The sequence below is a fragment of the Chenopodium album genome, chromosome 8 (genome assembly GCF_948465745.1).
Source record: "Chenopodium album chromosome 8, dcCheAlbu1.1, whole genome shotgun sequence".
NCBI lineage: Eukaryota > Viridiplantae > Streptophyta > Magnoliopsida > Caryophyllales > Amaranthaceae > Chenopodium > Chenopodium album.
In genome coordinates, this window is record NC_137841.1 from 74,752,361 (window position 1) to 74,823,946 (window position 71,586).

General features: G+C 35.5%; 5 protein-coding genes and 1 non-coding gene across 6 annotated transcripts; 4 read left to right on the forward strand and 2 right to left on the reverse strand.

Annotated features, from left to right (window-relative positions):
- The first annotated feature begins 6,981 nt into the window (after window positions 1–6,981).
- LOC145556692 (putative indole-3-pyruvate monooxygenase YUCCA10) lies at window positions 6,982–10,421 on the forward strand. Its single transcript, XM_081618349.1, has 4 exons — window positions 6,982–7,593; window positions 7,748–7,981; window positions 9,212–9,334; window positions 10,230–10,421. The coding sequence occupies exons 1-4, from the start codon at window positions 6,982–6,984 to the stop codon at window positions 10,419–10,421; spliced, it is 1,161 nt and encodes a 386-aa protein (XP_081474475.1).
- A 4,350-nt stretch (window positions 10,422–14,771) lies between these two features.
- On the forward strand, window positions 14,772–16,537 carry LOC145555513 (putative indole-3-pyruvate monooxygenase YUCCA10). Its single transcript, XM_081617247.1, has 4 exons — window positions 14,772–15,383; window positions 15,482–15,715; window positions 15,994–16,116; window positions 16,358–16,537. Exons 1-4 carry the CDS (start codon window positions 14,772–14,774, stop codon window positions 16,535–16,537), a joined length of 1,149 nt encoding a protein of 382 aa, XP_081473373.1.
- Window positions 16,538–18,114: 1,577 nt separating this feature from the next.
- Window positions 18,115–34,790, forward strand: LOC145556693 (putative ABC1 protein At2g40090). The gene is made up of 12 exons (XM_081618350.1): window positions 18,115–18,329; window positions 19,537–19,691; window positions 19,861–19,986; window positions 20,610–20,705; window positions 20,827–20,927; window positions 21,127–21,163; window positions 29,719–29,937; window positions 30,289–30,400; window positions 32,669–32,760; window positions 32,868–33,047; window positions 33,258–33,371; window positions 34,291–34,790. The coding sequence occupies exons 1-12, from the start codon at window positions 18,146–18,148 to the stop codon at window positions 34,507–34,509; spliced, it is 1,635 nt and encodes a 544-aa protein (XP_081474476.1). The 5' UTR covers window positions 18,115–18,145; the 3' UTR covers window positions 34,510–34,790.
- A 2,012-nt stretch (window positions 34,791–36,802) lies between these two features.
- LOC145556695 (GDSL esterase/lipase WDL1-like) lies at window positions 36,803–42,275 on the forward strand. The gene is made up of 6 exons (XM_081618351.1): window positions 36,803–37,283; window positions 38,422–38,499; window positions 40,664–40,804; window positions 41,211–41,287; window positions 41,372–41,521; window positions 41,745–42,275. Exons 1-6 carry the CDS (start codon window positions 37,173–37,175, stop codon window positions 41,956–41,958), a joined length of 771 nt encoding a protein of 256 aa, XP_081474477.1. The 5' UTR covers window positions 36,803–37,172; the 3' UTR covers window positions 41,959–42,275.
- A 178-nt stretch (window positions 42,276–42,453) lies between these two features.
- On the reverse strand, window positions 42,454–52,146 carry LOC145556696 (ATP-dependent DNA helicase homolog MER3-like). Its single transcript, XM_081618352.1, has 27 exons — window positions 52,058–52,146; window positions 51,135–51,318; window positions 50,538–50,699; window positions 50,196–50,433; window positions 50,079–50,115; window positions 49,937–49,983; window positions 49,617–49,654; window positions 49,419–49,440; window positions 49,108–49,320; window positions 48,848–49,004; window positions 48,706–48,757; window positions 47,477–47,548; window positions 47,289–47,338; window positions 47,085–47,202; window positions 46,948–47,011; window positions 46,667–46,750; window positions 46,406–46,531; window positions 46,129–46,325; window positions 45,854–46,042; window positions 45,523–45,771; window positions 45,378–45,427; window positions 45,128–45,145; window positions 44,469–44,551; window positions 43,867–44,062; window positions 43,691–43,728; window positions 43,272–43,604; window positions 42,454–43,196 (listed from the first exon to the last, which is right to left on the reverse strand). The coding sequence occupies exons 1-27, from the start codon at window positions 52,123–52,125 to the stop codon at window positions 42,613–42,615; spliced, it is 3,669 nt and encodes a 1,222-aa protein (XP_081474478.1). The 5' UTR covers window positions 52,126–52,146; the 3' UTR covers window positions 42,454–42,612.
- A 19,112-nt stretch (window positions 52,147–71,258) lies between these two features.
- On the reverse strand, window positions 71,259–71,332 carry TRNAN-GUU (transfer RNA asparagine (anticodon GUU)). The gene has a single exon. It is a non-coding gene; the product is annotated as a tRNA-Asn (tRNA).
- Window positions 71,333–71,586: the final 254 nt, after the last annotated feature.

Here is a 71,586-nt window from a genome sequence, read left to right on the forward strand (position 1 = left end):
GCGTGTGACCTGTCGTTGGAAAGCTCTTCAAGTCTAGTTTCCAATGCAATTAAAATCACTGTATTATCATTTATACATCAAAAGTTATGATCAGAATAGTGCACCTGACTCAAATTTGAACTTTTTCCCACTAACACTTTGTTTCTTTCTTGCCCAATTTTGTTCCAAAGAGATGCATTGCAATCCTCGAGGCTTTGGTGACATTGATGTGGTGTTGATGAAGAGTAGTCACCTTGACTACTAGCTTTCCTTTAAGACAATGAGGACATTGTCTGATTTAGCTTGGGGGGAGGTTCTCGTGTTCGTATGGTACATCTTTCACTCTCTCTTTTCTCTTTTTATTTTTATTTTTATTTTAGTTTTGTTCCAATGAATTGTAAATCATGTTTCCCTGTGCCCCTTACTTGAGAAAAATTGTTTTGATTCCTGGTATTTGATGATAAGCATTGTGGATTAGTTGATCATGATATGATGTTTGATTGCCTTGAAACCTTTACATGCGTCAATTTTGTCCAACTACTTGTGAAAATAGTGCTTGACTAGTTGATTTGGTAAGGATTGTGTGATAGTTCCATAATTCCTGGTATGTCAATGAATTTGAGTATTGGTTTGCTACTATTAGTAATATTTATATGATTCATTATTATGCACATTGTGGAGGACGAAGGCATTTGTTCTTTTAGGTAACCTTCAGATATTGTAGATACATTTGTTCCCTTCTTGCTACCCATGTTGTTGCCTTGACTTTTTATTGTTTATTAGCCACATTACAAGCCTATTTTGCCCCATTGGTTACTAGTCCCAAGCTTGGCTTGGGGGAGCTATTAGTGAGTGAGGTGAGGGAGTTTGTAGTGTGCTATTTATTTGCACAATTTGGGTGGGATTTTGAGAAGTAGTTTTGTTGATTGTTCATGTTTATTTTTGATGAATTCGAGAGTTATATTTTCTTGAAAAAATAAAGCATGATATTATGAAAAAAAAAGAGAGAAGTTCAAAGAGAAAAAAAATGTGAAAAAATATGCGAACTTCAAAAGAAAAAAATGTTCAAATGTTCTAGTTGGAGGTTTGTAAAGAATAATTCTGAGCCTCAATGAAAAAAATTAAAGTTTGGAAAATAAAGTTTGTTTATTCACTCTATTACTCCATTATTATATCTTATGAGTGAAATTGTAAGAGTTGGGTTTATTTATTATGATTGGAGTATATTTGGTTGATGTTAGAGTTGGTTATGTAGGAGATGTTGATCATTATTTATTTTTGATCATGAGTTTTATTAGGATATTGCTCCCTTAAGCATAGCTTTTCTCTCACGTATTTCCAAATTTATCCTACCCTTTACCTTAGCCTTACATTACAAGCTTTAAAGACCTTCCGACCTTTGTGCATAGAATTGTATGAATGTGAAAGTGTTGCTTATCAATGCAAGTTATGATTTGGCATATTTCGAGTCGACTAGTAGGATTGAGCGTTCATTGTTTTTATACACACGAGAGTGTGAGTTGGGAGGGCATTGTTCACATTAGAGGGGTGGTTGGAGAGCGATCGAGTACATCTTTTACTCGCCACATAAATGAGAGTCGAGTGTGTGAGCACTAGTCTTGAATTCTATATGCTCTTGTGGTTTGCTTTGTTTGACAATTGTTAGGGAAGAAAGGTAATTGGATGGATTTGATTGGTTGACTCTAAAGCGTGTTTATTTGATTTACCTTGGATCGCTTGTGCTTGATTTTTACTTATTGGGGTGAAGCATATTTATTGATTCATTGATGAGATCTTTGCTTAGGGACAAGCAAAGGTTTGGCTTGGGGGAGTTTGATGTATCCATTTTATATAGTATTTTACCCCCGTCCCTTGGTCATAATTAGTAGTGTTTTTGGCTCTTTAGAGCCACTTTTATTACTAATTGGTGTTTTCTAGTGTTTTCGTAGATTTGGTTGACTTTTGCAGGGATTTATGCTTTTGGAGTATTTTCCCGAGATATTTTGGAGCAATCACGAACATTGGAGAAGCACGACCAGAGTTTATAGCCCAGGGCCGGTTAGAGACATCGAACCGGTGATTAAGGGCTCGGTAGAGGTGATACCGGGGCATTTGGACCGAGTATTCAAGACCCAAAGAGGAAACCCAGATTGGCCCGAAGAATTGGAGCCCAATCGAAGTCCAAATATTGGCCCAAATGATCCGCCCGGCCAAAAAGGCTGGCGCCCGGAGGCGCGCCCGGCCGGGCGGGAGGAGCGCCCGGTGACGCGCCCGGCCGGGCGCGAGATTGTTATTAGAGGTGAAAAAAGGCGCGCCCGATCGGGCGGTGCCTCGCCCGATCGGGCGCGTGTTTATTTAGGAAACAATTAGAGTCGTATTAATTTGTTTTAGTTTAGGATTTTTGTACGGAGTATAAATACTCCTCCGTAATACGTTTTTAGATCGTCTCTTCTTTTGGGGAGATCTTCTTCTCTCTTCTTCTCCTATTCCCTTATCTCCTCTCTTTTAGACTTTCTCTCTCTACTTAGTTTTCTCTCTCTAAACTCTCTCCCTAAACCTTTGTTCTTATTCCTTTGATTAATTCCAGATTTATTTTGGTGACGATTTCTTTTCCCTTAATCTTAGTTATTTATTTTATTCCTTTGATCATGATTTATTTTATTGCTTTGTTTAGTTTATATCTAATTATGTGTGAGTAGTTTAATTTCTAGGGTTTATGGGGATCTAATAAATAATATGAAGGGGTAAATTTATTGTTGTTAATTATCAATGCTAGATTAATTTCCTATTGATTGATTTAATGCTCTGTGACTAGATTAGGCCTATCTTTTATGCATGAGTTTGACAATATTGATTCAAGAATCGAGAGATGAGAATTAATGTTTAAGTCTAGTTTCAATAGGCAAGTTAATTTATAAATGGTTAAGTCAAGATTCGAGAGATGAGATTTAATACCGATAAATTAATTGTGTGATTGTAATAAGTAGCGAGAGCCCTTTACAATCTGATTAATTGATGCATTGATGATTGACTATTATTGATTGTTGGTATTACATGATGATTTCTTATTGGATTGTTTTAATATTTTACAATTGCGGCTTGTAAAAGTATAGCAATATTAAATTGATGAATCGAGCAGATGTTAATTTGATATTAAAGGCTATTTTCAATAAGAACTTAGATCTAGTAAATTGCGAGAGCCTGTTAGATCTATGTTGGTTAATAAATTGCGAGAGCCTGTTAATCATGTTATTTATGCAATATCAATAATTGATTACCCTATTTTACCCCGGAATATTATTTATTGGTGAACCTATGCCCTAGATCCTTTTATATATTATTTTCTCCCTTTTCCTACTCTTTTTAGTTTAGTTTCATATTCAACTTTTAATATTGGTTACTTAAATAATTTAGATTATAATATTTAATTAGGAGTAAAAAGACTTGTTTCCCTGTGGAGATCGACCCTACTTCCCTATCTACTTTAGTTAGTGAATTAGGTAATTATTTTTGATTAGGGGATACGACTTTGCCCTGTCAAGCTTTTTGACGACAGGTCATATGATAAATTCCGATAAGAAACAAATAAGTTAAGACTTTTTTTCAAAGAATTGATGAAGCCGAAATTTGTTGACGATACAGCACGCCCATGAGGGCACGCACGTTTGTGCCTGGTTGAAAGTTGTGGATTTTGAGTCTCTACCTCGTCTTTTTTTTTTTTTTTTTTACAAGGAGCACGGACGTGCCTAGTCGGATAAGACCTCTTTTTAGTCCAGTTTAAGCTTATGTGTTTATGATGGAATGCTTATTAAAACCATATTTCTTTTATGACGGTTATTTCAAGTATACTTGAAGAACAATTTATGATTTTATTAGGGTTTATTTTCTTGTGTTATAAAATGGCTCTTTTGGTGACCAATTAGATCACATCCTTTGAGCCATTAGATTGAAGACTCCTTGAATATTCTCTCATTTTTCTCCATTATAGTGAAGAAGCACTTGAATCCCCCACCGTACCAGTGAATGTAGGTTTAATTGACCGAACCACGTAAAAATAAAGAGATGGAGGGACTAATAAGTATGCAATGAAAAATTTTCTGCAATTTTTTCCTCCATAATAGATTAAAAGTTACTCAAGAAGGTCATGCAACTATAACTATGCAAGATTATTGAAGGAATAAAGACAATCCATATCACGTTTATGCTTGGTTGTTTAAACATTAATTGTTATGTGGCGGAGCTAACGATAAATAATTTCACACGAAATGGTTATATTAAACTCAAGTTATTAAATAGTAATATCGCGCATATATATGTTGCATTGCTCTCAACAAGATAATGAAAAACTAATAATAAGCTAAGGAAATTCCTATCCAAGCATGATAATTGTGGCGAAAATGAAAATGTTTTATTAGGTGTGTAATTATACATGGATCTAAATTCTAAAATCAAAACGAATTTGAGTGGTTTGGGGTCAGGATAGGGAGATACAAATTATACATAGAATATGATGCGTAAATTAGTTTGAGAATGATGACAGAATTTCACATACAGGGGTTTGAAGATCTGATGGAATAAGATCTCAACGAATTGTAAATCCAATAGAAATTAAGACTTTGTTACAAAGCAAGATCCGGTCCTACTAAAAACGTCATTCTTGTAGGAATAGAATGTGTTAGGGTTCTTCAACTTCTTTTAGTAGTGATATCTCGAGAATTTCTATGTCTTTAATAGTTTGAGTCATTTATAACTCTAATAACATTCGTTGGTATTAAGTTGAATTTAGATGATATCATTCTAATAATAACATGTATCAAAGGGTGTTAATATTATTTATACCAGTTTAAGAATGTATATAAAGTATGTGTTATTGCCAAATCAGATTTAAATTTAATGAGATTTGGGTGTATAATTAATTAAGGGTAATGCTATACATAGCCCTTAGGGCTATATATAAGCATTGAATTTACTCTTGAAAAATGTATAAAGTTAGGAATTCATGACAAAAACACGCGCAGATCGGTGTAATTATTGTGTTTTTGTCATGATTTTTTAAATTTAAACAATTTTCAAGAGTAAATTAAATGCTTATATGTAGCCCTTAGGGCTATGTATAGCATTTTCCATTAATTAATTAGGCATAACATAATTCTAAATGTCTTTTTCACAATAAATATTGACACATTCTACATGGTGGCCTTCAATAATGGTAAATTCTATTTGGTGGATTTTTCTTTACCATAGTTTCACTTTTTTCTCCATTGTGGAACACTTGGTCAATATATAGGGAAATTTATATTTCTGGCACTAATTATGACTTTGGTGTACTTAGCAGCACTACAACACCAACTCTATTAATAGGTTGAGCGAGTGTCGTAATAAATGGTATCGATAATCGTTTAAATAGGCATATTTGGTGTTTTTTCATACTTATAATAGTCGTTTATGGAACCATTTATGATCATTTTATGTTGATACTAAAGTATGCATTGACTAAGTTAACTATTTTTAATTTAAGATAAATAAAATGCGTACTTTTTTTTAATAGAATAAAATGCATACTTAATGGAGAGAAAAAATGGTAAAGTTCCTAAAATCGTTTATGTGCCACATCATCACTTAATGACATGCATGTCATTACCAATTAACAAATCATTCCAACTATTATTGATAGATTAATATTAATAAGCATTTGATGGGTTTTGAACACTAGACCTTGAGAATACATAACTCATTACCATCTTAGCTAATAATAATTCATGTCATCTATACAAATAAATATAACTATAAATAACACGCACCAATTAAAAAGAAAACGAGATAAACAGTTTGAAAAAAAATTAAGAGGAATAAAATCAACATTTCTCAAACAATAGTATTAAAAATTGTTTTCTACACTCTTTGTTAATTAGTAACATTATGTTTAACATTTATGCATACCATATATACATAATAGATGATAATATATTTCATAAAGAAATAATTTAATCAAAGTGGTAACCCGGTACAACGTCCGGACCGCACACTAGTTTTTTTATTAAATCATACAATGATGACATGACATCTTAGCTTTCTAGTGGAATTGAGAGGGGAACACTTATTCCGTGAATTTTTGTTAATTACATGATATTTGAAAACATTTTTACAAATTGGGATGAAAAAAATATCATTACCATAGGAAGTTAGGGTTTAAAAAAATTTATAAAACCTTCTTATTGTCAAATATTATAGATGTGTTAGGGTTATAACTAATTATTGTTGTAAACATTGTAAGTAACCACAAGAATATGTATGTTGTTCTTAGTTTGAACCATTAACAATATAATTGATGTAACGTTGGACTATGGTTGAATTTTCACTTTTCATTCCAGGGATCACGTGTTCAAAACTTTAGAGTGACAATGCTAAAAATCAAATGGGATAATATTAAGGAATATAAGTAGTGATTTCTTATAAGTTTACACATGTATTTACATTTTTTTTTGTCATGAGGTTATAGAATTATCAAGGAAAGAAATCAAAACAATACAAATCTTAATAATTTATTAGCATTTATATGTAAAGATTATGTTCACATGTAATTATGGAAATGATTATTTATTTCTTCTAATTTTTGATCTGGTCAAATTATTTGATATAAACCTTAGAATGTCAATTAGTCATGTAACAGTTATGCCACATGTCAATGCGCTCCTTCAATTCTAAGAGGTACTAATTAAAACTATCATAAAAATCAAAGAATTAACAATTTTACCAGCATTATGTGTCATATATATCCCATCTGATTGTATTTGAGGCTTTGAAAAATCTTATAGCACAATCCTCTATATAAACTCTAGAGAATCTGCTAGGATAGTCACACATACTATTTAGTCTTACAGTCCCCCTTGAGTCAAAGAAGCACTTACTCAAAGTCCAATTTCTTCTTAGTTTCAAAACAAAAAATCAGTCTCTACGTTCTTTCTCACCTCTTTTGCAAAACCCAAAAAAAGAGGAAAAAAAATGGAAGAAACCACTGTTCTAGTTGTAGGAGCAGGCCCTGCAGGACTTGGAATTGCGGCATGCTTAACCAAAAAATCTATTCCCTACATTATTCTTGAAAAAGAAGATTGTTGCGCTTCTCTTTGGAAAAAACGCACATACGATCGATGTCATCTTCACCTAGCAAAAGAATTTTGTTCATTACCATTGAAGCCTCATACACCACATGCCAAGAAATACTTGGGTAAGGATGATTTCATAGATTACATTGATGAATATGTTTCTGATTTTGATATAAGGCCTCGATACTTTAACTCTGTTGAATCTGCATCCTTTGATGAAGCCACGGGAAAATGGCTAGTTGAAACCAAGAACACCTTAGAAAAGGTGACTATAGTTTTTGTGGCAAGGTTTTTGGTTATTGCAACAGGTGAAAATGGCAAAGGTTACGTTCCTGATATTCCTGGGTTGAAGGATTTTAAGGGAGATGTCTTACACTCTAGTGAATATAAGTCTGGTCGTGAGTTTCAAGACAAGAATGTTTTGGTCGTTGGATGTGGCAACTCTGGGATGGAAATTAGTTATGATCTATGTAATTCGGGAGCTGACACTTCAATTGTTATTAGAAATCCGGTTAGACTTCTTTGCTCCAAATTGTTTATCTACTAAATTTGTCTATCTGTTACAATTTAAATTAAATTTTCTTTTAACCACACATACGCACACAAAAAATAAAAAAATTAAATGTATTAATGGATAAACTTATTGTTTAATTTCATCCATGCAGGTTCATGTGGTTACAAGAGAAATAGTTTTTGTGGGAATGCACTTGTTGAAATACTTTAGTTTGTCAATTGTGGATCCACTTATCACTTTTGCTAGCAAATTAATGTATGGAAACTTGTCAAAGTACGGAATTCATCGACCAAATGAAGGCCCTTTTTTCTTGAAGGCAACCAGGGGAAGAAGCCCAGTTATTGATGTGGGAACTATTGATAAAATTCAATCGGGGGAAATTAAGGTGAATTTTATACCTAATCTTTGTTAACCATCTCTTTTATACATTGGAATAATTTCTTGGTATTATTATTTTTGCTAAGGAAAAAAAAAACGATTTTATGTATACTATATACTAAAAAGCGTTCCTACAAATTTCACTGTGTCACTTGTGTCCCTTCTTACACTAGTATAATGCCACATAACCAACACTAGCATAACGCCACATCATCAATCAATCATCAATCACCAATTTATATCCTATCATCATCATTAAATAAAAACGGATACCAATCAACCTTTTTTTCTCCGTTAATTCTTGTTTGATTTTGTTAACTTTGTTTTTACTATCGTGAACTGTCAATTGCAGATGACATATGGATTTAATTATTGAAATACAATATCCTTTAGGACTTCTTTACAAAGAGGTTTGAATTAGAACACCAAACATCAATGAATGAAAACCTTACTTGTGAAATCTCAACTTGAAATAAATCATGCTCTATTTTTTCGTACAAATTTATAATTACACATTGAAATGTAGAATAAAAGCAAAAAAATATGTAAGCTAATTTATTGGTGTCATTATATTATAATTACTGATGACAATAAAAAAATCAACAAGTCCCTAACTCTATTGTAAAAAAAAAAAAAAAAAAAACAAAAAAAACTCAAAGTATCCCGGAGCAAAACCCAAGTCAAAGCACTAGTTTTTCCCCTTCATCTTTTATTGAAGGGTAATGCTATACATAGCCCTTAGGGCTATATATAAGCATTAAAAACACTTTTGAAAATTGTATAAAATTAGGAATTCATGACAAAAACACGCGTAGATCAGTGTAATTAGTGTGAATTTGTCATGTTTTTCTAAATTTAAACAGTTTTCAAGAGTATTTTTAATGCTTATATGTAGCCTTAAGGGCTATGTATAGCATTTTCCTTTATTGAATTCTAGGTGGACAACACAATCTATCATAACAATGCCCACAAGGTCCATATTATTTGGCTTGCTTATATATTTCATAATATTAAAAATGCACTTTATAATTTGCACTTGTGGGCATTTTTAATTTGCCTTAGCTTGGTTTCAACATTGTTAGAAGAATTTAATGGGGTTAATTTAAGAAAACAAATTCTTTGTTTTTTTTTCATACTTTTGTGTGAAGAAAATTTTGCTAAGTATCAAAAAGACAAAAATATATCATTTTTTTATCTGACTGAATCTCTTACCTTGATTCTTATTATTTGCAAATAGGTTTTACCAAGGATTGTTAGTATTAACAAGAGCAAAGTAATATTTGAAGATAAAGTTGAACTAGAATTTGATGCAATAATATTTGCGACTGGATATAAAAGCACGACTTGTGAATGGCTTAAGGTATGTACAATTCTAATCAATAAATTTATGTGACTAATATGTACTCTCTTTATGTAATCACTTAATTCATGATCATCGATCATAAATGTTCATTCGTAAGTAAATCTAAGTTTAGCTAAACATTGTGAGCTACTCTCCCTACATACCAAATTAGTTTACACACTTCAGCCGAATGAGTATATGTATAGAATTGAGATCATGTGAGAACCAAGGTGAGTAATAAGAACTAGGAACTAATCTCAGCCATTGATCGCACTTCATCTAATGGCTTACATTGCACCCGCTCTTATTAATGGCATTCTCGTAATTTTGCTGTTTTCAAACTTTATTTTTTTCAGTTTTTTTTATAAAACTTTTAAGGCAATTTCATTTAATTTAAGACTGATTTCATTTACTTTTACTAAATTTTCATTTACTTTTGAGAAATAAAGCTGAAAACTACTTTATAAAGTTAAAATATTACAAAAATGTCGGTAATGACACGGAAAGCATGTGAGTGGTCTGATTAATATGATCTAATGGCCTAGATTAGTTCCTAGTTCTTATTTTTGCCTTGGTTCTCATTATAAGTTCCTAATTCTTATTTTTGCCTTGGTTCTCATTATAACTTGGTATGAGAGTTGGAAGATAAAGGAGGTATGTCTAAATAAAATAGAACAAAAATAAATGTTCAAAATTAAAAGTGGGTAAAAAAAATAAAATTACAAAGAGACAACAATTTTTTTTTTTTTTTTTTAAATGCATAAACCCCGGCTGGCCGGCTTACATGTTTTAATAAATTAGTCGAAGTAGTGCATGCAAGTATGTAAACTAGTTATTATTAGAAATACTATGTATATTATTACAAATTTATAGCATAAAAACCTAAAATGGTATTGTATTGTATTTTTTGTAGGATTATGATAGCATACTAAAAGATGATGGGTTTCCAAAGAACCGTTTCCCAAATCACTGGAAAGGAAAAAATGGATCGTACTGCATCGGATTATCAAGAATGGGACTACAAGGTGTATCAAAGGATGCTACAGTCATTGCTAATGATATTGATATGGTTTTGAAAACTATGGTAGTCCCAAAAGAATTTTAAAAAAACTATGTATTGCTAGCGTTAAGTTTTGCGGATGTTAATTTTGTTTTTTTCCTTTTCCTTAAGGTTTATGTTATTGTACTAGCTATTTTCCTTGATAAAAAAAAAAATGTTGTGCTATTTACATTTAGGTTTTACGTTGTGTAGACTTGTTCATGCTCCTACAGTCCTACTTATATAGGGGCAAATCTATATATGTGCTTTCCAAATTATATCAGCAAATTGATGACTTTTATATTACTAAAAAAAAGAAAAACGGGGCATATGATTAGTTCATGATTAATATATAACATTTCAAAGGTATTTAGCTTATCATTTACATTAGCATGGTCCATATTTTCCCTTATGGTACTAGGTGCTTAATCATGTGGCATCGTGGCAAACTAACATTAAGCATGAATCATTTTCTTGATAAGCATCTATATCTATATTATTATTAAAACTTAATGGTAATACACTAATACATGCTATGTTGTCATATGTCAATAATATGGCGTCAAATCATGTGTATAGTCACATCTATCTATGTATCTATCTATCTATCTAAGTATATTATTTCTAAAACCCAAAGCAAATAGTTACAATTTACATTAATGCTATAAGTAAATAAGAACCTTAATTACGAGGAGAGATAACGTTTTAGCTTTTAAAAAATATAAATAAAATAAAATAAAATTTCATATAATTAAAAAATAATTAACCATGAAAAAATACCATTGATATAGATTCCTTTTATCTTATAATATAGTTCCTGCAATTCATTTAAGGTGTCCCAAAATATTGTGTTTTTTTTATTACACGTTAATACGTTATAGTCAAAGTTTTTTTATTTTACATAATTTTGACGTAATAAATCTATTTTGTTTAACAATTTCCATATAAAATATCTCTATATCCAAAGTTTCATTTATATAATGTCATTATTATTCATTTCATATAAAATACTCATACTTTTAATACTTTATTACATGCTTTTTCCAATATTCTTAATTCTTGTGAAAAATTGAAATGATCACCATATTATAAAACGGAGAAATTATATTCGAATTAAAAATAACACACATGCACGTGCACACGCGCGTGCACACACAAACACACTTAATTGGCCAAACAATTCAATCAATCAGCAACTCCTCATTCCTTCCCAAATCCTTCAAAATTATCCATGGAAATTGAACCATTGTTCGAAATTAATCAAACCTAAGAAAATTAACAATAACACGCCTCAACATTATTCATGGTCTTTTCAATTCCTATTGTAATTGTTTATAAATATTAATTAAAAATTCATTTTAGTTTTTGTAATACTTCATAATTAATTTTATGAAACTTAATATTAATATGACCGTGAAAACCATAACCACTAATTGTAACACAAGTGCATCATAATTATTCTTTCTGATATGAAAAAATTCCTATCAAACATGTAGAGTCCAAAAAAGGAATCAAATATCAATGGTCAATATAATCCAATAAACTTAGGCTTACATTTAAAAATTTTGTGCGTGGAATCATTTAAGTCACTAATTAGAGGCTAATGTGACTCTTTGCAAACTATGTTTGATGTAACATGATAAGTTGTTATTATTGCATTAATTTTATCTTTAATCTCATATTTCATCGGATGACCCAGGGCATTATCTGGGCTAACAACTAGTTTTAGGGCATGTTCGGCAAAATATAGTTGTGAAGGTAGCTGTAGATGTGGAGATAGTTGTTAGCTGTCAACAAGCTGCTAGCTGTGAAAAAAAGATAATTTAGGTATGATTGTTCAGTAAAGTAGTGGTTGACTAGCTGTTACATTTAAGAATCAATATTTTATTTTTAAAACTATACTTTAAATTTTCAAAAGCTACTTCAACAGCTACCTCTAATTTCAAAAGCTAATAATCCTATCTTTTAATAAAAGGTACCTCCACCACTAAAAGCTACTTGAACCATTACTTTGCCAAACACTCACATTTTTTGTTGAGTAGTGGTTTGACTTGGTCAAACCACTAAAAGCTACCTAAAGGCTACTCAAAAGCTAGCGCCAAACACGCCCTTAAAAACAAAAGGCTGGGCAAAAATGAGAGGGTAAACTAACCATTAGAGCTTCCTAAAAAAAGCAACAATAGAAAGTAATTCAAAACCACTTGTTCTTATGTTTGTTTTTACTTCCTAAAAAAAGCAACAATAGAAAGTAATTCAAAACCACTTGTTCTTATATATATATAATAATCATTACGAAAACCTATGGGCTTATTTCTTATTATTCTAAGCGTTTTTTTTCTTCTAGTTTTCTATATTTTAAAACAAAAAAATAAAAAAAGAAGCAATTTTCACTTTCACTTTTTTGTTGTCAGTTTTCTTAATATTTATTATTTCAACAAGTCAAACTAATTACTAATTCTTTGTATGACATATATAATTTTACTTTAAAAAATACCAAAAAAAAAAAAAACTAAAAACTACAATGATATTAAATGGACCCTAAAAAATTTAAATTATTACTCCATATTTTCTTAAATAATCATCATTTATTTCAAGATATTTAGATATAGTTCCTTTGTACATTTTACTATGACAACTTTAATAACACGAATTAGGCAAGTCTCTTCTCAAAAGTATAATTTGATCTATTATATGAAGTATATCATATCATAAGTAGATCAGTTCACATGGATATGTAGTGTAATTTCTTATCATAAGTAGATGGGATAGGTATGATATGAAGTATATCATTTTTATTTCAGTGACTTACCTTTTCAATCAATACCAAACATGGTAAAATCAAATGAATCCACAAATGCTTTTCTATTTAACATAAATTTCCTCAATATTTTATTTTTTCAAATTTATGATGTCAATCATGCACATAAGATATTTTATTTTAAGAAAATCCATATATATTAGGCTATGAAAAATCCAATATACATTAGGCATTACATCTTATAATCATAAGTTCATGTACATAAGATGATATTTGATTTTAGCTAGCTAATCCATTGATTTAGCTATGGAAAATCCAATACACATTTATATGACCTCTAATTTGATACACAATTAAGCATTTTAATCACAATTAAGTACATTTATGTACCTATTCAAAAAAAAAAAGTACATTTATGTACTATATACATTGGCTATTTAATTTAAGCAAATCCATTATTCGTGATTTTGGCTAATCCAATACACATATATGATCTATATGATAAGCATTTAAGCATTATTATAATCACAGTATAGTCTACTTACATATAAAGACATTTAATTTAGCTAATCCATGGCTTTAGCAAATCAAATACACACACATGACCTTAGATAGATAATTAATTAGGCATCTTATACTAAAAAAAATCCATATTTTTACAATATATCTTTTGGGTGGGTGAAATTTATTCGGCTAATGATATATGTATCCCTAAAGGGATAGAGATACGAATTTGCATTAAATATTTATCCTTAAATAGTAAAACTTAGTGCATTTTTACCTACAAACTTTTTCATTTTTCATTTAATTCAATGTGAAAATATAATTAATTATGTAATACTTGTATGCGAAGTAAGAACTGAAAGTTTTTTTTTTTTTTTTTTTTGACAGAAAGAACTGAAAGATTTAGAGGATTGGTTTATGGCTAAATTTGAATAGCTCATTTAGACTTTATAAAAATTAAATGTGAATGAAAAATGAAATCAATAATACAGACAGTCGTTTACTATTTTGTGTTCATATTAAATTTAGGAAACGATTTTTGTATTCTAAAGTTTTTTGCACATCCTAGCAATTAAGTTATATATGGTAGATCTTAGCTTAGGATGCCAAATTGTCCCAAAATTTATTTGTAACAACGACACATACATGCCAATTCCATCCCTCCACACAATACCAACTCATCACATAAATAATTATTAAATTTTACCAATACTAATTGTCATATTATTCATATTAAATGTAGGAATGCCTTTTGGATACATTACATTTTACCATGACCTAGTAAGTTATGTGTTGTAATTATTAGGAAGTCAAAATAACTCAATATGTTTAGTATTATTAACACCACATGCCAATGCGCTCATCTCAAAAGATACTAAAATCATCATATCAAGGAAATGGCACCAATATTAATTGTCATATTCCATAAGAAGGCTTTTATCTATATGTTTTGAAAAATCTTACAGTACAACCCTTTATTATAATCCTATATATCCATACTAAACAATCTGGAGAGGTAATCCCAAACACACTATATATTTAGTCCCAAATTTCTCCCCAAGTCATCAAAAATACCAATTCCAAAGTTCTTCCATCCTTTGAATATACATCTTTTTTTTTTTGCAAATCAAAACAAATTATATAAAAGAACATATATGGAGGAAACAATAGTCCTAGTAGTAGGAGCAGGTCCTGCAGGGCTTGGAATTGCTGCATGCTTAACCAAAAAATCTATTCCCTACATTGTTCTTGAAAAAGAAGATTGTTATGCTTCTCTTTGGAAGAAACGAGCATATGATCGATGTCATCTTCATCTAGCGAAAGAATTTTGCTCGTTACCCTATAAACCTCATGCACCACATGCCAAAAAATATATGAGTAAGAATGATTTCATAGAGTACATTGATAATTATGTTTCCGACTTTGATATCAGGCCGCGATACTTTCACTCTGTTGAATCTGCATCTTTTAATGAAGCCAAGGGAAAGTGGCTAGTTGAAGCTAAGGACACATTAGTGAAAATAACTAAAGTTTTCGTGGAAAGTTTTTTGGTTGTCGCTACAGGTGAAAATGGAAAGGGTTACATCCCTAAAATCCCTGGTTTGAAGGATTTTAAGGGAGATATAATACATTCCAGTGAATATAAATCTGGTCGTGAGTTTCAAGACAAAGATGTGTTGGTCGTTGGATGTGGTAATTCTGGGATGGAAATTAGTTATGATCTGTGTAATTCAGGAGCCAACACTTCAATTGTTATCAGAAATTCGGTTAGTGTTTTTTTAATCATATTTTTTATCTTATAGATATAACGAACACAAATAAAGTGTGCATGTGAATTAAATTTATTGTTGATCAAATCATATAGGTTCATGTGGTTACAAGAGAAATGATCTTCGTGGGGATGCACTTGCTGAAATACTTAAGTTTATCAACAGTGGATGCTTTAGTCACTTTTGCTAGCATGTTGATGTATGGAAATTTGTCAAAGTATGGAATTTGTCGACCAAATGAAGGTCCTTTTTTAATTAAGGCAACAAAGGGAAGAAGTCCTGTTCTTGATGTGGGAACCATTGCAGAAATTCAATCTGGAAAAATTAAGGTAAATTTTCTACTCGTGAATATTTGTTTGCTAACATTTTCTTTGGTATTATCCAACAATAATGAAACAACAAATTATTTAAGGAAATATTATTCCATCCCTTAAATAATTTGTTGTTTTATTGTTGGCTAATACCAAAGAAAGTTAGGTTAAGTAGTTTTAAGTACCATAAAATCTTCCCATTAGAAAAAAAAAAAAAAAAACCCATTGAATTTATTATTCGATACTTTATATGCCAATTTCTCACCTTTTATCTTTTTTATCTGTGGAAATTATAGGTTTTACCTGGAATTGAGAGAATTAACAAGAGCAGAGTCATATTTGAAGATAAAGTTGAATTAGACTTTGATGCAATAATATTTGCTACCGGATATAATAGCACGGCTTGTGAATGGCTCAAGGTATGTACATTACCTCAAGCTTATGAGACTTGAATAATAATTCAATCTTAGTATTTAATATATACGCAAATGTAGTACAATAATACACACATGCATAAACACACACACAACAGAATCTGGTCATCATCATATTCCTTATGTTTTTTTTTTTCTTTTCTATATTTATCTTAACAAGCGGTAATAAGTATGTTACATTATTATTGCATAAGCGCTTAATGATTTTTGTTGTTGTTGTTGTTAGGATTACGATATACTAAATAGCGATGGATTTCCAAAGAATCGTTTTCCAACTCACTGGAAAGGAAACAATAATTCGTATTGTGCTGGATTGTCAAGAATGGGACTACAAGGTGTTTCGAAGGATGCCATAGCCATTGCCAACGATATTGAGATAGTTTTAAAGACTATGCTTCGCTCTTGAAGAAATACCAAATTTTTGTATGAATTTTTAATTGTTAGTGTAATTTTCAAGATCGCCTTGTTTATCAATAATGTTGTCCATACAGTTCTGGTTTTGATTTTGCATAGTTAAGCTAATAATCCTATTTACATTTATAGATGTGAAATAAAATTTTAATATTTTCAACATATTGCCTTTATGAATTATTTTTCATATTATTCATGCTTTTAGCACCATTGTTACAAAGGAACTTAATTTATACTAAAGTATGAGCAACCTTCTCGATGATGTTATATACTACTAAGTGGATTTCATGTGATACAAAATACAACCACTTCATATTTACATACAACAAAGTACTAGTTTTTAAAGAGCAAATTCAAATTTATCAATATGATAAATATGATTTGTTTATTAAAGGGTATATAAGAATATTTAATCTTGAATAGTAGGGATAATTTAGTCATCAGTTTATATTTTTGTCGGGGAAACTCAGTTTATGAGAGAAGGAAATTAGGAACTGAGCTGAACTGAATTCTTTATAAGAGAAGGAAATTAGGAACTAAATTGAACTGATTGTAGCTGAACTGAAATTAAGCTGAAGAGAACAGACCCTTACTGAACTTAATTGTTTTTACTGAACTGAAATTGATTTTATTGAACTGAAATTATTTTTGCTGAGCTTAAATTATTTTTTGCTAATTTTGTATTATATTTTTTCTTTAAGTTTACTAAATTTTACTGAACTGAAATTATTTTTGTTGAACCGAACTTATTTTTACTGAACTGAAATTAATTTTATTGAATTGAAATTATTTTTACTGAATACTTTTTTTAAGGTGAAGTGAACAGGGCCTTAATATGACTGTTCTTCTTACCTACCCAATTAAGTTAATTTGTTTTTCTTTATTATTATTATTATTATTATTATTATTATTATTATTATTATTATTATTATCAACATTAAAACCTACAAATTCAATCAATTTACAAAAAATTGGTAGGGAGCCGAGATACAATCTGGGCCCCCACCCCTCTAGCTATAGCGAACCCGATCCTACTAAAGATGTGAGCAGCTGCACGAGCACCAATATCCCGCGTCTTAGCGAACGCCTGAACCCGTTTCAGCAACGCAATAACATCCTTATCTAATTCTCCTAACGAATTATTATTATTATTATTATTATTATTATTATTATTATTATTATTATTATTATTATTTTGCTTCCTCCTTTTTACATGTAATTTTTTTACAGTACACTATTTACACATTCCACAGTAAAATCTAATTCAAGCACTCGTGTGTGTGTATATATATATATATATATATATATATTTACAAATGTATAATCGAAGACATTAATGGTTGATTTTATTATTATTATTATTTTTTCTTTTATTTTTACAAAAGTATAATTATATCTTGCAGTTCAAAAAAAAAAAAAAATTATATCTTGACAAACATAAAATAAAAATTGTTACAAACAATTTTTTTTATTCTCTTAGACCCATTCGATAATTAAAAAATAAATACTCGTATTATGAATATCATGGGCAATTGGGCATGCTGAGGAGGCCCATAAATAGCAGCTCATTCAAAAGTTAATTTTATAATCCGCGGTCTTAAACATGGCTACGCGTTCTTTATGGGGAGTTGCGGCCAAATTTATTGCGGCGAGCACTGCCGTCGCCGGCGGAACTGCCGGCGCCACCATTTTAACCTCCGACGATCCTCCGGCGACGCTTAAACTTTGGACCAATGTCCCTGTACGCCTCTTTCGCAACGCTTCTACCGCCGCTAGCATCGTCTTCGGTACTCTTCTTATCTTCTATAATTCTTATAGATTTGGTGTTTTGATTTGTGGAGGGATTTCTATTAGGGTTAGGGTTTCAGTATTTTGTGTAATGAATTCAAATTTGTGGATGTTTGTTTTGATTTGATGGAAATTGATAGAAGTTTGTTGTCGAATTTTGATGTTTTTAAGTGATTTTGGGTGATTTGAAGTTCAATTTCTGATGAATTTGTGTATTAGTTGGCAATTGGGTCAATAGTTAGATGAATGTTTCATTAACCTAATTCTAGTGTGTATACTATGATCTGTATTATTTTTAGTATGTTACATTTCACCTCAAATAATACCCTTGTTGGATTTGATTCTCATTTTGGACCAAATTATGCAATTATACTTTCGAGTGCGCTGAGTAACATAGTACTTAACAATGGAATGTTCAAAGAGTTGGATCTTTGATATCAAATTAGGATACCAAAATGGCGAATTGAATCACAAATGGTATGAAGGTGTTTCTTTTAGATGAATAAGAAGGACGAGGTTTTAAAAAAAAATGGAGGATAGTTAAAACATTTATGCAGGCAGCTGCAGGAAATTAGTTTCTTGGTGCATAGCGGCCTTGTTCGGAGTGATGTCCTAGGAACTATTGCAACTCCGACATTCTATGTTGAACTAGTCACTTGTTAGCCCAGCAGTGAACTAGATGTTTGAGATTGCAATATGCCAATATCTGCTAAAGAACAAATCTTATGTCCATTAGTTAATTCTTACGGAGTAACATATAACCCTAGCCTTAAACCTTATGCTGAGGGCAGCAGAAGTTTTGGTGCTTCTTGTTCTTCTTATTTCTTTTTGCTGAACTGCACACATAATACTATATCTCCTAGCTTGGTACTAGCGTTAAACAAATTGTCTTTTGTTTGTGGTAGGATCTTGCTGTAATGAAGGCGATTTTCTCAAGGTGTTTTCGTATAGTTGCCTTTATATTAGGATTCAAATATGTGCCATTTTGTTGATATAATTATTTTGTTGGGCAATCTTTTTTACTTGAGTACTTGACAGATAGTATGTTTTTAATAAATACACAATGCCTTATTCTTGAGTTTTATCTCTTTACCTATGCCTTGAGAATGGTCCTACTAAACTATATGGTCTCATACTTTATATGTATTTCCTTAAAATAATTGGAAATATTTTGTATACATTCTGACATCTTTTTGCATGGATCAGATTATGAATATTCTCTGATGGGATTACCAGATGGGAGCACGGAGTATTCAAAAATGAAACATGAAGTTCATCTTAGAAGTGCTCTTAAGCTCCAAGATCTATGCTTCAGAAATGGAGGAATATATATTAAGCTTGGTCAACATATTGGTCAATTGGTATTTTCTATACTTTCTAGCATTTAAAAACCGATAGCAAACTGAATTTACTACCTGTGATAAATTTGAAGCTTTGGCATGATTGTCTAATAGATTTGTTAGAGGGCATAGATGGATTTTTGTTTGCTTCTACAATTCTAATGCTGTTTTTTTATCATCTCTGATTCAGGAATATCTAGTGCCTGAAGAGTATGTAAAAACAATGAGGGAGTCTATGCTGAATAAATGTCCGGTTTCATCATATGATCAAGTGTGTGACGTTATAAAGAAGGAGCTTGGAGGGATGCCAGATGAAGTATGTCCCCCCCCCCCCCCCCCCCCCCCCCCCCCTACACACCTGTTTATCTTCTTTCTTGAATCCACAACATGCTTCTTTAGTTTAATCTCTTCTTTTATGTTATGCTCTGCGTTTGCTTCTCAGCAAACAAACGGCTATCATAGAATCTGAGAGAAAAACACCTTTTAAAAACTATAAAAACTTCCAGTGTTAGAGTGGGGTGCTAGGCGAGAAAAAGAACACTTAGAAACTATAAGTTTCCACTTTATTTGTTCTCTAACCTTAGTTGTGCCTCTCTTTATATAGGCTTCGAAGTTGTTATTGTGTTTATAGGTATGATAGTGTTCCACTTGAAACATCCATATGACCATATTGGCCAATGGACCATGGACCTGCCATTCCAGCCAATGTGATGGGATGGTAGGCAGGTTAATGCCCTCCTGATGGATCCACCTCTCCCTTAGTGAGATCCAAACCAAGGCTGAGCTGGGGGGGAGGGGGAGGGGGGGGGGAGTTCAGATAGCTTCTCTTTCTTTTTTTTCCTTTATGCCAGAAAATAAGGCAAGTTGATGCCCTCAAGGCCCCAGAAGAGAGTTGATGCCCTGGTAGCTGGAGCTCAAAATTTGCTTTGCTATGTGCAGATTTTTGCCAAATTTGATCCTGCTCCCATAGCAAGCGCTTCCCTTGCACAAGTTCATGTTGCACTGCTGCGTAATGGCCAAAAAGTCGCTGTGAAGGTTACAATTTCTGTATTATTAATGTAAATAAGATTATGGATCATACACAATGTGGATTTAAGTGCTGAGCCTAGTATTTCCTTTTGTTTTCTACATTTCCCTGCTACTTTCTAATATCCAGGTACAGCATGCTCACATGACTGATACTGCGGCTGCAGATTATGCAACTGTGGAGCTGATTGTAAACACTCTTCATCGGTTGTTTCCCAATTTTGATTATAGGTACTTTGATGTATTGCACTTTTGTTTACAGGTTAATATTCAAAGTGCATAATTACCCAATTTTAAAATCTTGTTATGATGCCATGCTAAGATAATTTCTTTAAACATGATGAGAGCCATATCATTAAAAAAATTGTAAATTTTTTGTCCTTGAACTATACCCACTGCTCTAATGTGCCAAATATCTTGTCGTATATAGGTGGTTGGTCGCTGAAGTTCGAGAAAGCTTGCCTAAGGTATGTTGTAAAACTTAAATATAAATAGAGAAGCAGAAGTTGAAGATGTTGGGGAGAGACCCAATGAGAAAGCCTTTTTAATTGGAAGGGTGATGTGCAAATTTCTGGAACTGAATGTGCATTGTTTATGAGTTCTGTGTATATCTTTTACTGAACTGAAATTGCATCTATTGAAAATAAAGATTTGCTTGATTAAAATAACAGAGCACATACTTTTAAATAAAGTTGCACGTGTTATTAACTTCTAAACGTTGCAGTTAATAAAACATGCACACACTGTTAAGAAAAAAAAAAAGAGCAAAAAAGTGTTAGCTCCTTCTCATTTAACCTCAAATCACTTCTTTGACTTTTTATCTGGCTTATATGCATCTACTTGGTGGCTTGGTGCTGATATGACTATTTACTCCCTATGAGACTTCATTATTGACTGTTCTGGATTTCATGTATATTTTTCTTTGCCAAATGACTCATCAGATGCTACTCCCTTGGGCTATTTATAGTTGTAGCGTGTGGATTAAACTAGTCTTTTAGGATTTATCAGGAAAAGAGAAAGATTGCGCGACTTAATTCCCTGCTTTCCCCTTTATTAAGGACAGTTAAACGACTACACTCTCTGTCCTCGACTAATTGTCCATTTATGATTGGGCACGCATGTTAAGAAAATATAGTAGGGGAGTGATTAAATGTGTGTTTGTGTGCGTGTGTGTGTGTGTGAGAGAGAGAGAGAGAGGAGAAGATTACGTGACTGAATTCCCTGCTCTGTCCTCGATGACTGTCTTTGTATGCTTGGGCACGCATGCTAAGTGTATATAGTAGGGATTACCTAAATGAGTAGGGTTCCACATCATTGGAGTTTTTGTGAGGTAAATATCCTATTCAAGGTAATTGGATAATATTTGGGGTTGACAAAGATCGTGGACTGACCAAGCTTATAATTTGCGAATGGTGGGTTTATAAGATGGAGTGAGCAAGGGCGTTATTAAAAAAACTACTTAATGTGCTCTGACATTATAACCTTTAGCGTAACTCCGCAAGGCACGAAAGTTCATCAATACGAGTATATAATGTGAATTTAAGGATGGATGTCACAAGATATCATTATTTGATTGAGGCTGTACCTTGCTTTATCAATATGCTAATTTTGGTGTTCTTCATTCTGAAAAAGCTAATTCTGTGTATGTAGTTTTATCTATTTTTATTGGTCAGATCTGAAGTATTCTGTGATTCAATCTGAACTTCTGAAGAATTCTGTGATTTAGCCCTTTGCTCTATGTTCCTTCTTAAATTTGTATGTCGATTCGTTGTTGTGATTAAATTCTTAGTCATGGGAAATCAAAATGAAAACTTGTTGATATTAGTAATCATTGGTGTTTGTCTTTCTTTATACCTGGCACACTTTTCCATATTATGTTGGATTGTTTTTGCTTGAAGACAATGATGAAAATTTCTAAATTTTGCTGTCCCAAAGCATTATTGAAAATTGAAATTACACAGAAAATAAATTCAATGAATGATGCTTATTTACCTTTCATGCAGTGTTTGTAAGGAGTTTGGAGGGTGTATTAGCTAAAAATAAATGCACTGAGTTTTATTTTTGTATATTCAGGTTGCTCTACCTTTGTAGTTGAGAATTCTTTAATAATAGTCTCACTAGTTCGAGTCTTCTGGACCAGGCTTTTGATCTACCAAGTTGGGGGCCTTGGGGTTCGCAGAACATGCTGCTAAGAAACCTAGATCTGTTTTCATTGGATTGGTATCTAGTAATAGAGTTGTCAATTCGGGTAAACGGGTCGGGTAAGAGTGGGTCGGGTCAATTCAGATTAATTTCATATCCTATGCGGGTCGGGTTTGGGTTGGGTCATATTTGAGTCGGGTCATACTTCTTATCGGGTTTGTGTCGGGTTTAGGTCGGGTTAATAACAAGTCGGGTTACATTCGGGTCGGGTGACAAACAAGTCGGGTTTAATTCGGGTTTTCACGAGTTAGGGTAATTCTCGGGTTCGGTTCAAGTAAATAATTTGCGGGTTAGAATCAGGTTAGGTCATTCTCGGGTTTGAGTCGGGTTCGGTTCAAGTCAATAATTTGCGGATTATAATCAGGTCGGGTCATTTTCAAGTCGGGTCATTCTGGGGTTCAAGTCGGGTTCGGTTCAAGTCAATAATTTGCGGGTTATAATCAGGTTGGGTCATTTACAAGTCGGGTCATTCTCGGATTCAAGTCGGGTTATAAGTCAATAATTTGCATGTTACAATCAGGTCGGGTCATTTCCAAGTCAGATCATATTCGGGTTCAAGTGTTCAACTACCTATAAATAGATAATTATCATTTTTATCAAGCTAATTATTTCCTTTGACTATAATATATATAGCAATATACTAGGGAACTATAGTCTATAATTTAGGAAAATAATTATCTCCTTTGACCATACAACAAATATATACTATATTTAACTCTTAAATTTGAGAATGATGCTCTTTTTTTTTGCTGGCGTGGACCGACTTGGTCTCCCAAGACAAAATGCTTTGATCAACAATAATAAGGTGGTCTAAATTGCTTTTAAGGTGATTTGAAATCGGGTCAGGAACAATGTGGGTTGAATTTAGGTCGGGTCAATAACAAGTCGTGTTAATTTCGAGTTGGGTTAGTAAATGGTCGGGTTGAATTTTTGGGTTGGGTAAGTGCTAGGTTTGGTAAAATTCGAGTCGGGTCAATAACAAGTCAGGTTGAATTTGGTCAGGTCAATAACAAGTCGGGTTGATTACGGATCAGGTTTGTAACAGGTTGGTTAAATTCGGGTCGGGTTAGGAACGAGTCGGGTTGAATTCAGGTCAGGTTCGTAACAAGTCGGGTTAAATTCGGGTTTTGACGGGTTAAAACGGGTTTAGGTCAATTTCGGTTCAAGTCAAGTTCGGTGCAAGTTAATTAAATTGGCCGTTTTAAACCGGTAAATCGGTGCATGTTGTAAACCGGTAAATGGACCGTTGAAAAGCAAATTGAACGGTTTCACACAAACAATTGGACTCCCGGAGGGTATTAGGGACCATGGTAAACATTTCTGAAATTTTTATTTTTGGGCGAAAAAAAGTCAAGAAATTAAAAAATTAAAGGCTAATATCCACGTTTTTTGAGAAATTTTGGAGGTTTCGGGGCCCGGTGTCGAAAAGTCTTGAAATTCTATGGGATACATCTCGGGGTCATATAATGTCGTTTGGAACCATATATGATCATTATTTGTTGTCATAAATGTTCGTGGTAGGCTTTAATTATTGTTATCGGTGCAAGTTGTAAATCGGTAATTTGGTCGTTTAAAGGCAAATTGGATGGATCCACCCACCCAATTGGACTCCCAAAGGGTATTAGGGAATAGGGACCATGGTAAACATTTCGGCAATTTTTATTTTCGGGCGAAAAAAAAAAATTCAAAATTGAAGGCTAATATCCACGCTTTTTGAGAAATTTTGGAGGCTTCAAGGCCCAGTGTAGAAAAGTATTAATATTTTAGGGGATAAATCCCGGGGTCATATAATGCCGTTTGGAACCATATATGATCATTATATGTTGTCATAAATGTTCGTAGTAGCCTTGAGTTAATGAAATCTGTGCAAATTGTAAATCGGTAATTAAGGGTTCGTTTGGCATCGTTGTGGTTTTCTGTTTTTTGGTTTTTTGTTTTTTAAAAGTGTATTATATATGTCACATAATGAAACAAAAATTATATAGACTTATTAAAATCATGATAATTTTGAAAACTGACAACAGAAAAGTGGAAACACCTTTTTCTTGTTTCCTGTTTTTGGTTTTTGGTTTTCAAAAAAACAGAAAACTGAAAACCAAAAATGATGCCAAACAAGCCCTAAATTTGCCGTTTAAAGGCAAAATTGGATGGTTCCACCAACCTAATTGGACTCCCGACCGGTATTAGGGACCATGAAAAAAAGTTCGGAAATTTTTATTTCCAGGCAAAAAAAAATTCAAAAAATTCCAAAATTGAATAATAATATCCACGCTTTTTGAGAAATCTAGGAGGTTTCTGGGCCGGTGTCGAAAAGTCTTTAAATTTTAGGGGATTAATCTCGGGGTCATATAATGCTATTTGGGACCATATACAATCATTATTTGTTGTCATAAATGTTCGTGGTAGGCTTGAGTTAATGAAATCGCGCAAGTTGTAAACTGGTAAATTGGTCGTTTAAAGGTAAATTGGATGGTTCCACCCATCTAATGGGACTCTTGGTAAACATTTCGGCAATTTTTATTTCCTTGCGTAAAAAAAAGTAAAAAATTTCAAAATTAAAGTCTAATATCCACGCTTTTTGAGAAATTTTAGAGGATTTGGGGCCCGGTGTCGAAAAGTCTTGAAGTTCTAGGGAATACATCTCGGGGTCATTTAATGCCGTTTGGAACTATATATGATCATTATTTGTTGTCATAAATGTTCGTGGTAGGCTTGAGTTAATGAAATCGGTGCAAGTTATAAACCAGTAAATAGGCTGTTTAAAGACAAATTGGATGGTTTCACCCATCCAATTGGACTCCTGAAAGGTATTAGGGACCATGATAAACATTTCGGCAATTAATATTTCCATGCGAAAAAAAATTAAAAAATTCCAAAATTGAAGGCTTTTTGAGAAATTTTGTAGGTTTCGGGGTCCGGAATCGAAATGCCTTGATATTCTAGGGAATACATCTGGCGGTCATATAATGTCGTTTAGAACCATAATTGATCACTATTTGTTGTCATTAATGTTTGTGGTAGGCTTGAGTTAATGAAATCGGTGCAAGTTGTGAACCGGTAAATTGGTCGTTTAAAGGCAAATTAGATGGTTCCACCCAGCCAATTGGACTACCGGAGGGTATTAGGGATCATGGTAAACATTTCGGCAATTTTTATGTTCTAGCGAAAAAAAGTCAAAAATTTCCAAAATTTAAGGCTTATGTCCACGATTTTTGAGAATTTTCGGAGTCTTCGGGCCCGGTATCGAAAAGTCTTGAAATTCTAGGGAATACATCTAGGGGTCATATAACGCCGTTTTGAACCAGATATGATCATTGTATGTTGTCATGTATGTTAGTGGTATGCTTTAGTTAATGAAATCGGTGCAAGTTGTAAACCGGTAAATTGGCTGTTTAAAGGCAAATTGGATGGTTCCACCCACCCAATTGAACTCCCGGAGGGTGTTAGGGACCATGGTAAACATTTCAGCAACTTTTATTTTCGAGCGTAAAAAGCTAAAAAGTTTCAAAATTAAACGCTAAGACCCATGTTTTTTAAGAAAAATTTTTGAGGTTTCAAGGCCCGGTGTCGAAAAGCCATGAAATTTTTGGGGATCTTCTAGGGGTCATATAATGCCTATTGGTATTTATGATCATTATATGTTGTTATAAATGTTGGTGGTATGCTTGAGTTAATGACATCGGTGCAAGTTTTAAACCGGTAAATTGGTCGTTTAAAGGCAAATTGGGTGGTTTAACCCTCCCAATTGGACTCTCGGAGGGTTTTAGCGACCATGGTAAATATTTCGGCAATTTTTATTTTCGAGCGAAAAAAAGTCAAAAAATTTCAAAATTGAAGGCTAATATCCACGATTTTTGAGAAAATTTTGAGGTTTCGGGACCAAGTGTCGAATAGGCTTGAGATTTTAGGAGATACATCTCGGGGTTATATAATGCCGTTTGGAACCATTTATGATCATTATATGTTGTCATAAATGTTCGTGGTAGGATTAAATTAATGCAATCGGTGCAAGTTGTAAATCGGTAAATTGGCCGTTTATAGGCTAATTGGATGGTTCCACCCCACCTAATTGGACTCCCAGAGGGTATTAGGGACCATGGTAAACATTTCAGCAATTTTTAATTCCGGGCTAAAAAAATTCAAAATCTTTTTATATTGAAGGCTAATATCCACACTTTTTGAAAAATTTTGGAGGTTTCGAGCCTGGTGTCGAAAAGTGTTGAAATTCTAGGGATATATCTCGGGGTCATATAATACCGTTTGGAACCATATATGAGCATTATTTGTTGTTATAAATGTTCATGGTAGGCTTTAGTTAATGAAATCGGCGCAAGTTGTAAACCGGTAAATTGGTTGTTTAAAGGCAAATTGGATGGTTCCACCCACCCAATTGGACTCGGAGGGTATTAGAGACCATGGTAAACATTTCGGCAATTTTTGTTTTTGGGCGAAAAAGTAAAAAAATTAAAAAAATTGAAATATCCACGCTTTTTGAGAAATTTTGGAGTTTTCGAGTCTGGTGTCGTAAAGTCTTGAAATTCTAAGGAATAAATGTCGGGGTCATATAATGTCGTTTGGAACCATATATGATCATTATTTGTTGTCATAAATGTTCGTGGTAGACTTGAATTAATGAAATCGGTGCAAGTTGTAAATCGGTAAATTGGCCGTTTATAGGCTAATTGGATGGTTCCACCCACCCAATTGGACTCCCTTAGGGTATTAGGGGCCATGGTAAACATTTCAGCAATTTTTATTTCCGGGCTAAAAAAAGTCAAAATTTTTTTATATTGAAGGCTAATATCCACACTTTAAGAAATTTTGGAGGTTTTGAGGCCCGGTGTCAAAAAGCATTAAGATTTTAGGGGATACATCTCGGGGTCATAGAATGCCGTTTGAATCCATATATGATCATTATATGTTATACATGTTCGTGGTAAGCTTGAGTAAAGAAATCGGTGCAAGTTGTAAACCGTTAAATTGGTCGTTTAAAGGAAAATTGGATGGTTCCACCTAGCCAAATTGGACTCCCGGAGGGTATTTGGGACCATGGTAAACATTTTGGCAATTTTTATTTCCGGGTGAAAAAAAGTCAAAAAATTCCAAAATTGAAGGCTAATATCCACGTTTTTTGAGAAATTTTTGAGGTTTCGGCTAGAGCTGTCAATTCGGGTAAACGGGTTTAGTTTCTGTCGGTAAGAGTGGGTCGGGTCAACTCGGGCCAGGTCAATTCGGATTAATTCCATAACTAATGCGGGTTGGGTCTTGGTTGAGTCATGCTTGAGTCGGGTCACGTCGGGTCATACTTCTTATCGGGTTTGGGTCGGGTTTAGTTTGGGTTAATAACAGGTTGGGTTACATTCGGGTCGGGTGAACAATAGGTCGGGTTTAATTCGGGTTTTCACGGGTTAGGGTAATTCTCGGGTTCGAGTCGGGCTCGGTTCAAGTCAATAATTTGCGGGTTAGAATCGGGTCGGGTCATTCTCGGGTTTGTATCGGGTTCAGTTCAAGTTAATAATTTGCGGGTTATAATCAGGTCGGGATATTTTCAAGTCGGGTCATTCTTGGGTTCAAGTCGGGTTCGGTTCAAGTCAATAATTTGCGGGTTATAATCAGGTTGAGTTTTTTCCAAGTCGGGTCATTCTCGGAGTCAAGTCGGGTTATGTTCAAGTCAATAATATGCAGGTTTCAATCACGTGGGGTCATTTTCAAGTCAGGTCATATTCGAGTTCAACTAAGTATAAATAGATAATTATCATTTTTATCAAGCTAATTATTTCCTTTGAGTATAATTATGTGAATATACTAGGGAACTATAGTTTATAATTTAGGAAGATAACTCTCTTCTTTGACCATACAACAAATATATACTATAATTAACTCTTAAATTTGAGGATGATGCTCCTTTCTTTTGCTGGCCTGGACCGACTTGGTCTCCCTAGACAAAATGCTTTGATCAACAATAATAAGGTGGTCTAAATTGAATTAAAGGTGATTTGAAATTGGGTCAGGAGCAATTTGGGTTGAATTTAGGTCAGGTCAATAACAAGTCGTGTTTATATTGGGTCGGGTTAGTAATAGATCGGGTTGAATTTTTGGGTCGGGTTAGTAATAGACTAATAGGTCAAGTAAAATTCGGGTCGGATCAATAACAAGTCTAGTTGAATTTGGGTCGGGACAATAACCAGTCGGGTTGATTTCGGGTCGGGTTTGTAATAGGTCGGTTTAAATTCGGGTCGGGTTGAATTCAAGTCGGGTTAGTAACAGGCGGATTAAATTTGGGTTTTGACGGGTTAAAACGGGTTTGGGTTAATATCGGCTCAAGTCGGGTTCGGTTCAGGTCAATTATTTACGGGTTACATTCGGGTCGGGTCATCTCCTGGTCAGTTCATGTTCGGGTTCGGGTCTCTCATACTCGGGTCAACTCGGGTCTAGGGTTGGTTTCAGGTCGGTTTTGGGTCACCATTTTTTCGGGTTCAGATGGGTCGGTTAATAATCGGGTTTGAGTTGGTATTTCGGGTCGGGTTAACTTTTGACAGCTCTATCTAGTAATAGATTTGAAGCAGTTCTAGTATCTTGATTTCTTGAGTTAACTCCCGGAGAAGATAAGGTTTTCAAAATTAGAATTTTTTTTTTTTTTTTTTTTGGTTTTAATGTATTGTCATAACTTATCTAGCCTTTATCTTCTGGCCGTCTTACATAATTGGTTTATAAATAATATCATTTAAATTATGTGTATGTGATTTAAATGCTTAAGTTAATTGGATTTTATTTATTTGATGCAAGGGCCTGATATAATTATTGTTGTTATGGCTATCAGGAACTAGACTTCTTGGTGGAGGCACAGAACAGTAAAAAATGTTTGCATAATTTTCAAAAACTATCACCACATATATCAGACAGTATATATGTTCCATTGGTCTACTGGAACATGAGTACCAAAAAATTGCTAACTATGGAGTATATAGATGGTGTCCAAATTGATGATGTGAAGGGCATTCGGAAAATGGGAATTCTACCATACGATGTTTCTAGACTGGTAAATTTCCTTATTTTGCTGCACTTGATTGCGTGTCATGGTCTAGCGTTCCTAAGACCTTCGGTATAGCATGGCTTGGTCCCGGACTCCTAGCATTATATGACCTATGATTCTGATTTTTTTTATTAATTTTCTTCCATTCTTTAATCCTGATAATTATTAATATCCACTTTGCAAGATTTTTGGAATTGGATAACTAGTTTGACCGGGGTTCATATTAAAATTTCCGTTAGTTTATTTTGTTACACTGAACCTTCATTTATACATTTTTTTGAAATTTTTGTTGTCCAAAATTTGTATTTCTGCCTTCAATAGTGTCTAATAAGGTTAGTGATATGTAATTGATTGTAGATTAGCGAGGCTTTTGCAGAGATGATTTACAAACATGGATTTGTGCACTGTGATCCACATGCAGCCAACTTGATAGTTCGCCCATCGCCTTCAGGCAAAAGAAATATATTAGGTAATCTTTATCCATGTAATTTTTTGCATTGCACAAATATTTTGTCGAAGATGGGTCTATCCAGGAAAGATAGTACCACCAAATTTAAATCTTATATGATATACGCTCATGTTCCATAAAAAGCTATTTTTTCGATTAAGGAAAGTCACCCATATATCGGAAAGGTATCCTAGTATTATTATCAATATGGTTCCATAAGGCCCCGTTTTGGATACTTTCACTAAGCCTTCACTATGAACAATTGAACACAACCAAAATCAACAATGATAGTGGTGGGTGTAACACTAATATAAACAACCTATGCATTATTAAAGGTGGATGGGTAATGAAGGATTCTTGACAGTTCGCCCATCGCCTTCAGGCAAAAGAAATATATTAGGTAATCTTTATCCATGTAATTTTTTGCATTGCACAAATATTTTGTCGAAGATGGGTCTATCCAGGAAAGATAGTACCACCAAATTTAAATCTTATATGATATACGCTCATGTTCCATAAAAAGCTATTTTTTCGATTAAGGAAAGTCACCCATATATCGGAAAGGTATCCTAGTATTATTATCAATATGGTTCCATAAGGCCCCGTTTTGGATACTTTCACTAAGCCTTCACTATGAACAATTGAACACAACCAAAATCAACAATGATAGTGGTGGGTGTAACACTAATATAAACAACCTATGCATTATTAAAGGTGGATGGGTAATGAAGGATTCTTGACACTTTAATAAGACCCGGGATGCCTAGTTGTGATTGAAACCATCCACCACAACGTATTTTCGAAATAACCATATAATTGAATCAAATATAGTCTTGAGACCTTATAGGCCTATTGATAAGTCTATTATGGACTTTATAGTTCCAAGCCAACTTTTATGACCATGAGAAACAACCCTCATTCCCACTACATTTTTTGAAAATTTACCGAAATATGTTTGAAAGCATGGGCTGGCCTTTACTTTTGGAAATTTCTGACAATTTCGTACCAAAAAAGGAAAAAAAAAGGAAAGAAGACTGGATGTTTTCTATGGAACCCACTAACCTCAACAGCCCGCTGGTGTTTGAAACTGTTAACTTTGTCTTTTAGTGTTAAATTATCCAACTACGGGCACACCTCCTATCATTATCCAAGCCGACTATATACATATATGGTTCCAAACAACCTTTTACGAGTCCGAGATGCATCCCTTTCCATTTCGTGATTTTTCGACATCTGGTCCTAAAATCTCTGGAAAAATGATCCAAAAAACGTGGATTATTGCCTACGATTTTGAAACTTTGACTTTTTAGACCCAAGGTTGTGGTGCTTCTCATAGAACATATGAGACCCTAGGTGACCATCACGGGGGTGATTAAAATTGTCCAATTTGCCTCTTAACTATTTATTCAATCAATTATGGACATGCCTCTTGTTATTGACTTTAGAAAACCACAAACATTAGTGTGACCAAGTTGTGGGCATATATGGGGAATGTTTTATGACCTTGAGATTTTTTCCATCGTTTTCATTTGAATCAACAAAATTTCGAAATAGCCGTATATTAAACTAAAATCATTCTCAAAACATTATAGACCTATTTTGTGACTGACTTGTGGGCTTATATAGTTCTAAACAATCATTTATGACCCCAAGGTGCTTAATGAAATTTTAATAAACTTGTTATTACTGAAGATCACTTGCGTAGCATTGAAATGAATAGAGTGTTGTACTAAATCTCAATATTATGAACTATCCATACAAGGGGTATTATTGGAATTGTACAATAAATCAACTAGGAAGCTTGAAGAGAAGGGCAGTTAACAAGTTAAAGGAAAAGGGGTATCATGAATTCTGTAAATAGAGGAGAGTCTAAAGAATCTGGATTAAGAGGAGAATTGAGAATCTTATTTTAGCTTTGGGAGAGTGTCAAGTCCTTGAATGACATCATCAGGTTCATTTCCTAGTTGTCCTTACTATTGTAATCAAATGTGTAGGTTGGTTATGTAGGTCTCTTTTCTTGTGTTATCTTGTGACCTTTTCAGTTTTATACTCTTCTTTTTCTCAAAAATTTGCAAATTTGACATATTGTTCATGTAATGTTGAAATTTAAATGTGTGTGCACGTGCAGAATACATAATTTTTTTTTTATTTTTATTTTTTTTGCTTGGGTGAGCACATCTTTGTTTAGCTTTTCATCATACATTGATCTCCATTCTTTGTCTAGAGAACTCTATTTCAAGATGGCATATGCACTGACTCTGGCTTTCTGATTTCCTTTCCTTTTAACAGGCAAGAGAAAACCACAGTTGGTACTTTTGGACCATGGTCTATATAAAGAACTTGACTTTGATACCAGAGTGAACTATGCTGCATTGTGGAAGGTGTGAATATGTTAATTCTGTGGTTATCTTAATATTTTAAGTTTCCTAAATTTTGTATAGATATAAAGGGAGCATTTGAGACGATCTTTTTATGATTTGTTATGTAGGGGTTGGTGTTTTCTGATGAAAAGGCTATAAGAGAAAATAGTGCAAAGCTAGGTGCTGGGGATGACCTCTATGCACTATTTGCCGGTATTCTGACAATGAGGCCTTGGAATAGGGTCGTTGATACCTCAGTTGATCATTTGATGATACAGGGGACAGAGAATGATCGATCAGAACTCCAGGTAAATTTATTCATTACAAAGCGTTACCTTTTGTCTTTTTTAAGGAGATTTTTCTATATGCAGTGTTGATTTAAGTTTTTAATATACTACGTAATTGATTTTGATCTTCCTTATAATCATGGATGTGCTCATGTGCTTCCTAGTTTTTTCTCATGATGGTTTTCTGTTACTGACTTGTTACAAATTGATGTTATGCTTTGTTGCTTCCAGATGTATGCATCCCAGTACTTCCCTCAGATCTCAGAACTTTTGAGGAGGCTGCCTCGTGTGATTTTGTTGATGCTGAAGACCAATGATTGCTTGCGATCAGTCAACAATGTTTTGGTAATGCATTTAAACTTGAGACTTCAGTTACTATATATGTTATTGTTATTCCCTTTATAGTTTCCAGTTTTTGGACAGACCAAGTGACCAATGTACATGAAAGTGATACATGTAGTCAACAATGATCAGTATTTGATGAACTGACTTTATTTTGATAAACTTCTTATGTAAATGGCCATTTTTTTTGTTGAGGGTCATGGGGACAATGAGTGCACAAGACAAAAAAAGTGTCATCATCTTGAGTTATTAGTGCTGTTCCACCTGTTGTCAGATGGTTTTCGACTCTGTTTTCTCTAGTCCTCTTCTATTGCCAGTATGGTAAGGACCATTTTGAATTCGTGTGGAAAGGATGTCTAATGATTAAGTCATTAGATACTCTTCGAGAGTTTTGGGTGAAATGACCCGAGGGGAGAATTAATAGGTTAATGGGAACCCTTTATAGGCAGATCACATTGGGTGGTGGTGGTGGTTTATTCATTTCCTTTCAGAGTTAAGGAGATATGCAATTTTATGCGGAAGACAACTGAGATATTAGTTACCAAATGTCCTTTAAATTGTGACCACTTTCAATCACAAATAACGGACACTTTCAATATTACAAATAATGAAGTAATGCTGATATATGGATGCACATCCTAGTCCTGGGTGCAGGATAAAATAAATAACAAATATATGGGTGAGACTACTTTGCCAAATTTATGACACTCCAACTTTGCAATGTCAATTTTTGTTTGTTATTAGTCTTATTACCACTGGGACAGAAACAATGAACAGAGTGGTTGAGATTTGCTAGGGATGTAAACTATTTGTTTTACCTACTAAACAGAGTTATATTGAGAGTATGTTCTTAGTAGTTGTCTTTATCTGCTATTTGATTGTATTGCCTGATCTAACTTCCAGTTTTGAATATTTTGCTCAGCTGCAAGGATCCTCTTTGGATACATTCTTGATCATTGGTCGGGTTTCTTCCGAAGCAGTCATTCAGGCAAAGTTGATGAAAAAGAAATCTCTGATAACAAGGCTAATTGTCTGGCTGGAAGGGATTATTTTAAGAGCTCGACTTCTGGGAATGCACTTTGGTATATGGTTGTTGCACTTTCAGAAAATTTTGCTATATAGAAAATCTTTGGGCTGCTGAATGCTAGTTTCCACAGCTAAAATTGCAGGCTGCAGGCATTCACTTTTTGTTTCAGTTACACAAGCATGTTATTTTGGCCTAAGCCAACTGATTATAATTACAACCATTATTTAGAATTACAGTGAATATAATTGAATTGAATACATCATTCATTATTTAATTAATTCAATATTGAACAAACCCCAATAGGTCGAAAGAGGGGTCCTTACATTGTAATTGACAAATGACAAGCATAGATTATAAATAATGCATTGCTGCTGCGCAGCAGTATTGAACCATCTTTGTTGCCTCCGGTTCTACTTTGTTTCACACTTTTGTGAACCAGCTATTTGATTTTGCACTTCCTGTATTGTATTTGTGCTTCTTAAGCTTACGTTCCAATTTATGGACCAGAGTACCAGACACCCATAATATATGATGCAATTCTTGAAAATCCTTATATATTTTTTTCAGGGGTTTTATCCAACAAGTGATAAATTATAAATGACAACAGCATGTATACTACAGGAGTACAGGTATATCGCAAACAGAAGCTTGTTAATGTATATAATTCCTACAATACACCAGTCATATACATGGTTTACTAAAAAGAAACATAAGCCGATTATATGTTTTCTAATGAAATGGTTTCGATTCTTCTGATAACCTGTTATCGTATACAAAGTATATCTTATCTCATTGTAATTGAATGACTTTGAAAATGTACATATCTACATCTAGAAGAACTGGGAAGAATGTAGACATGTAGTGGTAATGGAGTTACTACTCATCAATGCAAAATTTTCAGACTTGAATGATACTGTAACTGATAAGAGTTAAAGCAGGTGTATTACCTCATATAGTAATGTTACTCCGCAATTGCTTTACTAGTCTTATTTTGGCTATTTTAGACAGTACTTGCAGTCTCAAAGCAAATGAATAGAAAAAGCCCAAGTGGACGTGCAATCTTCAGACTTTTCAACTACCATTAAAGTATGCCCAAGTTTGGTGGAGTATTAATTGACACCTTTTCTAGCAATTATTTGAACCTTGAACGTGCTTTGTTAGTTGTTACTTTCTTGTTTTTCCTGTATTACTTCAAAACTTCTTATGTTACTTTGATATGGCTTCGTTTTAAATTTTTATTCAACTCAGATATGTAATACTTCCATACCTCAGTAGGTTTTGAAAAAAAGTAAAAATAAGGTTTAAAAAAGAAAAAGTTAATGTAGGAAATAAGATGTTGTAACCATGAAAATAGTAAAGAAATTACGGCAAAAATACAATACTCTATTGTAGATCTCACAAAAGCTGTGACGCGTTTTACGGCTGCCCTAGAAGCGTATTTCGCCACCACCGGTACGAGGCTCTCAGTGACGAATGCTCCCCAAGGGTAACACAGCTACCTTCCAACTCCGTACCCCGATTGGAAGGTTGGAATTACTTCAAGAACTGCTCAGATCTCTAGGAATGGCTTGTGTTTATTGTGTTTAGGGTTTTCACAATACTATGTGTTTTTCTGTCTCTATAAAAAATAATAGCTCAAGGGTATTTATAGGTTATGAAAAGGAATCAAGGAAACAAAACCCGGCCAAAACGCGGTTCCCGAAGCTTTGCAAGGTCCGCCCGGTCTGCCAGGGCGGGTCCGCCCTACCGGGCGCGACAAGCACAGCTCAAGAACCCGACTTTAGGCTTTGCCCGGTCTGCCAGGCAAGTCAGCCCTACCGGGCACGCGGGGTAAAAATTGATACGGAGAAGTTTGAAGCTTTGCCCTGGCTGCCAGGGCAATGTCGCCCTCGCAGGGCAAGTGGGATACGAAAGTACGGAGTTAACTAGTTTGATGAATATCCTACTTCTCTTCGCCCAACCCCCCAGGGCAATTCCGCCTTGCCAGGGCAAGCAAGAAAAGAAACTTATCATTAAACATAGCTTAATACAATCGAATCTTTCGACTTGCATTACTCCCAACAGTTAAGACCTGTCAAGTTTAAATCAGATCACAATAAGTTGGCTAGTATAGAGTAAACTCATGGAAAACCAATAAGTTTTTTAAATCTAAGTGACATGGTTAAATGAAAGGCTGGCTTACACAATACACACAACTATACAAGACATTGTACAAGTGACACATATTCCTGCCCCGTCCTCAAATACTGTCACAAACATACATGTTCAAATAATGTTTATAGAGGAATTTTTTTTAGGATTATAAAGTTAATAAGCTAGGACCTACGGGGTACGGGATATTCGTTATTAATTTATTAGGTGTAAAAGGCTAAGATATGGCTAGTACATCTCCCACGACGTCCTAAACCCAGCTCACTTACGGCGTTGATGGGCAAATAGCCTTTTCCCCTGAAAAATTGACTACGGAATTCATAATAAAATCAAGGTTGAATGCAAATGAATGAAATGGAGGTTGGGAGAGTAGAGTAAAGTAGTATGGTTCTGCAATTGAATACCAAAATTAACAAAAGCCCACGTCGCATTGAATATCCCACCAAATTATGCATCCCTAGTTACTTACTCACTCACTACTCGTACAACACTACTTATTTATTTACTTACTTCTTCTTTCAGTTGTTCTACCCACTTCACCAATAATCTGGATTTTTCTGAAATTTCTGAATCTTTCTTCTCCTCATTTTTCTCTCAAACTTCACCAAATTTTTCCCATTACAACAATGGTGGGACCCGCCAGACCGCAGTTCGTGCTGTTCGGATCATCGATTGTTCAATACAGCTTTAGTAATGGCGGTTGGGGTGCCACTCTTGCTGATATTTATGCTCGCAAGGTTTATTCTGTCTCATTTTTTGTATAAAGATTTGATTTTTATGTTAGTTTATTCTGAAAGTTGTTATCTTTTGCGGTGAATTTAGGGTATTGATGAATCAAATGATCTTGTTATAGTTGAAATGATTTGATTGTGAATGATGATTTTCTTTAATGATTGATTATGCATTTCATTGTGTAGGTGAAATTTCATTGATATTAGTGTGTTTTTGGTTTGTACTTTGTGGGGTTATGATATGTTGCGTTAAAGGTGTTTTTGTAAGTTTGTTTTGATATTAATATTTTAAGGTTGTACAGCATTTTCTTAGGAAATGAAACAGGATTGACATATGTAAGTCATGTACAAGGATGTTTGTAATGCTTTTAGGGCCAATGCTACATGGGTATTTTGTTTTTTGGTTTGATCGTAGTCATGAGATGGAAAATGTCACCATTCAACCGTCTCACACTTATGCTTTATAGATTAATGGCTCTCCTAGGCAACAACAATGTTACTTTACACAAGTGGTTGGGCAAATAGCTTCTAAAAGAGGTTTTTTTATTAATATTATTAAAAGGGTAGTAGGATGTTGATTGGTAGTATGAGTATGACCTGTTAAAATTATTAATGCTAGTTCACATGTTCAATCAACTCACCAAAATGGTAAATGAGTAGCAAGCTTTGAGTATGGGCTTTTGTAGGGGAAAAAAACATTGAAATTTAAAGGCATGTGATATCCTGAGAGTTTGATCATTACTTTTCATCATCAAGCTCGCTCTAATGGCTTGAGTGTTTTCTTGCCATAGTTTGGCTGCTTAGTTGCTCCTCATTTTCCTGAGGAGATTTACATTTGACTCTCTATGTTATGAGCTGGTGTATATTGACTCTCATGCTGAATTGCTTCTTTATTTTTCTTTCCCTCTTTCTAGGGAGAAATCTAGCAAAATGATCACTTCAATAGAAGAAGAATTCCTTGTGTGAAGTATTGTCTGAGATATAACTACTGATGACAATCTTGTTTTAATGTACTTTGCGGCTATGTTGGTTTTTATACCATGGTTATTTAGATTTAAACATCCCACATCACGTCCAGTTTCATCATAGCCATTTCTTATTTACTCATTTGCTTTTATTAAATCTTGGCTTCTGATATATACAGGCAGACATCTTTGTGCGTGGATATACTTGCTGGAACTCTCGTCGTGCACTGGAGGTCCTTGATCAAGTTTTTCCAAAGGTAATTCTATCATTATTGGTATTCTTTTTGTTGCACACACTTTTTTTGAGCCACCTCTTTATGTGAGATCCAACTGTAACTACTGTGAATGGAAAACTGAATGAGTGTTACATCATGAAAAGCTGGTGTCAACTTACAGGGACTATTAGATAATGATGTACAAGCCAATTAGCCAAGGGTATTTTCTGGTTTTAGACAGATGATATAATGGAGCTTATGTGTCTTTGAATGTAAGGAGATAGTGTGAAAACTAGAACAAATGAATGATGTATATCCCAAAAGATAACATAAAAGCTGTGCACATTAATCAGAATCCATAACTATTATGGCTTTTTGTTCATTACAATTGGAGGAATGGGCATGTTTGAGAGATATTTGGCAGTTGGGTGGACTGGCTAATTACTCATAGTGAAAGTGTTTTAGTGATTTGGTACTTGAGAGAAATATGTTATTGGAAGCAGGGATTATTCCATGTCTTGTGTCATGCTGTCTAGGAAGTAGTCCACGTAAGGGTCATTGGAGATCATCATAATGCATGCCTTACAGAGTGGAATTTGATGCTAAGACCTATTGTATCCTCGGCCTCTATTGTTTCTTAGGTTAAGGCCTCATTGGCAATTACCGTCTTCCTTGAATAGAGAAGGTTTTGCTTTAAGTAGTGTGGCTATAAGCAGCCACATGCTCATCTCAGAGGGCTGTTTGTGTTACGGATTGAGCATTGTAGGTCTGAAAAACTGCTACTGTAGCTTTTAAGTTCCCTGCCAGATGATTTGTGAAGAAATACTTGTAGAATTGTTGCTATTGTGCTGAGCTTCTGCCTTAATCAATTATTGCTTTTTTTTTATTAATAATTTTTGTTTATATGTTAAACGTAATTCAATAACAATTATCTCCTTGAATTTGTTAGACACATCATGCTCATCACTCATCAATCCTGAGAATCTGGTTGAAGATTGTCAGTTTCATAATTGCAACTGTCAGTTTCTTAATTGCTAGTCCTGTTATGAATCCGACAAGATAGAGATTCTGTAGATCTGCTTCTAAAATAAATGGCAGACTTGTGACCCTATTATGTTCCTTGCTGAAATTACCTTGATTAAATTTTTTTTTGACCCCCTTTTCCCTGAGGACAGGTATTTGAATGCCCCTGCTAATGCAAATATTGTATCTTTTCAATTTGTGATGTGGCTTGTTATCCTTCTGTCTGTTTGGCTTATTGGGTCAGTTCTGCCAAGCTGTATGGGCTGTGTAGCTTATGTGATATAGAGTACGAGTATTCTGTTTCATTTGTTTTTAAATTGGGAAATGTTGCATGGTGGTCATTTAATTATTGATTTTTCTATACAGTGGGATTTTTTTTTGGTCTTATACTAAAGAGTGACCCTATGATTTTGTATATATCTCTAAGACTCTAACATGCCCTTATTTGATGTTTGATTTTGGTGTTTTATGTTAACCTTAAAGTTAAATAAATAAAAATTACTACCTAGTGGTTAGAGATGGGTTGTTTTGAGTGGGTGGGGGTGGTTTTGGGGTGGGGTAGGTTGTTTCGGCTGGGTGGGTGGTTTGGGGTGGGTTTAAGGTGAGGTTGGGTGATTAGTGGGTGTGGGTGAGGATGGCGGCGGCTTGGTGGCAATGGGGCAGCTAGGCGGCGCCGGTGGTGGCTGGATTAATTGAGAGGGTAAGTTAATAATTTTACTTATTTATGTTAAAGGTTGAACATAAAACACCAAAAGTTATCCGTAAAACATCTATAACAGCACGCTGGAGATATTATGCACAAATAGAAGGTATTTTAGGATTTGGCCATAAAACACCATATACAAAGTCAAATAATCAGAGGTCACCATGTAGAATTTCCCTTTTTAATTTGATGCTGAAAAAAACTCCGTCCCCTCTGCCTCTATTGTCCCTCTTTTGCTTTATCATTGTATCTCTGTGATAAGATTTATGAAATTTGACTTGTTAGACAGCTTTCCTTTTCTACAAAGTATATTGCAAAGGATGTCTTTAGCTGTGTTTGTTTTGCATTATAGTCCACATGAGAAAATAAGTACTGCTGTGCCTTTGACGTTCATTCTTTGTTGATTGTTCACATATATCAATGACTTATAATTGCACTTCCAGCTAAGATTTTGACCTTGATTTATATTTTTGACTCTAGGATGCTAGTACTCAACCTTCATTGGTAATAGTGTACTTCGGAGGTAATGATTCGATGGGCAGCCACCCATCAGGCCTTGGCCCTCATGTGCCGCTTTCAGAATACGTTGAGAACATGAGAAAGATTGCTACTCATATTAAGGTGTGGTGTTGCTGCCTTCATTGCTTTTTAAGAAGTTTTAGCTCTTGTGCTGTGTACATTGTATATTATATGTAACCATCACTGTTTAAAGCGTATTTTTGAGGGCCTGAGGCTGTAAAATAGTCTGCCCTTTTCTTTCAATCATCCCAGATTCTGCATCTTAAGAAGCTATTCATGTGATGTGATTTCTCTTAAGATTAATAGGCCCTAAGGAAATGGCAACAATGAGCAAAGATTGGATTTATATGTTCATTTGAAGTTCTCATTTAAACACCTGAAGGACTTGTAGTTTTCTGCAAATTATTCTGTTTCTTAGTCTTCTTGCAGCTACACTGCATATCATATTTATTTGGATCCTTTGTTCCTACATATTATCTGAAGTCTAATATAAGTGTCTGCAAATTAGGGTCTTTCAGATACAACACGGATTATTTTCCTTAGTAGTCCCCCAGTGAATGAAGACCATATTCGAGAAAACAGAAGGTTTCCCTTTTGGACCTCTTCTTTTGTTTAAATTTTCTACATCACAGGATTATAATTTTGAAGTAGGTGTTTTTGTTGAACCAGTATATATCTATCAGAGCTACATCGATCAAATGAACAATGTCAAAGATATTCTGAAGCTCTGATAGAGCTATGCAGGGAAATGGATTTAAAAGTGATTGATCTTTACTCTGCAATCCAGAAGAGGGAGGACTGGTTGACAGCTTGTTTTACGTAAGTTTGATAATTTTCCTGCTTTGACCTCTAACTAAACTGTTTTAAAGACTTTCACTTGCTGCTTTAATCCTGAATGATTTTCACATGCATTCAGCATTGAATTATCATCGAAAAACTTACTAAATTTAGAATGTGACCAATTATTTTGGTAAATTATATAAAGACTTAAACTATTACAAAGAAAAGTATCTCAACTTTATGTTGATTTTGTACTTGGCAGAGATGGGATACATTTCTCTGCCGAAGGAAGCAATATATTGGTAGAAGAGATACTGAAGGTGCTCAAGGAAGCAGACTGGGAGCCGAATTTGCATTGGAAATCCATGCCAACTGAATTCGCTGAAGACTCCCCATACTATATGGTTTCTATTGATGGGACTAAGGCATTAAACGGGTCAGACTGGACATTTCACCGGAAAATTCAGTGGGACTGAACTGTTTAAGGATTTTTCTGCTGCCTCTTCTAAGTATACATCCTTTTCGGGATCGAGTATCTTAGCAGAAGTGGCTGCTTTAGCTTGGAGATAATAGTTGGATAAATGGCCTAATACTGGCTCATATTTACCTCGATCATAATTTTATTATATACAGTGAACAAAAAATTATTTGTCGTCGGGGGCCCTACATCGTAGTATAATTGTGGCTTATGTAGTTCTACTGCTTTCATTACAGTTATCTTGTTCTTAGTTGATTGTAGACATCCACTCTCATCTTCTGTGGAATCATCGGAATAAATATTTGCTTATTCTGTTATCAAATTGTGCATGTGGTAGCTTGCAAAGTACAGCACCAGTTTCCACCTTTACGATATTAACCGTAATTAGATAAATAATACAAGTATGACTGTACGAAGAATCATATACAAAGTAGATTTGATAGGTTCCTTAAAAAAACAAAATATGAGAACAAAATTTTCGTATCATATTCACATTTTATACGACTGTATTAATTTTGACGACGATTTCTATTAATATAACCATTATTATAGTATTATCTTTAACAAAAAAACTGCTATTATATTAGAAATGACTACTGTACTTTTTACGAGCCAGATCAGGTTGGATCCAAGAAATGATTCAGGCTAAAAATCAGAGAAATGAGAAGACACTCTTGAATCCGAGAAATGAGTTGACATTCCTGGTTCTGTCCCCAGTTTCAAGTGAACAGCTTCCTCGACTTGCTTCCATTAGATGATTTAGTGTGGTACTGCTTTTAGGCTCTGCAGAATCGCCTGGAGGCTCGTAGTGGACATCTTTCCTTGACAGTGAAGAGTTGAGAGATGGATTAGCATTATGTGTTCTGTTGGGTTGATTGTTGAAGAGGTCAAACGGAAGATCCAATGATTTTCTTGAAGTTGAAGATGCACGCTTCTTGTCCATGAAGCTTCCTGCAGACGAATGTACATTGTACTCATGCTCAATTGTTTCGGGATCAGAAAAGATCAGAGAACCAGCTGGAGGTTCATATGACTGTTTCTCATTGGCAACATTCAGATGACCCAGTGTTTGCTCCTTGTCAAGAAAGTTCCCTTGTACTCCAGCAGAAAACCCTTCTTTGGTGTTTGATGTATTGATCACTGGTAAATTTTTGGACCTTTTCCTAACATGATCAAGTATATCCTCAAGTCTTCGGACTTCTTTTCTGTTTACTTCTATTCGAGAATGAAATACGCCTGATACAACATAAAACGAAGGTTAAATTGAGCATGAGGTGCAGAATTGAAGTTGTACTGATCGTGTTATTTTACCTGCTGACTCTTCAACATTATTAGTCTCTTGATTAACAGTTGCATCTCCATTGATGTCTAGATGGCCACTGTACTGTCTTTTTAAATTAACCATATGTTGATTGACAGTATTTCCCTCAACTTCTTGAGAAAATTCAATCATGCCAGGAGAAACTTGCTGCTCTACACAAATACTCTTTGTTGGCAAAGTTGAAGCTTCAGACGTAGTAAAATTAATGGCACTGAACTTCTTTATGGCAGGGAAATCATTGGCCTTTTTACGAATGTGATCAAAGATTGTACGCCCAGATATAATCTTGCAGTCATCCTCAGCAGCTTTATCATCAAAACTACCTTCAAGAACACACCTCAAACACATATTTTAGTATCCATAAACAGAAAACAAAGGGAATATGAGATTTTAGTGTTTTTAGCCATACCTTCATCTGGCTCATCATCTATGAGTTTAAAAGAGGGCCTGTCAAAACAAAGATTCACAAGTAAGAAAAATGTCGACTATGCCAGTATTTTCCCTAATTTTTCGTGTGTGTGTGTGTTGGGGGGGGGGGGGGGGGGGGGGCGGGGACAGTGCCAAGCAAGATTAAAGTTCAGTTACATGTCATCAATTTTTTTATTCACTTTGGTTCGGGTTGACTGCTCCTTAGCTTGTTTTACACTTCCCCTAGTGCTTTTGAGTGGAGAAGCTTCTGCAGGAGGTAGGACAGAGGAAGATCTCTTGGTTCCAAGTCTAACAGTCACATTTGACTTGATCTCTTCAAGGTGCTCAATCTGATGGTGTATATCAATACCAACTGCATGGAGTACAGCATAATATAAGTTCACGTTTATGTAACAGAGTGTGCAGAAATACAAAAGAGCTCCCACCCCCAGATGAAGCTACTTCCTCTGTCCCATTTTATTTGCTTGATTTGTCAAAACATGAAGATCAACAACTTAGTCTGCACAATAGTACAACTACCCAAATCTACACTTTGCTGATTACATGGCAAGTGCGAAATTTGTAAAAACGGACTTGTGATTTCCAAATGGCTCTTAAATCTATGATGAATGTAAAAGGAAAGGAGCATCTTCAAATTATCTGAATCCAGAAAATCCTAACAAGAAATAACAATTAATAAAGTAAACAAAACGAGACAGGGAATGGCAAAATATAAGGAAAAAAAAAAGACATTTATATGTTAAGATCAGAAGTCTTACTGAATTCTTCAAAAACCAAATTAGCCTTTACAGTTGATTTTCCTTGTAGATGATTTGGCAAAACCACTGTCGTATGGTATGGGCTGTAAACAAAAGAAATTATCTCCAACAACAGATGCAAGAAGGTAGCAACTTTCACCAACTAAGAGTCTATGAATAGATACAAAGGCTTAGATTTTTTTTTTTTTTTTTTTTTTTTTTTTTTTTTTTGAGGAAAAATACAAAGGCTTAGTTGAAAACATATCAAACTGAAATCCTTTAATTATATCTCAAAATTGTAGCTTTGTCCATGAATTTCGATCATACTAGAAGATGCAGAGAATACAAGGAAATACTTTGACTTACAGCACAGAATAAAAATACAAGAATCTGTTCTTTAAAAATGAAATTTTCTGATATTTCAGGAAGCCTCAACAAGATAATTACATCCTGAAGTGAATGAGCATCTCAGCCTATTAATTTAAAACTACTTTTGTGATAGTAACATGTTTGTAATAAGTGTTTATCTCACAGCTACACTCCCAAAAGAAGTTTGAGATAAATATACAATCATGTCATTGGCTAATGGCATTCCATATGTTCATAAGTTATCAAATAAATGAGCCATTTGAAGCTTAATATTTTGCAGCCAAATAAACTGAGAAATTAAGTGATCATACCTGAGAAAATCGTCCACCCTGCCACAATATTTAAAGAGCATTAATAAAAGCAGAAGATGAATAACAAATACAGTTTTATCACTATTATGAGAATGACAGGTCATAGCACATATTTTCAGGAAGTTCAGTAATATGGTAAAAACAGCTTCTTGTGTTTTCCTCTTTATGCAAACCACCCAATCATAAAAGTAATGCCTCAAAATAATGGGCGATGAATAGATGAAATGATTTCAAGTGAAACTAGTATCACCTGATTTTCTCATGGTAGATGATCATATTTTCCTCTTCCATACCAACAACCTGCAAAGAATGAATTCCCAAACCAGCCATCCAAAATTTAGTACACTAGATTTAGTTTTATATCAAAACTTAAAAATCAATTCCTAATAATTTACCATATCAGCATAATGCCGTTTGTTAGATTGGGCCTGTGTCAGCCTAGTCAAAGTTACTGCCAGCTTGGGCTTTCCTTGCCCCTGGCCTTCAGTTGCCTCAATCTTCATCTCAACTTTTGGAGGCAAAGAAAGTAAAGACTCCTTAATATGATCTCCAAATGGAAATTTCCGATTGGCAACAATTTCTATTCTCCTAGGATCAGCTTCAGCCAGGGTCTCAAATGAAGTTATTCCCATAGAATGCAATGCCTGAGCATAAAAGTAGTTTGCAATCTTAACCCTAGAGTAAACTTTCCATCAGCATCTCAGAGCATATATGGTGTCTAGTTACCTTTGCTGTCACCATTCCAATGCCAGGTAATTGCTTCAACAAGTAAGGACAGCTATCCCACAGTTTATGATGTAGAGATTTTGCAAGAGCGATAGAGTTCAATGCTCCTTTGTAGTTCTTTTTAAAGAAAAAGTACTCTTTCATGCACTTGGCAATTCTACATCCATTTGAGCATATAGAATTTGCATCCTGTATGAACATGAACCAGAGCACAGTGCATAAGATGGAGGTCAAGCCAGTCATAAATATACTGAATTCAAGAAGTAGCATATAACCTGGCTTAAGGATAAATCATGGACCAGAGGGTCTCCAGTCAAGCAATCATTGACCAAAACAAATATTTTCTCTTCCCTTGTCTGAATGCGCTTTTTCTTTTTCCCTTTGTCTCCAAGGATGTGAAAACGAAGGCGGCCATCTTTGTCAGCATTGACATCATTTAAAAGCCTTTTCTCATTACGTCTAAGCTGTATCCCTACATTCACCAACCAAAGGAATAAATCAGCTCTCCATATTGCAGGAAATCGCACAAAAATTAATATACTCCATACATACAAGCTAACTCCTCTGCTCGGCAAACAATATGAAGTGCATCTTCTAGACTGCAGTTTGATTGAGTCTGCATAATGTATTTCATCGTGTTGAATTTCAAATAATACTTCGTCATCAATCTTCCAGGCTCTGAAAGTTTATTCAGCACAGCTCGTTAGTGCACTAACCTGTCCCCCCCACCCCCATCTTTAATGGTGAAGAGAGGATACAATCATGTGAGGCATAAGATTATATTGAAAAATTCTATTTATGAGCCAAGCCTACCTAGTGGCTTCAAGAGGAAACCATCTTCATCAGTCCAGATCAACTGGTTTCTTGATAACTCGTTGACTTTCTTAACACAAATATCTGTGACAGTCATATGTACCATTTGATAAGATCTTAAATATATTACTGTATGGAATGTAGTAATACTATCGCCAAAACAAAAAAAACAAAAACAAAAACAAAAACAAAAACAAAAAAAAAAAAAAAAAAAAAAAAAAAAAAAAATGGAAGAAGAAGAAGAAGAAAGAAAAAGAGAGAAAGAGCAATGAATTTAGTACCTTGCATATGACTCTCAATACGGTCTTTAGAAATCCCTTTCTGAATAGCATAAGTATCTGGGTTCTGAAAGTACTGAAAGAATTAGCTAAGACAATTGTTACAGAGTGATTAATGGTATATATTTCAAGATACTTGCCTTTTTCATCCTGACATACAAGTATGAACACTTTATCCATTCAATTGCCCGTGTAATGTCAGGGATAGTTAGTTGTACTATTTCCGCAGTCAAATGCTCCATTATGCAAGAAAGTAATCTAGCAGTAGAGAAACTATAACATATAAAAATTATATACATAGAGTATATAACTATGCATTATGAATTTTGAGGGTCCATACATACTGTGATTCTACAACTTCACATCCATTCAAAAGATTTTCATACAAATGTACCTAAAAGAAATGTGTAGCATGAGCAGTTTGAAGATCAGATTAAGAATAAACATTACTAAAGATAAAACTAGGAAAGAGTACAAGTAAGAAATACAAATTTGATAATTATGGGCTAGGAGAGATCAGGTTATGACTGACTGTTTCCCTTCTTGTCATGATGATAACCAGTCCTGTATCGTCAAAAGGTGGACGACCAGCTCTACCACACATCTGCAAGGTTACCCGATTACGTCAAATGTGATAAAAATAAAGATACACCTGAAGACAACAACTTCAGAACGGGGATCTAAATATTATCTTCTTTTCTCAAGGGAAGAATGCTGAACTTTATGTCTGAACATTTTGAATTTCTTAGTTGAGTTATAAACTGAACAATATCCATGTCTTTTGGAAGCTGAAGAAATAACACTGACCAGCCAAGCATAATAATTTATGGGAATACCAACTCTTTGATCAGTTTACTACCAATTCTTTACTTGAGTTATTGAAGACCTTACAAGAACCCTGTTAATTGTCTGAAGTGACTATATTGCCGAAAATAATACCTACTCTTCATTGTTTCAGAATAATCCCAAGAGGTGTTAAAAATTCCATTTCTATGGAAAAAAAATAAATCATTAAAAGAAGATACAATTTATTAAAAAATTCACCACTTTCTTTTCTCCATCTCACTTGCTTCTAAAGAGCTTTGAACCTTTGCAAATCCAACTCTTCATTCCACCACAAGTATCCATGTTAGATCCTTAACACTTCAGCATGGCTATGAGCACTTGACAGTTGACGCTTACTTTTACAACCCTAGAAGAATTATCCGAGACAAACAAGAATATCTAGTCCAAGTATCAAAGCTGTAAACTCCCTCCCTTAGTAGGCATAGCTGTTTCTCATATAAAAGTGAAAATTATAGCACCAGTTTCAATATTTTGTTTTCTGTGTATTGGTAAGTTGACATTTAGGTTATTAAGATTCTTAAGTGTCTTACTGACTTAATTATATGAGCCTTAATTACTACAATGAGTGAGTGACAAACTGTTGCTTCCCTGATTCGAAGTTGAACAAAGGGTTCACGCTTTATTTAGCGTACAAAGATTGCACCTTAAAAGGTCTCACTTGGTAAGATAATTAATAACTTCGGTAAACAGATGCAAATGATTAGATAATATTCAACAAATGTCTTTCCAATTTTGATAGCCAAATTATAAAAAGGATTATGCAGCCTAGTGTCCACACAAAAGTAGAAGATTGTAGGAATAATCCCAATAAAACAAGGGACCCTGGATGGAATGTCTTTATAGATGGAACAGAACTACATATTCAGAAGTCGTCAAATAGAAAGTTGAAACAGTCATGTGTAATTAATGATATACCTGTAAAACAATGGATCTGTCATACTCCGTGTAGCTGCCTTTTTCCTTATTACTGGAGATAAAGGTACCCAAAGATCAAAGACAGTACTACTTTCAATATTTCATTCTATTTTTTTTAAAAAAAAAGGATGCGTAAACATACTAGTGCTGTGTAGACTTGATCACCACTGTATGTGCCGGTAGGTTGATTCCATGTGCTAGCGTGTTTGTTGTGCAAAGAACTTGAATATCACTATTAAGGAAAAGATTCTCTACAAGGTTTCGATCCTTCATGCAAAGACCGCCATTGTGATAACCAACTGTAAGAATCCAATAGGCTTGTGAACAAAAACGATGTCCAGCATAACCAAACATTGAGACTAAATATATTTAAAATGGTTTCCAATTAGGTCAAATTTATACCACCATAGGGAATGTATGATTGCAGCTGTTTATCACTGCATGACAATGAAGCTTCTCGCAATCTCTCTAGTTGCTCATTTGTCTTGATGAATGGATTTGAATACCCAAGGGTCATGGCTGTCTGAGAGATCTTCTGTGCTGCTTCTTGTGCTCCCTTTCTGGTCGAACAGAAAACTAAAGCAGATTTTCCTCTAGAATACTGCATCAAAATATCTGCAAAAAAAAAAAAATTAACATTCTAATGAGTTTGAAGTAGAAAAAACTATTAAAATTAGTTAACTCTGACTCTAAGCTATATGGCTTAAACTTACCAAAGATGTAGTTTTGGAGGCGCTGGAAGAGGGCAACAAAGTAAAAATCAGCAATGACAGCAACATAAAGTGGAAAGTCAGATAACCTCCCATAGCTTCTAACTAGCATGCCAAAGAAAATTACTCTTTGAACAAAGCAATAGAACAGTGTATCTGGTTAAATAATCAGTTTGCTTTTAGTCAGATTAAGACTCGTGCCTTTTCGAAGAGAAAATCATTTTTGGCTGCTGCATACCCTATAAAAGACATTGATAGATGAAATAAGAAGCAGGACATCAAATTTATAACAATGGGGGGGAAAAAAACAAACAAAACAAAACAAAAAACTAATGATAGAAGAAAGGCATGAATGGAAAACTCGTATGATAAATAAAGTAACAGGTAGATAGCCTAAACATTGATCTATCATGCTGAGAAACTCTTCCATTATCATTTACGTGATATTTGAGCAAAAAAAAAAAATTTAATTCCCAGTCAAGTTATGAGCTAGAATATCAGGTACAAAATTTTGCAAATACCGAGAACTTTGGTAGTCAGTTTTACAGGTCTCATTTCTTCACCAAACCTGCAGAATAGCATAAAACAAATGAGATATGTAATTGTTTAAAATTTGAACAAAATATCACCAGTCAAATTGGGTGATAGGAGATCATGAAACACCTTTTCATTCCTTGAGGAGGAACCACTAGCCACTCCGCTGCAGAGAGGATCATTATCCATCATCAAATTATATACAACCAAGTTCTAACAAACAAGAAATGTTCAATTAAAGTGTACCTAGGTCCTCCAGATTTGGAATTGTAGCTGAAACAGCTATAAATCGTACATGAGCCAGGGGGCTTGATTTCATTTCAGGTCTGCAAGAAAGCATTTTAATCCTGCTCACTATTGCTTCCAAAGCAGCACCACGTGGATCATTTAATAGGTGAACTTCATCGATGAACAGAAGTCCTATGTCACTGAAAAAACTCAAGCCACCATCTTTTATTTTATAGCGAGTCACAGCATCAAATTTCTGTGAAAGACGGGTGCAAACTATCACTTATTACATCTTATGAAAATATACCCTGGGATACATTTTATGAAAGACGGGTGCAAACTATCACTTATCATGTGTACCTCAGGAGTTGTTAGAATTATGTCTGCTTCTTGAATATTCTTTGTATTGTACGAATCATTGTCCCCAGTCATCTCAAGGCAACTTATGCCCCAAGCACCTAGCTTCCGATCCCAATCCCTAAGCTTCTCTTGTACCAAAGCCTTGGAAGGTGCTATATAGATCTGTCAAGAAGCAATAATACTATCAATAACTGATATGGATTAAAATAAACAAAATGAAGCATGCACTGATCTTAATTCTATCGTGAACATAGGGTCATGCAGTACTCCAGTGTAATGATGATTAATGAAAGTATTTGATGCTTATAGGTAGTGATAGAAGAAAAACCATTCAGAAAGTAATATTCCAGTACTCAATTTTAAAAAGCAGAAGCATCCACCCAACCTCCACAATTCGCTGCAGATTAGAGGATTAAATTGACTATATCGGTTCAGCTTAGATATTAAGGAAGTTTTACCCACCCAAGACGTTCATGTCATAAAATGGGAAGAAAGTCTCAAGTGTTTCATATTAACTTGAAAAAATTTCAGGAAGCGTAATACAAGGTACAAACAATTACAGATCAACCAAAGGAAAACCAGCCATTGAAAAGTTACCGTTTTCAGGGTGCCCTTCACATGGATGAATCTCCCGTCTGCTGAAAGAAACTTTGAGAGGAGCCTTAAAATGCATAGCTCAAATAGCACTGTTTTACCGCTTCCAGTTGGTGCAGAAACAACCATATTTACATCGGAGAGGAAACAGGAAGGAAAGCATTCACTCTGCAGAGAATTGAAATATCTACCACCATACAGAGATGCAGAATCTCAGTGCAGTTACAATAAACCAATAATAAACTTAGCGCACCAAAACAAACACTCATAAGTAGTTCTTGTAAGACAGAAGGATTTTGTCACATATGGAAAGATATCCATACGGCTATAGTGAAAAAGACAAAATGGGATACATTAGCACAAAAAATGTACTCATATATATAACATTTTTTAAAAAAAAATAAAAATAAAAAAAAAGTACAGTTCATTTGAAAAAATGAGCCTCAAGGCTACAAATAAAACCAATAAGCAAAAGATACATGAACTACTATCTATAAAATTAAAAACCAAACTATAGAGGATTGACATGTATGAATCAAAGCGGCAATTCATAAAAACAACAAATCAGAACCTATTAATGCAAGGAGAACAAAAATACTATTCCATATCCAACCATCAATATAATGATGAAGATGACGATGATCAAAATAGCAAGATGAAAATATATCATAATTTTGAAATTTCGAAAGTTCATCCTCAATTCATATATCAAAGACAATCCAAAAAAGTATGATTCACAAAAAATTAATCATAAATTAATCGCGAAATAATAATAATCCTAATTCTGCCAATTTCTAAGTGTTTAACCTAAATTAGCGTGGAAATGAAGCAAAAATCAAAATCAAGGTACGAAAACCAACATGTTAGTCGTAACTAAAAATCAATTGCGCAGGAAAAGTAAGATACATTAAGATTAAGCATAGTACCTGAAATTGAAGGTTGATCTGAAAGGAGCAGGCAACTCCAACACTGACCTAAGGTTGTACGATTCCATTATTTCGCGAACTTAAACCCTAGAAAATCAACCAAAAACAGAAAATCAACCATAATTTCAAGTATTGATCATGAATTATAGCGACGAACATCGCTTGAGTGTAATTTACAAAATGTGGTTCAATTTAGGGTTTTTCGCAATAAAAATCGACATGTTACGTAATATTCAACAGAATTACGCCGATCTTATGCCAAAATCTGAAATTAGCAAATTATCAAAATAGAATTCAATAATTCAAAGTAATTCAAACCTATAATTTGAAAAAATGGTTGAAAAAAATGGTTGAAGATGTATTGAATTGCTGAAGCATATCACCAAATTCAAAGAGAGAGAGATTGAGAGGAGAGAGAATCACCTGATGCTATGAGTAGCGCAGCAGCTGGCAAATGAACTGAATGTCGAAAACTCGACCGAGGTATGAAAAGCTAACGACTCAAGGCGCCAAAATTTGTATGCGTAGTTTCCTCTTTCAATCGTTGTGTGCGCGCTTAAATAAACCCAGCAAAAGTGAAAAACGGCAAAATCATTTTAGTGAGGGTGTTTTGGTCCTATTTGAGTTATTTATTTAGTACAGTACTCATTTGCTCCTCCCGTCTCAAAATAACGTCATTTATTTGACAATTCCGTTGGATTAGCTAACTAGCCAGTTTTTTTTTTTTTTGTTAGTTAGACAGCCACAAGGGCGAGGGTGAGAATCGAACCCAATATCTCTCACTGTCTTTCTAGTCGGTTTGTGGTGATTAAAAATAATCAAAAAAATATGTATGTACAAAGACGTGTAAGTAGTAGAGTTGTCAATTCGGGTAAGAGTGGGTCGGGTCAATTCGGATTAATTTCATAACCTATGTGGGTCGGGTTTGGGTTGGGTCATGTTTGAGTCGGGTCAGGTCAGACCATACTTCTTATCGGGTTTAGGTCGGGTGAACAAAATAAAGGACGGGTTTAATTCGGGTTTTCACACGTTAAAACGGGTTAGGGTAATTCTCGGGTTCGAGTCGGGTTCGGTTCAAGTCAATAATTTGCAAGTTAGAATCAGGTCGAGTCATTCTCGGGTTTGAGTCAGGTTTTTTTCAAGTTAATAATTTGCGGATTATAATCAGGTCGGGTCATTCTCGGCTTCAAGTCGGTTTCGATTCAAGTCAATAATTTGCGGGTTATAATCAAGTTGAGTTATTTCCAAGTCGGGTCATTCTCGGATTCAAGCATGGGATGGGTACCCATACCGTTAGTACTAACGGTTCGAGTACTTAACAACCAAAATCTCTAAAAGTGATATCCATAACACGAACCGATAAATTCGGGTACCCGGATTTTCGGATCGGTTAATAAGATATCCAATAATGATAAATATACTTAATTATGTAGTTATTATGATATAATTTACAATTAATTAACAACAAAATCATACGATTTTGACCAAATTATTAATAATATTACTAATAAATTGATATTATAAATTAATTATGAAATAAAGTACTCCGTAAGAATTTAGATTGCAAAAAAAATAGATTTAAATAGGGGGAAAAGCAAAAAAAAAAAAAAAAAAAAAAAAAAAAAAAAAAAAAAAAAAAATCTTATCAGAACGGATCGGGTAACCATTTATTTTAAAATGATACCCAATAACCATACCCAATATAATAACAAATTATCGAAATGGGTACCCGAAACGTTATGATTATCGGATCAGGTACCCTAATATTCGGAACGGTTATAGATCGTTTTTCGGGTTTTCGATTTTTTGGGTAGTTTTGCTCAGCCCTACCGAAAGGTATTCGAGACCATGGTTAACATTTCGGCAATTTTTATTTCTGGGCGAAAAAAAGTCAAAAAAATCCAAAATTGAAGGTTTCGAGGCCCGTTGTCGAAAAGCCTTGAGATTTCAGGGGATACATATCGGGGTCATATAATGCCGTTTGGAATCATATATGATCATTATATGTTGTCATAAATGTTCGTGGTAGGTTTGAATTAATGAAATTAGTGAGAGTTGTAAATCGACAAATTGGTCGTTTAAAGGCAAATCGGATGATTCCACCTACCAAATTGGACTCCCGGAGGATATTAGAGACCATGGTAAACATTTCGGCAATTATTATTTCTGGGCGAAAAAAATTCAAAAATTGAAGGCTAATATCCACGGTTTTTGAGAAATTTTGGACTCTTCTGGGTCCAGTGTTTAAAAGTCTTGAAATTATAGGGATTACATCTCGGAGTCATATAATGTCGTTTGGAACCATATATGATCATTATTTGTTGTCATAAATGTTCGCGGTAGGCTTGAGAGTTAATTAAATCAGTGCAAGTTGTAACACAGGTAAATTGGCCAATTAAAGGCAAATTGGATGGTTCCACCCACCCAATTGGACTCCTTGGAGGTATTAGGGACCATGGTAAACATTTTGGCAATTTTTATTTCTGTGCGAAAAAGAGTCAAAAAATTCCAAAATTGAAGGCTAATATTCATGCTTTTTGAAAAATTTCGAAGGTTCAAGGCTTGGTGTCGAAAAGAAATGAGATTTTAGGGGATACATCACGGGGTCATATAATGCCATTTGGAACCATAAATTATCATTATATGTTGTCATAAATGTTCGTGGTAGGCTTGAGTTAATGAAATCGGTGCAAGTTGTAAACTGGTAAATTCGTCGTTTAAAGGCAAATTGGATGGTTCCACCCAACCAATTATACTCTCGGAGGGTATTAAGGACCATGGTATACATTTCGGCAATTTTTATTTCCTGGCGAAAAAAGTCAAGAAATTCCAATATTGAAGGCTAATATCCACGTTTTTTAGAAATTTTGGAGGTTTCGAAACCCGGTGTCAAAAATACTTGAGATTTTAAGGCATGCATATAATGTCGTTTGGAACCATATATGATAATTATTTGTTGTCATAAATGTTCGTGGTAGGCTTAAGTTAATGAAATCGATGCAAGGTGTAAACTGGTAAATTGGTCGTTTAAAGGCAAATTGGACGGTTCCACCCACCCAATTGGACTACCGGAGGGTATTATGGACCATGGTAAACATTTCAACAATTTTTATTTTCGGGCGATAAAAATTCAAAAAATTCCAAAATTGAAGGCTAATATCCACTCTTTTTGAGAAATTTTGGAGGTTTCAAGGTACGGTGTCGAAAAGTCTTGAGATTTTAGGGGATACGTATCGGGGTCATATAATGCCGTTTGGAATCATATATGATCATTATATGTTGTCATAAATGTTCGTGGTAGGCTTGAGTTAATGAAATCGATGAAGTTGTAAACCGGTAAATTTGACGTTTAAAGGAAAATTGGATGGTTCCACCCACCCAATTGGACTCCCAAAGGGTATTAGGGACCATGGTAAACATTTCGACAATTTTTATTTACAGTCGAAAAAAAAGTCAAAAAATTCGAAAATTGAAGGCTAATATCCACACTTTTTGAAAAATTTCGAAGGTTTCGGGGCTCGGTGTCAAAAAGAAATAAGATTTTAGGGGATACATCTCGAGGTCATATAATGTCGTTTGGAACCATAAATGATCATTATATGTTGTCATAAATGTTCGTGGTAGGCTTGAGTTAATGAAATCGATGCAAGTTGTAAACCGGTAATTAAATTGGTCGTTTAAAGGCAAATTGGATGATTCCACCTACCCAATTGGACTTTCTGAGGGTATTAGGAACCATGGTAAAAATTTCGACAATTTTTATTTTCGGGCGGAAAAAAGTCAAAAAATTCAAAATTTGAAGGCTAATATCCATGGTTTTTGAGAAATTTTGGAGGTTTCGGGTCCTCTTGTCGAAAAGACTTGAGATTTTAGGGGATACATCTCGAGGTCATATAATGCCATTTGGAACCATACATGATCATTATATGTTGTCATAAATGTTCTTATTAGGCTTGAGGTAATTAAATCGGTGCAACTTGTAAACCGGTAAATTGGTCGTTTAAAGGCAAATAGGATGGTTTCACCCACCCAATTGGCCTCCCGAAGGATATTAGGGACTATGGTAAACATTTCGTCAATTTTTATTTCCAGGCGAAAAAAAGTAAAAAAAAATCCAAAATTGAAGTCTAATATCCACGCTTTTTAAGAAATTTTGGAGGTATCGGAGCCTGGTGTCGAAAAGCTTTTAGATCTTAGGGGATACATCTCGGGTTCATATAATGCTGCTTGGAACAATATATGATCATTATATGTTGTCATAAATGTTTGTGGTATAGGCTTGAGTTCATGAAATCGGCGCAATATGTAAATCGGTAAATTGGCCGTTTAAAGCTGAATTTGATGGTTCCACCCACCCAATTGGACTCCGGGAGTGTTTTAGAGACCATGGTAAACATTTCGGCAATTTTTATTTCCGGACGAAATAAAGTCTAAAAATTCCAAAATTGAAGGCTATATCCTCGCTGTTTGAGAATTTTTGGAGTCTTCAAGGCCCGCTGTGGAAAAGTTTTGTAATTTTAGGAAGTACATCTCAGGGTCATATAATGTCGTTTGGAACCATATATGATCATTAGCTGTTGTCTTAAATGTTCGTGGTAGGCTTGAATTAATGAAATCGGTGCAAGCTGTAAACCGATAAATTGGTCGTTTAAAGGCAAATTGGATGGTTCCACTCACCTAATTGGACTCCCGGAGGATATTAGGGACCATGGTAAACATTTCGGCAATTTTTATATCCGGCCGAAAAAAAGTCAAAAAATTCCAAAATTGAAGGCTAATATCCACGTTTTTTGAGAAATTTCGAATGATTCGGTGCCTGGTGCCGAAAAGTATTGAGATTTTAGGGATACATCTCGAGGTCATATAATGTCGTTTGGATTCATATATGTTGTTATAAATGTTCGTGGTAGCTTAGTCTTGAGTTAATGAAATCAGTGCAAGTTGTAAACTGGTAAATTGGTCGTTTAAAGGCAAATTGGATACACCTAGCTAATTGGACTCCTAGAGGGTATTAGGGAACATGGTAAATGACAGGCTAAAGTCGTATCACCTAATCAAAAGTATTACCTAAATCCTCTAACTAAAGTAGATAGGGAAGTAGGGTCGAATCCACAGGGAAACTGGTCTTTCTACTCCTAATTAATTAATATAGTCTAAATTATCAAGGTAACCAAATTGTTGTTATAATATAAAACTATACTACGAAGATTAAGTTTAAGGAGAAAATCAGATATAAGAAGGCCTAGGGTCACAGGTTCACCAATAATTAATATTCCGGGATAAAACATAACAATCAATCAATCAACATTGCACAAATAACATGATTAACAGGCTCTCGCAATTTATTAACCAGCATAGATCTAACAGGCTCTCGCAATTTACTAGATCTAAGTTCCTATTGAAAATAGCCTTTAATATCGAATTAACATCTGCTCGATTCATCAATTCAATATTGCTAAACATTCACAATCAAATTACATCTGCTCGATTCATAATCCAATTACAAAGAATTAGAACAAATCAATAAGAAATTATCATGCAAAGTCAATAATCAATAATAATAAATTACCCCTTCATATTAATTATGGATCCCCATAAACCCTAGAATTAAACTACTCGGACATAATCAAAACTAAACAAAGCATAATAATTAAACAAGACATAACAGAAATCGGAAAGAGTAAAATACTGAGATTAATTAAAGGAGAAATCATACCAAAACGGCGGAATTACAAGAGTGTGAGGAACAAGGAAAGAAAATAAAATCTAGAGAGAGAAAGTTAAGTAGAGAGAAGGGAGAGGAAAACTAAACTAGAGTAATAATAATGATAAGAGATCCTAAACTTGCCTAATAGAATTACATTAATACTAAGCAAGAGTTAACGCTAAAACAAAACAAAACGGAAAGCTAATCGTCTCTGAGGAACGACACGCGCCCGGTCGGGCAAGGGCTCGCCCGACCGGGCCCGCCTTTTTCTCCCCAAAAGCTTTCTCGCGCCCGGCCGGGCGCGTGCACCGGGCGCATGTTGACTTGGCCCGCCCGGCCGGGCGCGCCTCCGGGCGGAGAGAGTGGACTTGGGCGATGCTCATGGGCTTCGAAATCTCCAACTCTTGGGCCTCCGAACTTGGCCCAAGTCCTCAAATCTTCATAACCGAGCCCTTAATCACCGATTTGATCCCTCCAATCGGCCTTGGGCTATCGAAAGCGGTCGCGGTCTTCCAATACTTGTAGATGCTCCTCGAAAAACCCGGGAAATTGCTCCAAGTACGCAAATTCCTACAAAACTCAAGCAAAACTACCAAAGCACTGGAAAACACAAATTAGTAATAAAAGTGGCTCGTAGGAGCCAAAAACACTACTAATTACGACCAAGGGACGGGGATAAATATATATAAAATGAACACATCAAACTCCCCCAAGCCAAACCTTTGCTTGTCCCTAAGCAAAGAGCTCCTCAATGAACAAATAAAACATGCCTCACCCCAATATAAAAATCAAGCACAAACGATTCAAGGTAAATCAAGTGAACATGCTTCAAAATCAACCAATCTTATCCATCTAATCACCCTTCATCCCCAACAATTGTCAAATAGAGCAAACCACAAGAGCACATAGAATTCAAGACTAGTGCTCACACACTCAACTCTCATTCATGTGGCGAGTAAAAGATGTACTCGATCGCTCTCCATCCCAACCCCTTTAATGTGAACAATGCCCTCCCAAACTCACAACACTCGTGTGTTTAAAAAGACATACACTCAACCTATTAGTCGACTCGGAATATGTCAAGTCATAACTTGCATTGATAAACAACACTTTTCATATCTACACAACTCTATGCACAAGGTCAAAAGGTCTTTTAAAGCTTGTAATGCAAGGCTAGGGAAAAGGGTAGGATAAATTTGGGAATATGTGAGAGAAAGGCTATGCATAAAGGGAGCCATATCCTAATAAACCCATGACCAAAAATAATGGTCATAATCATCTCCAACAAAACTAACTCCAACACAAATCCACCAAAAATACTCCAATCATAAAAAACAATCCCAAAACTTACAATTATTCACTCATAAAAATATGATAATATAGAACAAGAGTGAATAAACAAACTTTGAACTCAAACTCAAATATTTACAATGAAACTCAATTTTTTTTTTCTTTTGATCAACCTTCACTTAGAACATTTGAACATCAAACTTTTTTCCTCTTTTTGCTCTTTTTTTTTCATTTTTTTTTTCCTTTTTTATTTCTTTGGAAGTTCACTTTCTTTTTTTTATTATTTTCTCACTTTTATTTTTCTTGAACTTCTCTTTTTTTTTTCCTTTTTCATCACACTTTTATTTTTCTCAAATATATACACTTTTAAACTCATCAAAACAAAAATATGATCAAGAAAAAATACTTCTCACCCAAATTGTGCAAATAATGTGCACACTACAAACTCCCTCACCTCACTCACTAATAGCTCCCCCAAGCCAAGCTTGGGACTAGTAACCAATGAGGCAAAATAGGCTTGTAATGTGGCTAAAAACAATAAAAAGTCAAGGCAACAACATGGGTAGCAAGAAGGGAACAAATGTATCTAAATAAATCTGAAGGCTACCTAAAAGAACAAATGCCTTCGTCCTCCACATGTGCATAATAATGAGCCATGAAACACTACTCATAGTTGCAAACCAATACTCAAATTCATTGACATACCAGGAACTAATCACGCATTCCTAACCAAATCAACTAGTCAAGCACTATATTCACAAGTAGTTGGACAAAATTGACGCATGCTTAGGAATCCAAGCAATTAAACTTCAAATCATGATCAACAAATCCACAATGCTCACAATCAAATACCAAGAATCAAAACAATTTTTCTCAAGTATGGGGCACAGGGAAGCATGATTTACAGTTCATTGGTTCGTATTTTTTTATTTTTTTTTTATTTTTCAATTTTTTTTGTATTTTTCATATAAGGAAAGCAATAAAACTAATCTAGAAAGCAATAAATCTAAACTAACAAAACACACCAAAAATAAACAAAAATAAAGAAAAGGAAAGAGAAAAGTATATACCAAATCCAAAAATCCTCCCCCAAGCCAAGATCGGACAATGTCCTCATTGGCTCGAAAGTAGCCCGGCTGGCTACTCATCCTCATCCTGGTCCATATGAGAGGACCCACCTGCTCCACCACTGGAACCTGCACCGTCTGCACCAAAAGAGCTACCACCAAAATAGTTAGCTTGAAAAGTCCCCCCCGGCGGTCCCCCAAAAGGAATGTCCTGGCCGTACCCATGGAACGAGGAATAGTCTGTGTAAATACCATGGGCAGTGGGATCCCTATCATATCCCTGAGGTGGGGGCTGGAACCAGTCTGAGTAAACAGCATCGTCGGGAATGTTGCCCCGACGAGCATAATCATCATAAATGGGGTAGAGTCCCCTACCCTGGTTCCTCTCTAGGTAGCCTAGCCTCTGGTCGACAGAACCAATCACCTGTCTGAACTCGGTCTGGGTCTGCTCTATGCGACCTATGGCCTGGCCAATACTCTGCAAGTCCCAAACTGGGTCAGAGTCACCGTGAGGGACGGAATGGGACTGTCGGGGTGGTGATGGTGGCTGTGGAATGGGTTGAACTATGAGCTGTGGTTGAGCCTGGGCCTGCTGTGGATCCTCACCCCTAGCATGGGCAACTAACAGGGCGTAAGTGTAGGACTCTTGCCCTGGTGGAAAGGCGGTCAGGTCTGGGTTGGGCAAAGGAAAAATGGGCAAGGGTTGTTCAGTCCCTGTCCTAATGCACCAATGGGTGACCTGGTTCTCGTCTACCCGCAACCACCCAAGCTCCTCAAGGTACCTAGAGGTCATGTAGGTGTCGGGTCCCATGTTGGTCATCTTATGAGGTCCACTCTCTACAAAACCGGCCTTCTTGATGGCTATCCTAGTGATAAGGCCACCAAGACGGATAGGGGTAGTGTGGTGGTTGCTGGCCGTAGCGTGCCTACCTAGGTGGTGAATAATGTACCGGGCGATGTTCAGTTTTTCATACCCAAAAATGTAATGGCCAATCACAGCAAGTTCATTGGTCTGACAGTTATGGGGTTCATTTCTACCTAGGAAACATACACCGACAAATCTTTGCCACAATTTGGGGATGGGGTGGTGAATGGGCCTAGCACTAGCATGTTGAGCAGAAACATTTGAAATGCCAGTCAAAGCTAAATAAACATCTTCCATTTTAAATTCAGCATTCCATTGTCTGTTCAAATCAGGTTCCAGTTCAAATAATTTACAAAATTCCACAAAAGAAAGAGTGATATTTTTATTGTTAAGCCTAAATATTAATTTAGGACCACTTTTATGGTTTTGAATAACAAGAGAAGACAAAAATTCACAAGTTAATTCACGGTATGTCGCATAATGCATATCTACAAATTTACGCATACCAATATCGTTTAAAAATCTCCTAACAAAACCATATAAACCTAAAGCTTCTAAAGTGGGACGGTGTACCCACCGTGAGGGAATTACCTCTCTTCCGTAGAGCACCTCCAATTTCTCCCGTTGCTCCGCCGTCGCGATCTTGATCGTCGGCCACTGAGCGAGTTGAAGAGCTGGATCGTACTGTTGGGACGAGCTGGAGCTACCCCCGAGCAAATTTCGAGCCCTTTTAGCCGCCATTAGGTAGTAGTCGAAAATTTAATTTGTGGAAATGTAGAATTTTTTATGTAGAAATGCAGAGGATGAAGAGAGGAGTAAGAAAATGTAAAAAGTTTTGGATTTGGGTAAGAGAAGGAGGAGAAATCTTAGAGAGAAGTCAGAGGAAATTTAGAGTTTTTAGAGAGATAAAGCCGAAGGAAGAGAAATAAAATGAGAAAAGAGGAAGAAGAAGGGAAGAGAAAGAGATGGGGAAGGCGCGCCCGGCCGGGCTAGAGGGCGCCCGGTCGGGCGATCTTGATTGGCACTCAGTTCAGTTCTCGCGCCCGGTCGGGCGCCGTTTCGCCCGATCGGGCGATCACATTTGTCATGAGCTCCCTCTCTCGCGCCCGGTCGGGCGCCATTTCGCCCGATCGGGCGATCAGAGGGACCTGGGTTCCTGTCGCCTCGCGCCCGGTCGGGCGTCTCACTGCCCGGTCGGGCCAATTTCTCAAGATTTTTGATCTTCTTTTCGCGCCCGGTCGGGCCAAATTTTAGTCCGTATACGTCAACTCTCGCGCCCGGTCGGGCGAAACTCCGCCCGGCCGGGCCCGAGAGCAAGTTTTGACGAACTTTTTTTCTTCCTCAAAATTTGACTAACTCTTTCCTGTAAACTGTACCAAAAACTCATAAAACTCATTAAATTCCCTCCTCTCTCCTCTCATAAGAAAAAGAAAGAAAAACAAAAATTAAAGCAAGTAAAATACGGGTTGCCTCCCGTAAAGCGCTGGTTTATCTAGGTCCCGCACGACCTTTTTACCTCCATTGAGCTCATTTAGGAAGTGGAGTTAGGAGAGTCTCCTCCACATCCCTAATGGTAGCACCATCATGATACACTTTGAGTCTTTGACCATTGACCTTGAACTCTTCACCTTTGTTATTCACCAACTCCACCGAACCGAATTTGTTCACTTTTGTGACAGTGAAGGGACCGGACCACCTAGATTTCAACTTTCCTGGAAAAATCTTCAATCTAGAGTTAAAGAGAAGGACCTTATCACCCGGTGTAAACTCTTTTGGTAGGATCCTCTTGTCATGCCACTTCTTGGTCTTCTCCTTGTAGATGCGTGCATTGTCATAGGCCGACAATCTAAACTCATCCAACTCATTGAGTTGGAGAAGTCTCTTCTTGCCCGCGGCCTTAGAATCCATGTTAAGCTCCTTGATTGCCCAAAAAGCTTTGTACTCCAATTCTACGGGAAGATGACATGCCTTACCATAAACTAGCCTATAAGGTGAAGTACCAATTGGTGTCTTGAATGCCGTTCGGTATGCCCAAAGTGTGTCATCTAACTTCATGCTCCAGTCCTTCCTAGACTTGGCTACTACCTTCTCTAAAATCGCCTTGATTTCTCTATTAGAGACCTCAACTTGACCGCTAGTTTGGGGATGGTAACCAAGCCCGGTTCTATGATATACACCATACTTCTTAAGTAAGTTGTCCAACTGTCTCTCGTGGAAGTGGGAACCTCCATCACTAATAATAGCTCGTGGGACACCAAACCTGGGAAATATGATTCTCTTGAATAGCTTGATGACTACCTTGGAGTCATTTGTTGGTGATGCTATGGCTTCAACCCATTTGGACACATAATCGACGGCCACAAGTATGTAACAATTCCCATTGGAAGATGGGAACGGCCCCATATAATCGATACCCCAAACGTCAAATATTTCAACTTCAAGTATCCCAGTTTGGGGCATCTCATGCCTCCGCGAAATGTTGCCAGTCCTCTGGCAAGAGTCACAAGCCTGCACAAAAGTGTTAGCATCTTTAAACATGGTAGGCCAAAAGAAGCCTGACTCGTTAATCTTGGCCACCGTTCTAGAGGGGCCGTGATGTCCACCATAGGGTGAAGTGTGGCAACTAGTAAGGACGCCGTGAACTTCCCATACGGGAACACACCTGCGAAATAATCCATCTGCACACTCACGAAACAAAAAAGGATCATCCCAAAAATAATGTTTAACATCAGAAAGGAATTTCTTTTTCTGTTGGTAGGACAAGTCAGGAGGTAGAGTACCACCCACCAAATAATTAGCAAAATCTGCATACCAAGGGTGATTCTCTACTACTGCATACAGGTTGTCATCGGGGAACGAATCATCTATAGGAAGAGAATCCTTACCCTCATCATACCTGATACGTGACAAGTGATCTGCCACTACGTTCTCTGCTCCCTTTTTGTCTCTTATCTCAATATTGAAATCTTGGAGCAAAAGAACCCACCGGAGTAGCCTTGGCTTGGATTCAGCCTTAGCTATTAGATATTTCAACGCTGCATGGTCAGTAAAAACAATGACTTTAGAACCAACAAGATATGATCTAAACTTTTCTAAAGCATATATAACAGCAAGAAACTCCTTTTCCGTGGTGGCATAATTGACTTGGGCCTCATCTAAAGTTTTGCTTGCATAATAGATAGCGTGCAAAACTTTATCCTTCCTTTGTCCAAGCACGGCTCCTAGAGCATAGTCACTTGCATCACACATAATTTCGAATGGAAGGTTCCAATCGGGAGCACATATGATGGGTGCTGATATCAAAGCCTGCTTAATCCTGTCAAAAGCCTCAAGACACTCGTCAGTAAAAACAAAAGGGGCATCCTTAAGCAAAAGTTGAGTTAGTGGTTTAGCAATTTTAGAAAAATCCTTGATAAAACGGCGATAAAACCCCGCATGACCCAAGAAACTCCTAACTCCCTTAACATTAACTGGGGGAGGTAATTGCTCAATCACTGAAATTTTAGCTTTGTCCACCTGTATGCCCTTATCAGATACAATATGACCCAAGACTACTCCCTCTGTCACCATAAAGTGACATTTTTCCCAATTTAGAACCAAATTGCATTCTTCACATCTTTTCAGGATTTTAGCTAGGTTAATTAAACATGCATCAAATGAGGAACCATAAACACTAAAATCATCCATAAAGACTTCCATGATAGACTCTATGAAATCAGAAAAAATGCTCATCATGCAACGTTGAAAAGTAGCAGGCGCATTACACAAACCAAAAGGCATTCTACGATATGCAAAAGTGCCATAAGGGCATGTAAATGTAGTCTTTTCCTGGTCGTCAGGGTGGATCGGGATTTGGAAAAATCCCGAATACCCATCCAAATAGCAAAAGAACTTATGGTTTGCTAACCTCTCAAGCATTTGATCAATAAAGGGGAGAGGGAAGTGGTCCTTTTTAGTGGCGACATTTAGTCTACGATAGTCAATGCACATACGCCACCCTGTAACAGTTCTAGTGGGAATTAATTCATTTTTATCATTTTTAACGACAGTCATCCCACCCTTCTTAGGAACCACCTGTACAGGACTTACCCATTTAGAGTCAGAAATAGGATAGATGATACCTGCATCAAGTAACTTCATAACCTCTTTCTTGACTACCTCTTGCATATTAGGATTCAACCTCCTCTGGGGTTGAACGCAGGGCTTGTAATTGTCCTCTAAGTGTATCCTGTGCATACAAAAATCAGGGCTTATACCCTTGAGATCATCAATACTGTACCCTATTGCCCTTTTGTGGGTTCGGAGAACCTCTAAAAGTTGAGAAATTTGTGGGTCATCCAGTGCAGTACTAATGATCACAGGGTACAATTCCTGCTCATCAAGGAAAACATATTTTACATGGGAAGGGAGAGGTTTTAGTTCAGGTTTCTTCACCTCTGCAGGTTTTGATTCCTGAACCAAATTTACTACCTTCACACAATCATTAAGATCAGATTCCTCGGTGGCAAGAGCTCTTTCTATATCGTCCACCTCCTTGCTCCATACGCTCATGTCACCTGCAGACAAATTTCCACAAAGAATTTCCTCCAAGGGGTCCCTTGCAAGAACCTGTGGTAAGCTTTCCTCACAAATATCATCCATTATATCAAGCACATCAATCAAATAACAATTTTCTTCAAGCATTGGACCTTTTAAAACTTTCCCTAAATTAAACGTGATATTATCGTCGCCTACAGAAAGGGTTAGTTTACCATTTTTGACGTCAATAATGGCTCCTGCAGTATGGAGAAAAGGTCTACCTAATATAATGGGAATTTGCGTGTCCTCAGCCATGTCCAGAACAACAAAATCAACGGGGATAAAAAATTTACCAACTCTAACAGGTACATCCTCTAAAATACCTAAGGGGTATTTAACAGAACGGTCTGCCATTTGCAATGTTATATTAGTAACTTTTAAATCACCCATATTTAATTTAGCACAAACAGACGATGGCATTACACTAACAGAAGCACCTAGATCACATAATGCTTTATCAATGAAGACATTACCAATATGACAGGGGATAGAAAAACTACCGGGATCCTTTAATTTAGGAGGGGATTTATTCTGTAAAAGTGCACTACATTCCTCAGTGAATGCTACGGTTTCTACCTCATTAAAGGCCCTCTTCCTAGTCAGAATGTCTTTCATAAATTTAGCATATGCAGGAACCTGAGTAATAAGTTCTGTAAAAGGAACTGTTACCTGCAAATTTTTAACAACCTCCAAAAACTTACCAAACTGTTTATCCAACTTAGTCTTCAAGTGACGGTTGGGAAAAGGTAGCTTGATAACTGGTGGTGCTTCCCTACTCTTCTCCTGGGGTGCATCCTAATGTCAGATAATTCAGGTTCATCCTCTTTGGGCATTTGGGGCCCATCATAGTGTGAACCACTCCTTAGGGTGATTGCATTTGCATGATCCGTTGGTTGCATTCCCTGCGCTGGTAAAGCTCCCTGCTGACGAGATTGAAGGGTAGAAGACAATTGGGCAATTTGGGTGTCCATGACTTTATTATGGGTTATAATAGAGTCAATCTGTTGGTCTCTACTCTCCATATGCTTTTGCATATTAATCAGCATTGCCCTAATTTCTGATAAAGCAGGGTCAGAAGATGTAGTAGGGGGTTGTGATGGGGGTTTCTGATTGGCATGAGGATGGTAATATTTCTGCTGTGGAGGGGGTGCTTGTTGTGGTTGTTGTGGAGGTGGAGGATTTTGAACATTGGTGCTACGGTAAGATAGGTAGGGATGGTTCCGGTAGCCAGGATTGTAGGAATTGGAGTATGGGTTATTTTGCTTGTAAGTTTGAAAAGCATTAACTTGCTCCATTGAACTCCTGCAATCTTGTTCAAAATGACCTACACTTCCACAATTTTCACAGAAAGCATCATTAGCATTATTAGAAACAGCAGAAACATTAGCAACAGAATTAGGATTGTTAGTAGTAAGATTATCTAGTTTCTGACAAATAGAAGTAAGCTGGGCTTGCAATAAAGTGACTGAATCAACATGATGCTTGCCCTTGTTAGCAAAGCCTCTAGCATTCCCATATTGGGAATTATGGATTGCCATATCTTCGATAACCTGACCTGCATCATCAACATTTAAATTCATAAATCTACCGCTAGCTGCGGAATCTAAAATTGTCCTAGATGCATTTCCTAAACCATTGTAAAAAGCTTGAATCAACTGCCACTTCGCCAAATTGTGGTGGGGACACTCCCTCTGCAGATCCTTGAATCTTTCCCAAGCTTCATATAATGCTTCATCTGCCTCTTGGGCAAAATTCTGGATGGCGCTTCTCAATAAAGCTGTTTTCTCTGCAGGGTAATATTTATTATAAAAATTCAACGCAAGAGTCTCCCAGTTAGTAATACCAAGTGCAGCTCTATTCAAACCATTAAACCATAATTTAGCTTTTCCACATAAAGAAAAGGGAAAAAGAATCTCCCTGATTTGATCCTGCGTTACCCCATTCTGCCTAATAGTATTGCAGTATTGACAGAAATCTGCAATGTGAAGATTAGGATCTTCACCCTTTGCTCCACTGAATTGCTTCCTTTCTATCATCGTAATGAATTGGGGCTTGATCTCGAACTGGACTCCCTCGAGATCGGGCGTAGGAGAAAGATGCGGAAAATCTGTCAGCGATGGTTGCGAATAATCGCTAAGCTTACGAGGTGGTGGAGGTGGTGGTGTACCCATCTCTAGTTCTGAATCAGAAGAATGCTCCGAATCACTAGAGGAAGGTAATGGATTTCCAAGAATATCACTACTCCCGGAATCTGCTAAGATCTGCCTGTAAAGATTCTTTTGTCTATGAAACGAGCGTTCGATCTCAGGATCGAATGGAATGTAACCTGATCTGGAACACCTGGGCATAAACAAAGAACTAAAAAAAAAAAAAAAAAGATATTAGTACTACCTCAAAGAACTAATGTCCCTTGAGGCAAAAGAGAAAATAATCTAAACTATAAAAACAATTAGAAATAAAAATAAAACCGTTTCCCCGGCAACGGCGCCAAATTTTGACAGGCTAAAGTCGTATCACCTAATCAAAAGTATTACCTAAATCCTCTAACTAAAGTAGATAGGGAAGTAGGGTCGAATCCACAGGGAAACTGGTCTTTCTACTCCTAATTAATTAATATAGTCTAAATTATCAAGGTAACCAAATTGTTGTTATAATATAAAACTATACTACGAAGATTAAGTTTAAGGAGAAAATCAGATATAAGAAGGCCTAGGGTCACAGGTTCACCAATAATTAATATTCCGGGATAAAACATAACAATCAATCAATCAACATTGCACAAATAACATGATTAACAGGCTCTCGCAATTTATTAACCAGCATAGATCTAACAGGCTCTCGCAATTTACTAGATCTAAGTTCCTATTGAAAATAGCCTTTAATATCGAATTAACATCTGCTCGATTCATCAATTCAATATTGCTAAACATTCACAATCAAATTACATCTGCTCGATTCATAATCCAATTACAAAGAATTAGAACAAATCAATAAGAAATTATCATGCAAAGTCAATAATCAATAATAATAAATTACCCCTTCATATTAATTATGGATCCCCATAAACCCTAGAATTAAACTACTCGGACATAATCAAAACTAAACAAAGCATAATAATTAAACAAGACATAACAGAAATCGGAAAGAGTAAAATACTGAGATTAATTAAAGGAGAAATCATACCAAAACGGCGGAATTACAAGAGTGTGAGGAACAAGGAAAGAAAATAAAATCTAGAGAGAGAAAGTTAAGTAGAGAGAAGGGAGAGGAAAACTAAACTAGAGTAATAATAATGATAAGAGATCCTAAACTTGCCTAATAGAATTACATTAATACTAAGCAAGAGTTAACGCTAAAACAAAACAAAACGGAAAGCTAATCGTCTCTGAGGAACGACACGCGCCCGGTCGGGCAAGGGCTCGCCCGACCGGGCCCGCCTTTTTCTCCCCAAAAGCTTTCTCGCGCCCGGCCGGGCGCGTGCACCGGGCGCATGTTGACTTGGCCCGCCCGGCCGGGCGCGCCTCCGGGCGGAGAGAGTGGACTTGGGCGATGCTCATGGGCTTCGAAATCTCCAACTCTTGGGCCTCCGAACTTGGCCCAAGTCCTCAAATCTTCATAACCGAGCCCTTAATCACCGATTTGATCCCTCCAATCGGCCTTGGGCTATCGAAAGCGGTCGCGGTCTTCCAATACTTGTAGATGCTCCTCGAAAAACCCGGGAAATTGCTCCAAGTACGCAAATTCCTACAAAACTCAAGCAAAACTACCAAAGCACTGGAAAACACAAATTAGTAATAAAAGTGGCTCGTAGGAGCCAAAAACACTACTAATTACGACCAAGGGACGGGGATAAATATATATAAAATGAACACATCAGTAAACATTTCAGCAATTTTTATTTCCGGGTGAAAAAAAGTCAAAAAATTCCAAATTGAAGGCTAATATCCACGTTTTTTGAAAAAATTTAGAAATTTCAAGTATAGTTATCAATTCGGGTAAACGGGTCGGGTTTGGGTCGGTAAGAGTGAGTCTGGTCAATTCGGAGTAATTCAATAACCCATGCAGGTCGGGTTTGGGTTGGGTCATGCTTGAGTTGGTCATGTCAGGTCATACTTCTTATCGGGTTTGGGTCAGGTTAATAACAGGTCGAGTTACATTTAGGTCGGGTGAACAATAGGTCGGGTTTAATTTGGGTTTTCACGCATTAAAACGGGTTAGGGTAATTATCGGGTTCGAGTCGAGTTCGGTTCAAGTAAATAATTTGCTGGTTAGAATCAGGTCGGGTCATTCTCGGGTTTGAGTCGGGTTCGGTTTAAGTCAATAATTTGCGGGTTATAATCAGATATGGTCTTTTTCAAGTCAGGTCATTCTCGGGTTCAAGTCGGGTTCGGTTCAAGTCAATAATTTGCGGGTTATAATCAGGTTAGGTTATTTCCAAGTCGAGTCATTCTCGGATTCAAGTCGGGTTCTGTTCAAGTCAATAATTTGCAGGTTACAATCAAGTCGGGTCATTTCCAAGTCATGTCATATTCGGGTTCAACTAACTATAAATAGATAATTATCATTTTTATCAAACTAATTATTTCCTTTGACTATAATATATATGGCAATATACTAGGGAACTATAGCCTATAATTTAGGAAGATAATTATCTCCTTTGACCATACAACAAAATGCTTTAATCAATAATGATAAGGTGGTCTAAATTTAAGTCTTAAATTTGAGGATGATGCTTCTTTCTTTTGTTGGCCTGGACCGACTTGGTCTCCCTAGACAGAATGCTCTAATCAATAATGATAAGGTGGTCTAAATTGCATTTAAGGTGATTTGAAAACGGGTCAAGAACAATTTGGGTTGAATTTAGGTCGAGTCAATAACAAGTCGTGTTGATTTCGAGTCGTGTTAGTAACCGATCGGGTTGAATTTTTGGGCAGGTTTGTAATAGGTCTGGTAAAATTCAGGTCGGTTCAATAACAAGTCAGGTTGGATTTGGGTGAGGTTAATAACAAGTCGAGTTTATTTCGGGTCGGGTTTGTAACAAGTTGGGTTACATTCGGGTCGGGTTGAATTCAAGTCGGGTTAAATTCGGGTTTTGACTGGTTAAAACGGGTTTGGGTCAATTTCGGTTCTAGTCGGGTTCGATTCAGGTCAATAATTTACGGGTTACATTCGGGTCGGGTCGGGTCATCTCCAGGTCAGTTCATGTTTGGGTTCGAGTCTCACAAACTCGGGTCTAAGGTTGGTTTCAGGTCGGGTTTGGGTCACCATTTTTTCGGGTTCAGATGGTTCGGTTAATAATCGGATTTGAGTCGGTACATCTCTAAGATAGTAGCATTGCTGAGATAATATGCCAATATATAATAAAATAACACAATTACTCACTTTTGAGGTACGTGGCACATATAAAAATTACTCACTTTTGAGATACGTGGCCCATTTTGAGTTGTTAAGATCGTAATTTTGATAAATAAGGTTACGAAGCTAGGAACATATGAAATGTATAATTTGTATTATGTTTTTAAAGTATGATTTAGCTAATAAAAATAAAACATCATCCCATTTCCTTTTAATAGAATTATGATTCCAGATAATTGCATGTAATATAATCAACATTTTTTTTTTGAAAGAAGTAATATAATCAACATTTCATCGCAAAGAGGATAGCATGGGTTTAAAAAAAAAAAACACAAAAAACGCTAGAAGGAGGGGTCGAACCTCCGACCTTGTGGTTAACAGCCACACGCTCTAACCAACTGAGCTATTCCAGCTTTGTTGATTTAACTAACAGTATAAACTTAAAAAAACAAATTTTAACAGCTTGCATTTTATTGGGGTGCAGAAAATGTCAATTAAAGCAAGGAAGTCATGTCAATAATTATCTTATGTATTAATCTATAGCATGAAGTATAATAATCCTTATTAAACTTATGATACCAGTGGCAAATCCTATAAAAAATTTAACGGAATCAAATGCGTTTGATAAATTTTAATGGGGTTATTTGATACAAACATAAGCAATATT

Excerpts from the sequence above, each read along its gene's own strand:
- LOC145556692 (XM_081618349.1), top strand. The coding sequence starts at position 6,982 with ATGGAAGAAACCACTGTTCTAGTTGTAGGAGCAGGCCCTGCAGGACTT. Across the intron at positions 7,594-7,747 it reads CAATTGTTATTAGAAATCCG|GTTCATGTGGTTACAAGAGA; the intron begins GTTAGACTTCTT and ends TCATCCATGCAG. Across the intron at positions 9,335-10,229 it reads CGACTTGTGAATGGCTTAAG|GATTATGATAGCATACTAAA; the intron begins GTATGTACAATT and ends TATTTTTTGTAG.
- LOC145556695 (XM_081618351.1), top strand. The coding sequence starts at position 37,173 with ATGGTGGGACCCGCCAGACCGCAGTTCGTGCTGTTCGGATCATCGATT. Across the intron at positions 40,805-41,210 it reads AGATTGCTACTCATATTAAG|GGTCTTTCAGATACAACACG; the intron begins GTGTGGTGTTGC and ends TCTGCAAATTAG. Across the intron at positions 41,522-41,744 it reads TGGTTGACAGCTTGTTTTAC|AGATGGGATACATTTCTCTG; the intron begins GTAAGTTTGATA and ends TGTACTTGGCAG.
- LOC145556696 (XM_081618352.1), bottom strand. The coding sequence starts at position 52,125 with ATGGAATCGTACAACCTTAGGTCAGTGTTGGAGTTGCCTGCTCCTTTC. Across the intron at positions 49,984-50,078 it reads CCTCCTCAAGGAATGAAAAG|GTTTGGTGAAGAAATGAGAC; the intron begins GTGTTTCATGAT and ends GCTATTCTGCAG. Across the intron at positions 49,005-49,107 it reads ATCATACATTCCCTATGGTG|TTGGTTATCACAATGGCGGT; the intron begins GTATAAATTTGA and ends GGATTCTTACAG.
- LOC145556693 (XM_081618350.1), top strand. The coding sequence starts at position 18,146 with ATGGCTACGCGTTCTTTATGGGGAGTTGCGGCCAAATTTATTGCGGCG. Across the intron at positions 19,692-19,860 it reads GTCAACATATTGGTCAATTG|GAATATCTAGTGCCTGAAGA; the intron begins GTATTTTCTATA and ends TCTCTGATTCAG. Across the intron at positions 29,938-30,288 it reads CATACGATGTTTCTAGACTG|ATTAGCGAGGCTTTTGCAGA; the intron begins GTAAATTTCCTT and ends AATTGATTGTAG.
- LOC145555513 (XM_081617247.1), top strand. The coding sequence starts at position 14,772 with ATGGAGGAAACAATAGTCCTAGTAGTAGGAGCAGGTCCTGCAGGGCTT. Across the intron at positions 15,384-15,481 it reads CAATTGTTATCAGAAATTCG|GTTCATGTGGTTACAAGAGA; the intron begins GTTAGTGTTTTT and ends CAAATCATATAG. Across the intron at positions 16,117-16,357 it reads CGGCTTGTGAATGGCTCAAG|GATTACGATATACTAAATAG; the intron begins GTATGTACATTA and ends TGTTGTTGTTAG.